This window comes from Euprymna scolopes, chromosome 29 (assembly GCF_053919585.1).
Source record: "Euprymna scolopes isolate OS-2025 chromosome 29, ASM5391958v1, whole genome shotgun sequence".
Taxonomy (NCBI): Eukaryota; Metazoa; Mollusca; class Cephalopoda; order Sepiida; family Sepiolidae; genus Euprymna; species Euprymna scolopes.
The window spans coordinates 55,469,005-55,541,093 of NC_136510.1; the positions used below are offsets into that span (position 1 = coordinate 55,469,005).

Genomic DNA, 72,089 nt, shown 5'->3' on the forward strand with positions numbered 1-72,089 from the left:
ACTTTTCAACGTTGCGAGTATGAAAACAAAATTAGAAATTCCTACGAGTTCACTTTGCATACAAAATTAGTTGATCATAAACATTGTTCGGGGCTGATTTACATGAAACTTATTTGATTAAACACTGTGGGTAAAGTATATTCCGCGTTTGTTCATGGGTGATCAAAAACCACAACGTGTTGACAATTCAGAAGCGAAGTTTGGAATTGATTCAACACAAAACAAAGTTTTGCATGAATAGGTAGCGAGGCATTCAACGCAAAATTAAGTTTTGCATGGGTAGATGACAATACATTCAATACAAAATTAAGTTTTGAATTAGTATGTAACAATTGGCCTTCGGGACAAGATCAAAGTGTAGTATCTGTTCCGGCAGATACTGCAAGCAAAGACCATATGTGTGGGCAACCTCACATATAAGACCTTGGTCAATGTAGGGGCAACCCTTCATACCAATTGTCACTATCCAACTCCCCTACTCCCCGGGGAGTTGGTCCCCATTTCCCCTTCACTCCTCACATTAAAAATCGGCCTTGTGCCTAATTTGCTCAGTGGGGGAGCAAATAAATACCATCTGTTCTTCAGATCTACACTTCAATTTCTTGTTCTCTGTCAGTGGAAGAGAAATCTTTCACGACTGAGACAATTTTTATTTTTGTTCCTTTTCTCAACGTTAAAAAACGACCCTGTTGTCTAACTCTGTCCCGTGGGGAGGCACTGTAAATAGGGACAATAGATTCATCATAGGTAAAATACTTCACTTCGGCGTCCGATCTGCTCTCAACTGAATGGAATCAAAGCTACGAAAGACGCAAACATTAATAGAAAAGATATACTATTCCATAATTTATGATGTGCAATATTTTTTGTTCAACGATTACCTTGTAAAAATATACGATCAACAACGAATATAGACTTTATTGGGTCGCTTGACAAAAAAACAGCCAGAAAAATAAAAACAAGTGCTATTTTACCACGTAAATTCACCATGACACAAATGTATCGCATCACTTGTAAAACTTCACAGTGTGCTTTCTTACAAACTCTATTGTCCATATTTCTCCTAGCGATAACTGGCTGTTTGCAAATTGCAAAAAGATGCTGCGATGTCAGATATTTGGCTCCAAAAATGCTGCATGATTTTTATTTTGCACTTTTTATTAATCGCTGCGTATTTCCAGCAGTGTTTATTTATTAATATTATACACGAACACAAAAATAACCAACAAAATCAGCTTAATACATAACATAAAGTATGTATGTATGCATATCTTTGTGTATGCGTGTATGAGTGTAATCTGATTAGAAAACACCCTCTTATTAAATTAACTAATAAAACTTTTAATTCAAGTAACATACCTAAGAGAGCATTTAATTAATTAAAGAAACACCTCATTCGCAGATGGGGAAAATATCATAATTTCATCGCCATTCCCGCCCAATCTCTGCTTCAATTGAAATTTTTCTTGACCATTCGGACTAAAAGCTTTCATGAAAAAATCGATAATTAATTTTATAAATGCAACGAAGATTTTATAAATCCGACATGAAATGAAAGCGATAGCTGCAAAGGATTTTAAATCTAATTAATCTATAAATACATGCATCTACGTTTTCTATATATTTATATATCATTCTTTAATTATTTCTACTTATTTTACATCTATGTTAATATATATGCATGCATATATTGTATATGTACGATTTATCTCCCTATATACCGATCCATATTTTCTCTCATATATATATATATATATATATATATATATATATATATATATATATATATATATATATATATATATATATATAGTCATCCACATACAGTACTGTTTCGCTGTTTCACAGCTCATCAGTGCGGCTAGACAGGCAACTACCCCAAGCCAGGATTGAAACCCGACCGTTTATACGGCAGTCAAGACTTCTAACCATTACGCTATTGGCGGCTGCTTGAACGAGTAGTGAGTTTAACGATGTTTTGATATCGTCCGAAATACCTCCGCTCAATTTATATATATATATATATATATATATATATATAGAGAGAGAGAGAGAGAGAGAGAGAGAGAGAGGGAGAGAGAGTATTCCTATAAATATAGCCTTACAGAAAGTAACTTATATATAAACTCATTTCCAACGGGCGTTATCAGGTTAATTGTGCCTATGTATATATATTCAGTATTTTTCTCTCGTCTTCTACTTCTATGTGTTTTGTCTAACAGATAGATGTGGGCAAGTATATCGTTCGAAATCTTCGTTCTAATATTTTTCCTAATTCAAATTAACATTGAACGACCCTTGACACTTATAGGTCGATTTAAATGTTACATCATCTTGGTCGGAGTGTTATTTTTTATCAGCACTCGTGTAACGTAGCTACTAGACATCAAGTATAGAACAATAGGGATATTTATGTCACTTATAACCTGACGTCCCAACAACAACAACGTGGTCATCGCATTTTGTCATTCATCTACAACATAAAATACTCCGCACACGCACATACACACACGCACATACACATATGCACATACACATATGCACATACACACGACTGTACATATAATGTGAAGGAATAAATTAATTTCCAATCTCTGCGGAATTTGCTCAGTTTAAAATAAATCCAACATACACGTCTAAATGTCGAATACACGTTTGAGTTTGGCAACTGTCCGTCTGAATTGATTAAATACATCCTCTGGCTCAATGGTAAGCAGGGACTGCTGCACAGGCAACAGCTATCCTCCCATATCACTCTACCCAGGATATGGAGCTCCATTGTTACACAGTCGTCTCTCAAGATGGACGTTTGCCAACGCCAGGGACTACTTGAAGTATTTTAACTGGGATACTCCGCCTACAAAATTGATTATTTATTTCATTTTAAAAAATCTGAGAATAGAGTCGAAACCGTGCAAATTGATGTTTTCAATCTGATTCTTTTTTAACTAAACAATTCAGTTATATTTGTTTCGACTTTCAAAATAATACTCATGAGGGAAATATGATATATATATATATATATATATATATATATATATATATATATATATGTGTGTGTGTGTGTGTGTGTGTGTGTGTGTGTGTGTGTGTTTACGGTGGTTATTCCCTCATAACTTCTTCAAACTTCGGGAGCACTTCCATTTTCTTCATAGGTAAATCTTACATTATCATTGAAGTGATATAACTAGAACACACTGCCTGAAAGTACTTCCTTTGAACTCATAGGCTTAACGTTTAGAGGGAATATGAACTGGAATGTATACATTGAGAGCATTGCCAAGGCTACTGCAAAGAAGGTGGGCTCTCTCTACCGTACCAGAAAACTACTTACGCCTGAAAGTATCTTGTACCTCTATAAGGCCACCATTCGCCCATGTATGGAGTACTGTTGTCACATTTGGGCTGGTGTATCTGCTGCTTGTCTCTCACTACTGGACAGGGTTCAAAAGAGAGTCGCCAACCTGATAGGCCCTGAACTGTCATCTAGGCTTCAGCCTCTGTCCCATCAACGAATTGTTGCATCCCTCTCCCTGTTCTACAAATACTTTGATGGTGAATGCTCTGACGAACTGCAAGCATTTGTACCTCCTCGACGTGATTACCTCCTACAAACCCAACAAGCAACTGCCGCACCCTTTTACAGTAAGAATCCAGAGGTCTAAGAAAGCCTTTTACTCCAATAGTTTCTTCCCCAGAACTGCAACTCTTTGGAATTCCCTTCCGGGATACTGCTTTCCCAACTGTACTGATATGCAGAAGATCAAGTGTAATGGGAACAAACATCTTTCTACCCATCTCCCTTCATAATGCCCCCAAAAATTATGTCCCCGATAGTAGCCCCCTACTTCAAAGTGACACTTGCCTTGTTTGGAATGAAAATTGAATAATAAAAAAAGAACTTAGTTTAGATATCGCCTCGCTATTAAATTAATTAGACAGAATTTTCCAAGATGCTATAATTACAGCAACTAATTTATAAATGAACAAATTTATTTCAAGATTAAAAAATATCTAAATTTGTTATCATCACTCGCTCTTATATTTTCCTGGCCACCTCGTCTAAAACCGTTCATTGCGACTTTGATAATTTTTTGTTATGCAAGAAAGATTTAACAAATCCAAAAGGAAATGAAAGAACGTTTTAGATACGATTAATTTATCTCTTCAAATAAATCTGTATGTCTCTTTTAATTGTATCATCTAATTTTCTATGGTATATATATATATATATATATATATATATATATATATATATATATATATATGCAAAGGCGGTTCACTGACGCCTTCAAACCAGTCACTTCGAGTAGGTGGGACTCGTCAACTTTGGATGGTAGCTCACCTAGATATAAAACCTCCGCTATCTTGCGGGGTTACCCCATAAGGAAAAAGGCTAAAGAAGTTAACCCAAAAAGGATATCTGGAGATGAAATCAAAAAGGCGGCCTGACTTCAAATTGCGATCACCAACAACTCCTGCAGCGCAGTTAGAGCCCAGCTGTTTCCTCGCTGCCTTTCCCTTGGATCCTCTGGTTTTGTTGAGAATATCACAACGCAACTGATTTCAATATGTATAATAAATGATTAGAAAATGAACGGAAAGTATCGAACGGAATAAACAGTATAACTATGTATATTTATTGATATACATGTGGTTTTGTATCTCTGCTTTTCTACTTACTTTATTCTGTGTATGTGTATGATTATATTATAAAATATTTGTTTGGTAATATGTGTATGCGTGTACGTACATATCTCTCTATATAAATCACATTAACCATGTTTTTCTTTCTCGGGAGTTAATTCATCTTTTACTAACAAAGTGTCGAGTAAAACCCAGACATTTCTAAATGAAACATTAACCTATCAGAAGAACATGAGAACGAATTTGATAAATCAGTAGGTTAGACCTACTTTCACTTAAATATATAAAAAACAATAATCTTATTTTTAGGCTTACGTGATAAAACACAGAGATGATAAAACACTGGCGCCTCTGTGTAGCTTACTTGCCATAGATCTATTTTTACTCTTTACAAGTAAGCTCTATTTACCCATTGACAACTATTTAAGTAATTACAGAAAATCTCTGCACAATATATTCACCTTATATCATTATATCTGTCCATATGAAACATTATTAAATGCTGTTAAAAACTGTTATCCTATTTTCAATTAAATATTGAAAATTAAGTCTCATGTTAAATGTTGATACAAAATAGATATTATATAATAAATATAAACAAAAAAGCATAAAAACATCATACCAGTCGATACTGACTATCGTTATTAATTAAATTCTTTAGTAAGTCATTTTTTTTCTGTTTGTTGCTTTTTAATGTTCAAAATAATTATCTGGCGTTTTGTAAAGTCTTTGCGTTATAACCAACATTTTCTCTAGAACACACGCACACACAAATAATGTAATTCGGAAAAAAATTGACGTTAGTGAATAAAACAAAAATATGTGATTAAATATAATCTCATGAGCAAAAAAAAAAAAAAAAAATGGGCCAAGAGTGAAAAAAGGAAGAAATCGTTTTTTCAATATTTTTCCATACATTTTTGTTAATTTTAACTGAATATTTCTATTTTGCAGATCATTATTATTATAACATATAATAATAAGTGAAAGATTTAATCCTAAAAGTGTTAAAACCGCCTCTTGGCGAGGATATAAAAAACGAATTGCAGGATTAAGGCCGTCCAAAATGACTTAACTGCTGATGTTTGATATTTTAAGAAAAGAAAATGAGAAAACGTTCCTTTGTGTAGTGAAACGAATTGGTCAAATGTTCGAAGTTGAATGCTTGGTAAAAGGGAAATCTGAATCTGGTCGTTCTAGAGCATCCACTTTGAAGTACAATCATAGGCTTAAATTAACTGTTTTGAAGGATCGAAAGAAAACTTATGTTGACCATAGCAAATAATTCAAAACAGGGGCTGGTAAGTTTCCTTCTAGATAAACAATATCTAAACGAATGAAAGAAATGTGATTTTCCTCTAAAAGGTGTGCAAAGAAGCCATTTTTATCTAAGAAGAACATCAATGATAGAAAGAGATTGTTCTCGTGTTATGGCAAGAAAGGTACAACCTGGTTCAGGAATGTTTTCTGGTTGGAGGAAACAAGATTTTGTCTTGTTAGTGATGCTCCTGATACTCCCGAACGGTGCAATCGAAGAACTGGAGAAAGATTTTCGACAAGTGGAATAAAAATGACATTTAAATACGGGAATGGGGGGATAATGGTACGGGGAACTTTTACTGCAGCAGGAGTTGGGAACTTATTAGATGTGAGAAGTCAATCAATGCAAAGGAATACATTCGAATATTAGAAACAGGACTGTTACCAAGTATCCAGAAGCTGGGAATATCCCAGAACATTTTTTAACATGATAATGCCCCTGCACACATTGGTAATGTCACAAACATATTTTCTGATAATTCAATTTGTGTGATGATTTGGCCAGGTGAAAGCCCCGATTTAAAGCCAATCGAGAATATTTTGTCCATCATATCTCGTGCATTGACTGAAAGAACTTTTTCGCATAATGACAAACTGTGGGAAGCTGTGCAAAACAAATGGAATAGCATTTCCTCTTCACAGTGTTCCACTTTGGTTGAGAGCATGTCTAAAAGGACTGATCTTTTAAAGAAATCGAAATGGAATGCGATTCCATACTAAGCATTTATTAAAGTAAATGGCGTGTTATGTGTTATTAGTCTCGTTTAAGTTTTTTTTGTTCTTTGTTCTTTGTTCAATATAGATTTTAGTGCAATAAAATGTATAAAATTTGTTTGGCTCATATTTTTGCTTATGAGTGTATATGAAGATACAAAATATACTCACACACGCGCACACGCACACACACACACACACATATATATATATTTATAAATATATGTATATATAGAGACAGAGAGAAAGAGAAAGAGAGAGACAAATACAGAGAGAAATAAATAGATAGATGGTAGATAGATAGAAATAAACTGGGATATACAGATATATATTTTTCTCATGTCATTGCCGCGTCTTTCTAATTGTATATGTATGTATGTGTGTGTGCGTGTGTGCGTGCGCGCGTATGTGTGCATGTGTGTGTGTTTGTGTGTGTGTGTGTGTGTGTGTGTGTGTGTGTGTGTGTGTGTGTGCGTGGGTGTGTGTGTGTGTGTGTGTGTGTGTGTGTGTGTGTGTGTGTGTGTGTGTGTGTGTGTGGATATCGATCTATCTGTAGGTTTTCGCGTTATGCTTAAAACCTAAAACTAAAGGAGAATTATCAGCAAATCCTCTGTGGATCAATCATTTTGAAGGCGATGTCCTTTGATAAAATCCTAAATCAATAAAACAGAAAAAACCAATTGCAACAAAAAAATCAATTGCAACAAAAAAATCTTGGTACTCTGAAACATGATTATAAGCTAAGATTGAATACATTCAACGAATGATTTAATAGTTTCTTTGCGATCGGTCATCACTTACTATTTTACGAAAACATCTTTTAAACTTCGTGTGGCTTATATGTCATAAATATTGTACAATTATGAAAATTATAAACAGTTTCAATAGTTCAGCCTTTAAACAATTGGCATAACAACTGTAGTTTTGGTACGACTAGTTATAACGAAACTACATCTATCATTTGCTGATATGTCGATGGCGATACAAAAATCACGTTTTCCTCCTCAGAAATATCTGGAAACGTCATTAAATACATTTTAAACATATTTGAAGGGAAACTTGGGGGCATAGTTGCACCAATGGCTTCGGATATTTGACAAAATCCAATGGCAAAGGATTTTAGCTTAATAAATGCAAGTCGCTCTTGAAAACGTTTAGATGATTGTTGTTCCAAAGTACACATTATCACCAATTTATAATCATGGGGAAGACAATTATAACATTGATGGTTGTTCAAAAAATATGTTTTTATTAAACACTTAATGGAAAGTATTTTAATGCAAATATCGTATTTCCATTCCTCCAAAATCACCCAGAAATTTATCTGGAATTATTAAACGCCATTACATGTTTTTATGTAAATCCGACACACTAATTATGCTAGCAGCTGAAACCAACGGATTTACTATTTATCTTAAAAACTATATAAAATACATATTTTCACAATCACACTTGCATTGAATAACAGAAAAATGCAAAAGTTGTTATATTTACTTATTACAAAACATTCGTTTGGTCATTGAAGCAAATCCACGTTTATCTTGTTTATTAGCAATTGTTGGCAACACACCGAAACAACAGTTAACAGTGAAACTAAATTATTCAAGCAACCTTTTTTATTCTGCTTTTGGAGTTTGTTTCCTCAGAACATCTTTTTGTAAATCATTTAAATAAGCAGATTTAAATGTTCCCTGCGTGTAAAAATGCGAAAAAAAGTGACACTCAGCAAGGTTTTTCTTTCGTAATGTTGTAAAAAGGAAGTAACGCCCAAATTTAGTAAGGAACGGAAAGGTTAATCCTTGGAATAAAATGTCTAGTTGCTTTGAAATGTCATCTCATGGCTCACCTTTAAAATAGATTTGTCCTCTGACATATTAGATGTTTTTCATAAAAAGGCGTGTCGCTTTTATCTATTGCCGTTGTTTTTACTGTGTATTCGAAAGAAAACTTGTTTATTTTTCTACTCATTTTTTTTTTACTTTCGATATGTATACATTAACTAGCAGAGATACCCGAAATTGCTCGGGATTGAATGAGAATCAATGAATATTTCATTTTCAAACAAATTGATTAATTGCCTGATCTAGTTAAAGACCACCCGCAGTGCACCGGGAGGAAACTTCACATGCCTCCCCGCAGTGACTTATTCCACAATACATTGTAGTTTACATTACAATATAGAATACCTACTGGTTATTTTATAAAATGATTTTTATAAAATTATAAAATGAGTTTAAATGCAACATATAAATAGCATGATCTAATATTGCTCTAAGCAGAAACAATCATTTCGAACATGTTACTGTCATATCAAAAAAGCTACTGTTTATTTTATATTCCGGCCTTTCTGCTTGTGCCGTAAGACAAATTTTTAATCGCGCGTGTGATGCTAGGCTATATAAGGCGTTAACTTTATTCAAAATCGCCCGCTCCTTCTTTTATCAGTTTTTTTCGATTATCGATGCTTAGCGAAAACATTCCTATACAAAACCTATCTGGGAACACTGCCAAACACATGATGGACATTTGTGTAAAATGTAAAAATATTCGGCTTAATCGTTGAAGTGCCCATAGGAACGAATTTACGCACACACAATGTTTCGTTTATATAATAGTAAAGATTACAGCATGAACGAACACACCTTATAAAGATCAAAGTAAAGACACGCATTGGGAGATAAGAGAGATTGTTTGAGTACTTTTGATAAAGTCACATATTTGTATACACACGTACACATACGCACACACGCACACACACATATATATACATATATATGTGTGTGTGTATATATGTGTATATATATACATATATATTTTTTTTGATTTCATTCAAAATCTGAGATATTCTTTTCAATGTACATCATCCGTAAAAAGCGACGAAATCGATGTATACTTCGCAAGTGTCACGCTAATATTCATAGTAAAATAAAATAACGCCGTTCTATATGGAATGTAAATAAATCAATAAGAACATGTCTCAAATTTGAACGTTAACAAAAACAAAGTAAACGAGAAAAAAACATAAATCGTATAAATAAAGAAGTAAAAAACAGAAAAATCATATCTCATTATAGAAATAGAATGAAGGATTTCTTTTCAAATTAATTTCTGACGATGGTAGATGGCAAGTGTTTTACTTATTATTTACTTTCTAGTTTATCGTAAACACTTGACACGGTTTCGTCCGATAGCATCTTATTTCACTAAATTATCTGTGACGGGATGGATATTTACACCGATACAAATAATCATTGATCTTTATTATCGATAAATGGTTAATAACATGTATGCGCTTTGAATTCATTCAAAAGGCCCTTGAGTTTTCATATGTCCCCACTTATTTAGGCGACAACGACCCAAATACTTGTTTTTATTAACCAATTAACAGTTTGATGATGGTAAATTCATCATCATCCAACTGCCAATCTATTACTAAACACGAGTATTCGGGAGATTTCGACTTATAGGTGATTTTTTTCGCCGCGTTGAGTGTATTATTCTAGCTTTTTGCAGGAATTGGAAATAGTATACCATTACGCATAAATCTGCGCATGTTTTAACATCATCGGCCATTGTTTATTCTGGATGCGCATAAGTTGTGTTTGGGGCATTTTCAACAGTTAATGGTTAAAAATCGTATTTTGCCATCTTTTATCATTTTTGGACTCGTCTTTCCATTTTAATATTTGCCATTACCTTTTTTTTTTGTTTCCCCAGGCTTTCTTTGGCTGCATGTGTTAAACTTGGAATATTAGACTCAATCGTTTATCGGGGCTCGGTTCTTATTCTATTCTCCAGTAAGCTGAAAATATCTCATTAAATACGGAGAATGGAATTCTCGTCATCGCGTGTTTTGATCGTATGCTAACAGATAAACCCAACGTTTATCTGTATTGCATAAGGAAAACTGTCATGTTGTTCTACACGATGCTCAGAACATCATGGTCTGTCTATTTACTGACATCTCCCACGTTTCACTGCCTAATATACCTGTAAGACACTAGAAATTTGTAACTACCCTTAAAATTTCCGTTTTATACATATCGTTTAAATTTAAATAGGACATACGTATTTGAAGTCTTAAGGGAGTTCTGTCCATAGGTCTCTTAGAGCCACATAATGACTGCACGCAGAGAGCTGTACGTAAATATTCGGCACATTAAGTGGCTGATCAGTAAAATGGCATATATTTAAAGTTTAACGATATTATTTCCCCATAATTAGGGCGCGGTTAGAGATTTGGGACCACTTGCAGTGTCTTCACCGAAAGATTATATATATGAATATACTTCAAACTGTTTTATGGAGATGATATAACACTTGTATTTATAGTGAACTCACACAAATATTGGCATGTATATAAATTTATAATTTAACAAACATTTTCCATTCTTCTTATTTTGATCAAATTATGTAAAACACTGGAATATATATTTCTGTATTTAAATATAAAATTAAAGTGAAGAATGTCAGTATATTTAGAACATAACGTCTTATCTATGTTTCTCTCTCCATCTCTTTCTCTCTTTCCATCTATATATATATATATCTCTCTCTCTTATGCACTCTATTTATAGCTCTTTATATATATTCATCTCTCAGACTTCACCCTTTTTCTACACACACACTCACTCAAGCGCACAAACACACACACACACACACACACATATTTCAGAAAAATGAAATACAATAAAACAACTGGTGTGCAAATCCAGTGATTATCTGCCTTACAAAATATTATGGGATGTAATATTTTATATAAGACTATCACAGCTAAATAAAATTGATCAATATACTAGATAGAGACAAATAAATAATACTTTAGGGTTTTAAAATTAGTGATTTGAAAAAATTTAATTTCAATATGGAAATTTTATTGTATGCAAAACAAAGAATACAGTAGAGTAAATATATTTCTTTAGCCCATGAGTTTTCGATGTTTATACATCTCGGAGGAAAAATATTAGCAAATATTATAACAGGCTGCCACCTAATTTGCTAAAGTTAATAAACATAGAAAATTAAGTTAAATGTTTTAAAAAGGTTTTAAATCATTTTAGCTACATAGAATGAGGCAAATTGGATAGTGATGCAGCAAAAAAAAAAAGGATATTGAATTTCAAATCGAAAGTGTAAATCCTGTAATGGAAGCTCTTGGTATTCAACAGGTAAAAAGATCCAACGCGTATTGTAATAAATCTAAGGAAGCTGGTAACAATCCAATATATACATATTTCATCAGTTTTTCTATAGTTTGATATAATATCCGGCAAATCTTTGATTATATCAATATGATAAAAAGTTTTTCCATATATCAGTTTAAGAATTCAGTTCAGGTTTTCAATCAATTTGTGAATAAAAACCAAAAGATATCCGTAGACAGGCAAAGAAAATAAAATTAAATGTGGCTAGTTACTTGCACCTAAAACCAAGGTTCTATCTTTAAGTCATCAACGGTCTGATCCCCATCTAGCATAAATTGAATTGAGTGGCTCTCGTTTTGAGGAGTGTCATGTTTTTACAAGCTTCTGTGCTTGACCTTTACTCCTGATCTGAAATGGAACACGCACATCAAATTTTTGCCAAGGCCGCTGGTAAAATGATGGGATCCTTCTATCGATCCAGTAGATATCTCAATGCTGATGCAATTCTCTATCTATATAAGAGCCACGTACGTATAAGGATGGAGTACTGTTATCACATCTGCACAGGAGCTGTTAGAAAGCATATTTTCTGCCTTTATAGAGTTCAAAATAGACTTCGTAGCCTTGTAGGAGATGTCCTTTTCTCTTCCCTGAAAGCTTTTTCTCACAGAAGAGATGTTGCGAGTTTGCCTCTGCTTTATCGTTATTTTCATGACAAGTGCTCGACTGAGCGCCAATCTGTGGTCTCCCTTCTCCAGACTTTCACAAGAAACACTCCTTTAGCTGAAAACACTATCACTAGTTTCCCCAACTCTTCATCTGTGCCTAAACCTAAACGTAGATTTTATGAACAAAGCTTCTTTCTTAGAACTGCACGCCTGTGGAACTGTCTTCTGTCTTCCTGCTTTTCCAGCTGACTAAGATCTTATTGTCTTCAAGATCAACGTAAACAAGTTCTTGATGAGCCAGACCACTTAAGTTAACAAATTTACCGAATTTCCATTACTAACGATTATTATATTGTCCAATTGAATACGGTACACTCTTAACCCTTATCCTCGGGTGGTCTCTTGGCGTTGATAAGTGGTGATTTCTATGTAAAAAAATTAAATGAAAATGAAAATAATCAAATAAGAGAATTGCTCATCAAACCAAAGCAAAATAGTTTTTAAAAACCAGATGCAATTTTTTTTATCAAGATTATAGTCAGCACAAGTGAAAATATTATAATGTTATATTATTAAAATCGCAAAATTTAAATCCTATCTTCTAAAAATAAGGAAGAAGTAGGAGAATTTAACTTGAATAGAGTGGGAGAAAGAAAAAACAAAGAAAAATAAAATAAAATAAAGGGAGCGTCTAACTTATTAATCTTGAATATGAAATGTCTAGAACAGATTTGGCACGATTAAAAAATAGGTCCAAGTTCATGATAATAGTAAAAAGGCGGGAAAGAAAAGAAAAGAAAAAGAAAAGGAAAGAAAAAGCCTAGTAATATTTAAAAAGAAAAATCCTAGTAATGTTAAAAAAAACTAGTAATGTTTAAAAAGACAGAAAGAGAGAGAAAAAGAAAGGGAGAAAAAGGAGAAATAAAATCCCTACTTCTGTTAGCTTGCTCTTAACATATGATGCTGAAATTTATCATTCTAATACATTAAATAACATCCATCGTATATACTTTATGATAATAATACTGAATCAAAATCTTAGAGTTCGATTTATCTGTGAAAATATTGCATATATTAACAAGGTGTATTAACATAAAAAGATATAATAATAATTATAATAATAATCATCATGATAATAATATTATTAGTAGCCTTAAAAAATAATAATAATAATAATAATAATAATAATAATAATATCACTACTAATTATCAAACCAATAATAAAAAATAACAATAGTAGCATTATAAATAATAATAATAATTATTATTTTAATAGTTATATAATATAAGATAATATTAGTGTAAAAAGATGATAATAATATTAATGAAAATTATGATATAAATATTAATGACAATATAATTAAGACTAATAATAATAATAATAATTATTATTATTATTATTAGTAGTAGTAGTAGTAGTAGTAGTAGTAATTCATTTGTACAACGCGTATTGTAAGAAATCCAAGAAAGCTGGTAATACTATTATATTTTATTATCATTATTGTTATTATTTTATTATTGTTTTAGTGGTAGCATTGATAGTAGTGGTGCTATTATACAAATTAAATAATTATTGTAATGATTATAATTATTATTATTATTATTATTATTATTATTATTAATAATAATAATAATAATAATTTTCATTAATTTTATTAGCATCATTTTCATTAATTTTATTATCATTGTTTTTACACTAATATTATATTATATTATTATTAAAGTAATCATTATTTTTATTGCTATTATTAATGTTATTATTATTATTATTTATTGTTATACTTATTTGTAGTAATATTATAATTATTTTTATTTTTTATTATTATTATTGTTAAGGCTACTAATATTATTGGTATCATGATTATTATTATTATCATATCTTTTTATATTTATACACCTCGTTAATATATGCAATATTTTCACAGATTAATCGAGCTCTAAGATTTTGATTCAGTATTATTATCATTAAGTATATACGTTTAATTTTATTTTATATATTAGAATTATAAATTTCAGCATTAAAGAGTAAGCAAACAGAAGTATGGATTTTATTTCTCTTTTTTCTCCCTTTCTTTTTTCTCCCTTTCTTTCTTTATTAACATTACCAGTTTTTTTTTTGTTTTTTAAACATTACTAGGATTTTTCTTTTTTTTTTCTTTTTTTTTCTTTTTCTTCTTTTTCTTTTCTTTCTCGCCTTTAGATGATTAGCATGAACCTGGACCTATTTTTAATCGCGTCAAATCTTTTCTAGAAACTTCATATTCAAGCTTAATAAGTTAGACGCTCCCTTTATTTTATTTTTTTTTAATTTTTACTTTGATGTTTCTTTCTCTCCCTTTCTTTAAGTTTAATTCTCCTACCGCTTCCTTATTTTTAGAAGATAGAATTTAAATTTTGCGATTTTGATAATATTATAACATTATAACAGTTTCACTTGTGCTAACTTACAAACAAAACCTTGATAGCAAAAACTGCGCTGTTTTGCTTTGGTTTGATGAGCAATTCTTTTATTTAATTATTTTCATTTTCATTTTATTTTATTTGCCTGTCTAGGGACACCTTTTGGCTTTTATTCACAAATTGATTGAAAACCTGAACTGAATTTTGAAACTGAAAAAATTACCAGTTTGATATAATAAAAGATTTGCCGGATATCCAATCAAACTATAGAAAAATTGACGAAATATGTATATATTGGATAGTTATCAGCTTCTTTGGATTTATTACAATACGCGTTGGATCTTTTTACCAGCCTAATACTAAGAGCTTCCATTACAGGATTTGGCATACACTTCGGATTTGAAGTTTAATATCCTTCTTTCTTTTTGCTACTTCAATATCCAATTTCCCTTATTCTATGTAGCTAACATTATTTAAATGATACCTCTCCATCGTACAGTATACCGATACTCTATGGCTGACTGGGATAGCTTCCGTACATTTATATCAGATCTACCTCTGCGTTCCATGTTTAAAAAGGATGTGTCCTCTATAGAATCAGACCTGACAGAATGGTTAATTGTAGGTATAGACCGTTTCATACCCTCGAAAAAATTCCAGCAAAAACCTAACAGCCAGCCGTGGTTCTCTCCGGAATGTTCTGCTGCCATTGCACATAGAAATCACTTTTTCAATTGCTTCCAACGTAACAGATGGACTGAGACTAAAGGCGCTTTCAGAACTGCCAGCAACCACTGTAAAAAAGTAATAAAGAACGCAAGAGAGTTGTATGCTCAGTTCGTCAAGTCCAAAGTAGCTTAGCAGCAGCTTGGTTCCCACCAGTTTTGGCAAATAGCAAACAGAATCCCAAACAGAAACGTGTGCTCTATCCCAAATCTCATAAATGGACCTGAGGTAATCTCGTCAGCATCAGACAAAGCCAAACTCTTTGCCAAGAACTGTCCAGCTAATTCTAACCTTTGCGACCAAGGCTGACAACCTCCAATATTTCCTCCTGTATCAGAAAACATGCTATGTGATATACAAATATCTGTACGTGATGTTGCCAAGCTAATCAAAAACATTGATTCCAGTAAAGCAACCGGCCCTGACGGTATTCCAATTATAGTACACAAAAGACTTCAACCAGAACTTGCGCCCATCCTTACAAAACTATTTAAATTGTGTCTTAAGGAGAATTGCTTCCCGTCACCCTGGAAAATCTCATCAGTATGCCCCGTATTAAAGAATTCAGGTGATCGCTCGTCTCCCTCACAGTACAGGCCAATAAGTCTCCTGTGCGTCATGAGTAAGTTGCTGGAATCTGTGTTAAATAAAGAATAAATCAACCATCTTATCAAAAATAACCTTCTTAGTGACACGCAATATGATTTCTGTTATGCTAGATCCACAGCATATGTGCTTACAGTTATACCTCATAATATTAGCGAATCTCTCGACGGAGGCTACCTTTCCAGGGAAATTGCTCTTTACATATCAAAGGCCTTTGATAGAGTATGGCATAAAAGTTTACTTCACAAGATCTCCAGCTACGGTATAGCTGGAAATGTCTTCTTAATTATTAAATCATTTCTCTCTGATAGGTTCATAAGAATAGTGGTGGATGGAAAGAAATCAGAAGCTTTTAGTATTAATGCTGGAGTCCCTCAGGGGTCCATCCTGGGCCCAACTCTCTTCCTGATCTACATTAATGATCTTCCAAATCACATCCTTACATCATTCGTAGACATCTATGCTGATGGCACTACTATCTATGGTAGTACATCTAAGACCGTAAACGAACAAGTTCTTTCTGATTCTCTCTCCTCTGATCTTGAGCACGTGGTACAATTGGGAAAGAGGTGGCTTGTTACTTTTAATGCATTTAAAACCAAACTTCTCTCTTTACACCATCAACGCTCTGATCCCCATCTCGCATCAATTGAAATGAATGGCTCTCGTCTGTCGGAGGCCTAATGTTTTGACAAGCTGAGAAGCTTGATCTTTACTTCTGATCTTAAATGGAACACATACATTAAATCCGTTACCAAGGCCGCTGGAAAAATGGTGGGATCCTTCTATCGATCCAATAGATATCTCACTGCTGATGCAATTCTCTATCTATATGAGCCAGGTACGTCCAAGGATGGAGTACTGTTGCCACATGTGGACAGGAACTGCTAGAAAGGACTTATCCTGCCTTGATAGAGTTCAAAATAGACTTCATAGCCTTGTGGGGGATGTCCTTTTTTCTTCCCTGCAACCTCTTCTCATATAAGAGATGTTGCGATTTTGTCGCTGCTTTATCGTTATTTTCATGGCAGGTGCTCGGCTGAGCCCCATTCTATGGTCCGCACTCGCTTAACTTTCACAAGAAACACCAGTCTAGCAAAAACACTATCACTAGTTTCCCCCACTCTTTATGTGTGCCTAAACAAAGCGTAGATTCCATGAGCAAAGCTTCTTTCTTAGAACTGCACGCCTATGGAATTGTCTTCCGTTTTTATACTTTGCAGCTGACTACAATATGGTTGTCTTCAAGTCTAACGTAAACAAGTTTTTGATGAGCCGTACCATATAAGTTAACAAATTTACCGAATCTCGATTACTAACGGTTACTATATTGTCCAATTTCTACAGTACATTCTTTAACAGTTATCCTCGAGTGGCCTCTTGGCCCTGATACGTGGTGATGCCTATGTAAAAAAAAACTTTATAAACATTTAACTTAATTTTCTATGTTTATTACTTTTAGCAAATTAGGTGCAAACATTTTATAAGATTTACTAATATTTTTCCACCGAGGTATAAACATCGAAAACTCATGGGTTAAGGAAATATATTTTACTCTACTGTATTCTTTGTCTTGCATACAATTAATTTTTTATGTTTGAAATTAAATATTTCAAATCACAAATGTTTAATTCCTAAAGTATGATATATATATATATATATATATATATATATATATATATATATATATATATATATATATATATACAAGCCGGATCTGTGTACCGGCGTTATCCAATGGAAATAAGACACAAAACTACAACAGATTTGGTAAAGGAGCGCCCCGAAAAAAATTAAACTGCGGTTGATAGTGAGGGCAACTGCCGTTCGTGGAAAATCTGGTGGTTACTGGCGATTAGTGCAGGTTTGGTGGGATTGGTTGAGGATCCTAGCGGGCCCCGGCGGATCCTGGCGTTCACTGATGAACATTGGTTGGTTCTGGTTGTTCTTGCAAGAGGAACTCATTGGCGGGCATGATCAGTGTCAGCTTCCATTGAAATGCTCCTAATTGAAACTGTCTGTCTTAAACATTCGGGCACTGGTATACACTGTCTGTCACTGGTGGGCATGAAATCGACTGTGGACACTGTCATTTTTTCCAGGGCCGAGCACTGACGGCCACTGGCGGGCACTGGTGGGCATTGGCGGACACTGATGGTTACGGATGGGCACTGGCGGGCACATCGGGTGCCATTAAATGTTGGGCACTGTCATTTAATTGGGGAGAGTCATCTAAGATTTTTATTTCTCAATTATTGTGGTATAGTAATTTTATGTAAGGGAGCGAAAAAAATTATAAAAATAATTATACTATATGCACGACTAACAACAACAACAACAACAACAATAATAATAATAATTATAATAATAATAATAACAATAATAATAATAATAATAATAATAATAATAATAATAATAATAATAATAATAATAATAACGCTGCGATATTTTTTAGTGAATTGCCATGTGAATGCACCGAATAGTCTAAAAAAAATCGTGACGTTTTCTATTTATGCGTAGTTATAGGGAAACTACTTTTTTTCTGTTTAGTCATAAAAAATAAAGATACGGTTATTTTGTAAATAGTGTAGCTGACAGAACTCAACAGTTATGAAAAGTAGTAGCCTTAAGGTAAATAAGACGCATGGACAACCAAAAATACGACAGTATCGATTTCAGGTAAAATCGCTTAATTATTATTGATTATGATTTAATTTTATTTTTGAAAAACAGAATGTGATGTTTTTATATTATTGTAATACATAGATAATTATGAAAGAAAAAAAGCAAATTTTAATCTATAAAATACACGCGAGAATATGAAAAATATTGTCAAAGCAGTAAAAGTCAAAATTAGCATTGTTTACAGAGGCACTCTGCGGTAGTGGCGGTAGACAAATTTCTATCTAAGTCTTACCAAGAGGGTATGTAATCGGTCTCAAAATATAACTTCTACAATATAAATATACTTTTAGATGCTTAATTTTAAAATAAAAAATGCCGATAGTAAAATAATATGCTAAAGTATAAACGTGATATTTGTTTTTAGTAGAAATTTTTATATTGTTATGCTACTATTGAGAAATAAAATATTCGAATATTCTAACGATACACGGTTAATTCTGAATACTGCTGATCTTCAGTAGATTCAATATTGTATATTGAAAGTGCTGAAGAATGTCTTTTTCGCACTGCACTGTTTGTGTTTAGAGACCATGTATTAAGAAGAATTAAGTATTTTTTTCCGAAGAATTTTTTTACGGTAAATATGTATCAGAAATTCTAATGTGATAACATAAAAAATAAAGATGATTAAGTGATGACATCAGATGATCTTACTGCTGTCTGTAATAATGACGTTATGAAAGGATAATAGATTTTGAGACATGTATTGTTCACATAGCCTTGATAGTCAGAGGAGAAAGTTTGACAAGTTAGCACCGAAGACATTGTCTCCGCGTTTGGAAGCTGAAAGAAATGCGACCTTAGCATGATGTAGAAATTACAATGCTTGAAGTTTATATAAAATGAATTTGGCCCAGCATTCCTTCGGATCATTTGTTTTAGGACTGAAAAAAACCCAGAAGAGTGAGAGACCTATCCGTCCCAATAAAAACGATGTGTTTACTTTGTCTGCACCAAGTGGACAAAGATGTTATACTGGATTTTAAAATACTGTCCTGCGTACCTTCGTTATTGGGTGTGAACAGAGTTATATATGTTGCACACCAACACGTACTCGCACAAAATACATGCTTTGCACACACATTGATCATGATAGACGCTTTTGTTGACACACACAACAGCCATAGTATAGATAAATAAATATGCAACATATACGTCGTTTTAGCCGCCGTGACCAATTTGTAGTACCGTTGCGAAACGGAACCTGGGTTACACATGGAAAAATAACATAAGAAATACTGACGATTAAAAGGAAAATACAAAAGATATATTAAGAAAAGAAATTGACAAACATACACACGATGTATTCAAATTGTTATTGAAAAACATTATATGTTAAACGGGTTGTGAAGGAAGTAATAAATAGAAAAGAATCCAATACATACACACGAACGGAAAGAGAACAGAAACGGAAAGTTATATTTAAAAATATTGATGGTAAATTTTCAATAGAAAAAACGCTCACATTAAGAAACAAAGAAAAGTACAGAAAGAAATAAGGAAAGAAAAAAGGAAAGGAAGAAAGAAGAAGTCAATGCAAGTGTCGCAAATTAAACCGTTTTAAGGTGTTTTGAGTATATAAGAATTGTGATAATAATTTTGGCAGGTATGGTTCCTGGATTGGTCGAGTTGCTGATGTGTTTGTAAATATAAATATTCTTTATGTTGGAGTCGTAAAATTAAATAGTCGTTCTTAACAATGGAGTTACCTGAAATATGGGAAATTTAGTGTTTGAGGGTTTTTTTTTTCAGATAAGAACCGGAAAATACATTAATTTGTTATTATAAAGTAACATCCTCTTTTTGCTTTTTCTCTTATGGTTGCGATTTGAGTAAGCAAATTGAGACAAATAAAATGTTTTGTACAACTGAACCGCGTTGCTTTGAGAACTGAAAATACTTAAATTGTTATTTCTCTGTATGAAATGTGTTGTATAATTGGACTTGGTGACTTTATTAGAAAAAATAAAACAAAAAACATGTCTCGCTAAGAGAAAGATAATGTTTATTTGTTTTTGCTCTGAATTTTGTGAATATTTATTGTTTTGGTTTCGTCTGACTTTAACGATTATTCTGTAATGCATGTGATGGTTATTTAAAACGTGTATATGTAATTGCAATGATTGTATCTATGCTTTTGGTGTTTCCCGGAGTTTGCAAATTAATTTAGAAAAAAAAAACAGATTAGGGAGATAAAATTATATAAATTGATTTTCAGCGTATAGGTTAATAGTTAAGAGGTATAAAAAGGGGCGTGTTGCATGGTGGCAAATAATTTGTTTAGGATGTTTCGTTAAAAAATATGTTGTTTTCCGGATTTTCCTATCTCCATTGAAGATCAACTTGAAACGGAAATGAAAACATTTCCAAGCATGGAAATCTGTTTTTCCGCAAGCTGTGAGCTGTGAAAGGCTGGTTTTTGTTTGGACTTGGAGGATACAAAGGATACCTCCACACATAGAGTAGACTCATAAGCTGCCGCCATTGTGAACTTCGGCTAGTTGCAATGATCAACTTTGGAGAGACAGAGTGTACTCCTCACGCACAACGTATGATGAGGTCGGGTGTAATGGCAAATGGGGCAATTATATTTAGAAGCACTCAGATCAAACATAAAAGGTGAAATAAAATAAAACGACCACCAATACGTAACAAATTAATAGTTTTAATGGGGTTCCAAGTGTAGAGATAGAGGATGGAAAATATGGAGACAGACAGACAAACTGTCGAATTAGCATACCGAAAAGTAGGGGGGAAGACGGTTTAAGTCTTGCAACGAAATGTCGACGTTGCTTACAAGCAGTCTTTCCTTGTAAAAGTAACAAATGGGTAACGATGGTTTAAGTGTAATTTGTCTAAAAGACAGCAACAACTACTGCAACAACAGTAGAGCGGCCACCCCTTTTTATCTACTCCAACTCTCAGTCAACGAGATTCACGCGTGACTGGAATGTCTATTTAAATTTTAAGGAATAGACACTCAGGTGCTTTGATTAACGGACCACCAGTCGTGTTGGTCACAGCTACCAGCACTCCTTTCTTCCCCACCGACCTACACTCGATAAGTCAACCAATTCAAAATCCTCACACATTCCACACAAAAGAAAAAAATCTTTAAGAGAATAAAACAGTTTGTTTAGGCTCCTGATAAACTGGGTGTACCAGTTACAACTCCTTTAGGGTTGCAAGTCGGACAGAACCATTGTTCTTCTTCTGGTGGTGCTTCAGTTAGACCCACACAGCTGAAGTGAAACCAGTCATTGCATCTATCGCAGGCTATCATAGGTCTGGTATCCTTAGGTCTGTTACAGCTAGGACAGATCCAAATTATAGTACTTTCTCTCCGTTGAGGATCCTGGCTTATATCCTGTGAACTAAATGGCTCCATGCCTATCGAGTCAGGTTCTACAGGCTGTTAAGAGATTTCCAGGGGAAAGAGATGCTTGATAGAGTATGTGTCTATAGCTCCATTCCCTTTTCTCACCTTCACCATGCGCACCAATTCATCACTTCCTTGGATTAGCTGTCGAACTTCACCTAGGGACCAAAAAGGCCTTGTCTTCAGAGGGCTTTTTATGAGCACTATATCTCCTGGTTTTACTTTATCTTCAAAAGAACAATCAGCCAAGCTCATTGCTCTTTCTCTGGGACTCAACAAATAGTCCTCATTCCAAACTTTCCTAAATTTAGTCAGGCTTTCTTCCCGGGAATGCAGGGTTTGAATCAAGTCACTTCGACTAATAGGATCGATCGTTTCCAGGTCCTGGTTTTCCAACCGTATTATTATTCCCTGACCAACATTCGCATTCATGAAAGAGTTAGGGGTTAAGACATTCAGATCAGCATCTTCAGAGCTCCTATAGGTCAGAGGGCGGATATTTATTGCCCTTTGCACATCAGATAAAATTGTTAGTAGACCAAAATAGTCTACTTTACCTCTTCCTATTGCTTTATATAAGCAAGATTTTATGGTCTTGATAGACCTCTCCCAACTAACACTGTACCAAAGTGAAAACAGTGGAATTGTGCAATGTTTTAAGTCATTTGGGCTAAATATTTCCTTGAATTCGTCCGCTATCATTCCCCGGTTAATGATTCTCTCAGCAGCGTTAAATGTGCAATCATTATCCGAATAAAGGTGTGTAGGGATTTCATTAACGTTTGTGAACCTAATGAATGCTTGAATAAATGATTTCACAGTCATATCCAGAACCAGTTCCAAATGTACAGCCCTCGTACTCATACATGTAAATAGAAGAATGTACATTTTATAATCGCTTTTTTTTACCCTTTAACATAGACATGGCTGGTAAAATCCGCACCAGTATGTAGATAGGGCCTGACAAAATTCACCCGAGGGGCTGGTAAGTTTGTCAAATTTGGTATTGAAAAGGAAACGGCATTATAGCGTTTGCATTTCAAACAAGTACTAACCACATTTTTAACAGCGTGTCTGGCTTGTGGTATCCAATAACCTGCCAATCGTATTTCATTCAATGTTGTGGCCAATCCTAAGTGTTGGCTTCTTTGGTGATATTCTTGAATAATCAATCTTGTTAGATGATGCTCTCTTCCCAATAAAATAGGATTTTGGACCTCATATGAGTGATATTCCGATTTTCCTATTCTTCCCATCGATCGTATAATGCCCTTGTGGTCCAAAAAGAGATTCAGATTCTTCACCAGTTTAGGCATGCTATTTCCTCCAGGGTCCAACAAAAAATCCAACTCCTTTGAAAAGGATTGTTTTTGCATTGTCTTGATCAGGTAGGCATTTGCTTGTAACTCAGGATCGATCTCCCTCTTTTTTAACTTGTTGATGAACTTGAATACCAGTGAAGTTACACTGATCAACTTACATAAACTCGAGAATTTTTCTAATTTGACTTCTGATGTAGCCACTTCATTCTCCGCGGCATAATTTACTGAAGCGCCAATCCGCTCCATTTGAACTTTAGAAATGCAACCCAACTCACGATGGCACCAGGAGGATTCTTCTTGCCTTATCCATTTCAGTCCCTCATACCAAAGTGAAAACTTGTCCTTAAATTTCTTGATAGTCAAACCTCTGGTGATGTAATCGGCTGGGTTGTCATCTGTTGAAGTGTACTGAAAGTTTATCTTTATGTTAAAATCAGATTTAACTTTCTTAGATATTTGAACTATGCCCTGCAATCTATTCCGTACAAATACATTTTTCGTTTGGACGAAGTCAGCCAAAATCCAGGACAGAACTACCTGAGCATCTGTGATTACATATACGCCTTTTATAGGAATGTCATTTAGGGACTCTTTTATAAAAGGGAAGCATTTCATTGTAAAAATTCTGCTAGTTCCAACGTTGGGAGGGATTTTCCCTGCAGAGGAGCCATTTTCGCTTTGGAAAATACCAAGGATGAATTTCCATCCTGTACAGCATATAGCACAAACCCATAGGCGGCTTTAGACGCATCACAGAAAATAAATAACTTTGTATCCTTTCCTTCATCTATAACCCTCCTTGGGAAAGATACAGAGTCTAACGCTGATAAATCTTTTGCCAAAGTTCTCCAAACTGAACTCATACCTTGAGGAACCATATAATCCCAATTCAGTTTTTGTCTCCATATTTCTTTCATCAATAAACGACCTCGCACTGTCACAGGTAGATACAGAGACAAATGATCAAATACCTTTGAGGTCTCCGATAATAGTTTCCTCTTAGTTGATGCCTCCAAGTCGCATGATGGTGGGGAGACTCTTATAGAATCTTGGACAGGGTCATATTGATACCCCCAGCACCATTTCCCAACCAGAGTCGAATCCTGAAAACGTTCCATCTGCCTCCATTTTCTTTTGGAGTGTTACACAGTTGGAATTGCAAGACTGTAAATTAAAATTTCCCTTTTGCAGACGCTCTCTCGCAGAGATATACAAATCAGATAGATTTTCTGCATTATTCGCAGTTTTCACTAGGTCGTCAACATAAAAACTGGATTTCAGTGCCTCCGAAAATTCATGCAAAGGGAATTTCTCTGCATGAAACTTTAACACGTAATTTAAAATAAAAGGGCTTGCATTGAAGCCAAAAATAAGGGTCTTGTACCTGTAGCAATGTAATTTTTTATCTTTCTTCAGAAAAAAGCAAAACCGATTACGATCCTTTTCTGATGGCAGACGAATCATCAGAAATGCTTTTCTGATGTCAGCCAACAAGACATATCGGTTTGTTCGGAATCGGATCATCAATTTTAACATGTCGCTCATCAGGTTCACTGCAGGATATGCTGCTTCGTTCAATGATACTGAGCCCTTATGTTTATAAGAACAATTAAATACCGGTCTCATCTTGGTAGTAGTCTGGTCTGTTAGTTTTAGCACTGACTTATGGGGACTCCATATATAGTCTTTAAATTGTTCGGGGGGCACAATTATTTCTTATTGTTGTTGAAAAACTTGCAGATACTGATTATACAAGTTTTTCTGCTCCAGATCCTTATTAACCTTTTCTAGCACCCGAAAGCAGCATTGTAATTAGAAGGTACCGATTTTAATTTATCTCCATACCACTGAAGTTGGACATGATAGAGACAATCTATGTATGTGATGGAATCTCTAAACTGCTTAACCTTCTCTTCATTCTAGGTGGGGAATTTCTCGTCAATAGGTAATCCAATAGATTCAAGGTTGAACATGTTTTCCAACCCTCGTTGGGCACTACTCTCTTCAAACCAATTTTTTAGAGGGTCTGGGTAGGATTCCTCTGGGTGAACCACGTAGTTGATTCTGGAAGATGGAAGTGGTGGAGTTTTCGCCAACACCTCTGCATAATTAATCTGTGTTCCTTTTTTGCTTTTTAACCTGGTGCTTATATAGAAAAGAACACCTGTTCACAAAGGAGATTAGTCCATTTTTGGTCTCGAATGCTCCTCCATACATGCAAGGGACTATCTTTAAAGGTTCCAGGTACTGGATTGCGTCGAGTCCTAGTAACCCATCTATATTAACCAAATCCTTCTTTGCATTAAACTTTGCAGCCAGTCTGCGATTCTTTAAATTTCCAAGAATCTGAGTAAGTCCTTCAAGGCTGAAAGACAAGTTCAACTTGGTCGCAAGAATCGGAAGAGTATGTTTTTGCCGGGCATCAAATTCAATCCCAACGATATTTCCTTAAAGGTTTTAGGACTTCGTTCCTAAAAAAAGGTCTTTACTTCCATTATTTTATCCTTTGTGAAGGAGAGGCAATTTAGCTTCTTTAAAATTAAAGAGTCCAAATAAGTGTCTAACAGGCAGTTTACCTTCACTTTTTTATTTCGTCTTTGCTCTATTATTTCAATTATGGAAGAAAGGAAAGCATTATCGTCTTAGGCAGGTATCAACTTGCATATTATTCGTAAGAATTTAGCACATAGCAGTTATGTGTCCTTTAGAATTGCAACTATGGCAACAAATTTTTCTTGATGTCCTTAATGGCACCAGGAGAGTTCTTCTTGGCTTATCCATTTCGGTCCCTCATACCAAGTGAGATCTTTGTAGGCACCGACAACACCGGGTTATCCTAGCTTCCTGGTGGTATAGTTGCCACAGTCCTCAGACAAATGTTTATTGCGTTTGCAAAAGTCGCATCTTACCTCGGATCTCAATTCGATATTGTTTTAAGTTTTAAGAGAACAGGTCTCGATCGTCTCCTCTGGCTTAATCTTAGGTTGCAGCCTAGGTTTGGACATCAGTACCTTGGTCGGCTGTCTGGCAACTAGCATTTGTTTCACTATTCTTGGTGTTTCCTTCAATAGTGTGAACAATGTCGGGTAGGTAGTCCCAGAGATTCGTAAGAGTTCTCCCTTTACTTCGGGCGAGAATTTCTCAACTAACACTTGTGCTATTACTATTGCTCCATCTGACTTATCGTCATATAAGTCACAACTATACGAGACCCTTAGCTCTCACATATCCGCCTGGGTCTTTATCATGAATTTTTTTAATCCTTCCAGGTTTTTGGGATTATCTAACTGGAAATCTAATATTTCCTTAATTATTTCACCTCTTATCTCCTCTTCGCCCAAATATTGGTCCTTTAATAGCTTAAGGGGCATAGCGTAACTATCTTCAGAGGGGGAAAGATGATTTATAAGTTGGAGGGCCCTACCTTCCAATGAGCACCTTAAAAAATATAGTCTTTCCGTGTTTGATGTTATGGACCTGGCACAATTTTCGAACTTTGTCAAGAAGTCCTTGAAGCTCCTCTTGTTGGTGTCGAAGTCCTTTCCATCAAAGCGTGGTCCCTTCAACTTTATTTTAAATGACTTCACAGAAAATGAAGAAGGGGCTGGTGGTTTGAAGGGTGGCGATCTCTCATTTTCTGGAGTAACCGGGTTGCCATGACTAGAGGTTGAGTCAACATCTTCCATCGAGGTAACTGCTGGGTGTTCACTCTGGTCAACTTTCTGCAGAAAACTTAAACGCTGCCTCGTTCCATATTTAAAGCGGAACGAAGCTAGACTTAAGCTTGCCAATGCTTCTGCTTCTCCTCTTGCAGCCAAGTGTTCCTCCATGCCAAAGGAGACACCCTCAAGCTCTTCCAATCAGTCCTCTATTTCTCGCTTAAATAGAGAAAGCACTTCTTCAGAATTCTTCTCTTCCTTTTTCTAACCATTCCAGGGTAGTTAGTATTTTTCTTTGAAGAAGTTATTGTTTAAGCTTCAGGTCCTCTATTGAGACTGAATCATCCATGTTATAAATTCCGTTGAACACTAGAATAATCAAACTCCAAAGAGGAGAAATCAATTTCGTTTAAATGTATGTATTTTAAAACGGAAAAGAATCAGTTACACGTTGTTTCATTACTGTTTTATAAAACCACGTGCGTTACTGACGCGGATATTTATGCACACAAAAAAAGACAGTAATTTAAATAGAAATAAATCCTTACTCATTCAGTTTCGTTGCAATGTGTCGGAATTAGCATACCGACGAGTAGGGGGGGGAGAAAAGACAGTTTAAGTCTTGCAACGAAATGTCGACGTTGCTTACAAGCAGTCTTTCCTTGTAAAAGTAACAAATGGGTAACGATGGTTTAAGTGTAATTTGTCTAAAAGACAGCAACAACTACTGCAACAACAGTAGAGCGGCCACCCATTTTTATCTACTCCAACTCTCAGTCAACGAGATTCACGCGTGACTGGAATGTCTATTTAACTTGTAAGGAATAGACACTCAGGTTCTTTGATTAACGGACCACCGGCCGTGTTGGTCACAGCTACCAGTACTCCTTTCTTCCCCGCCGACCTACCCTCGGTAAGTCAACCAATTCAAAATTCTCAGAAAACATATAGCCTTTTATATATTAGAAAATCTAATACATAAAAGGCTATATCTTTGCATGCCCATCTGTTTGTCTCCATACTTTCAAATTCTACCTCCACGGAAACTAAAAGCTGAGCTAGGGGTATCAAATGATTGGCTTTTTTGCGGACTATTCTTTTATGGGTCTTTAGCTGGATAGTTTTATAGGGATCCAAAATGGGTCTTAATTGAATAATTCGTCATACATTTTGTACATTCATCTTAGTTCATTTTTAATTTTTAACTTTTAATAAGTTCAAATGCATGTCACGTCTGTATAATTGTAAAGTTACCAGCTTTGAATGATGTAGTTTTGCTTTCGGTTTTGATTCTAGCTGCTGGCACTCAAATATTTTTTCTTTACTTTTGAAATCACGACTCTATAATAATATATACGAAATCTGGACGAATTAAAATATCATATTTAAGCGTATTTTACGATAAATTGTACACACACATGCACACACACAAATATATATATATATATATATATATATATATATATATATATACAAGCAGAAGTACCCGTCGTTGACTGGGTTCAAAACAGCCTACAGAAAATTGACTGTGATTGATGAAAGTATGATCGTTTTGAAAAGGAGGGGGTTGTAAAGAGATAGGTTTTGATACTCCAAAATTTTACTCTAAGCAAACTATGATGAAAGTAAAGATAATTTTCGCAAAAATATATTTTTTATATCAACTTTGTTTCCATTCGTAGCCAAGATTGACCAACAAATTGATGTTTCCTTACAAAGAGAAAATGTAATATATAATAATATAAATATACAAGAAATAAATATTACTATCGTAAATAAAAGTTACTTTTATGGTAGAAAAGTTTATTGGTTTGTATTTTTCAGTAGTTTGTAATTTTTTTTTTAATTCACGAACCGGTTTAAATAAAATCAAAATGGCAGCAACTTTTAAATGGAGAGCCCCGTTTTCAATTTGAAGGAGGGGCACCTGAGCATTCTGTGTTAACAATTTAAGAGAGTTCCGTTAACGTAAAGAATATTTATAACATATTTTAATGTTTTCCGTTATTTTGTGCTTGAAGAACATTCCATTATGGCATGTGTAGTTTATATATAAATTCATTTAAGTAGTTATCACCTCAAATTTCGTTTTAATTTTGATTCGCTGAAATTATTTCAAGTAAAGAGCATTAAAAACTATTTCAAAACAACAAAAAAACATTAACTAAACTTTTATTGACTATGGTTACATTTATTTCTTGTATATTTATTTTTTCGCCTAGTCGTTTGTTGGCTTTTCTGCTAAACACTCTTACTAAATAATATCGACGAAATATCGAAAAACAAAGGAACAAAAACAGTTTTGAAAAATAATGAAGCTTTACTTACTTTAGTAAAATAATCCGAAACAGCAAAATGGGATATTAAAAAAGTAAACACGTAATTACTTTAGTTTTTGAAAGCAAAGCATCAATATAAATATGAACAAGAAGAAAATGGCACCCTTGTCCAGCAGAACAGCTTCGTTTCAGTTTTACAGCATTGAACGGTGTAGTATTGCGCCGTCGGATTCAGGGTTGTACTATTGTAGTGTAAAGAACACGCAGAAAGGGTTGTAATCCACTGAATTCTATCTAGTACACTGACAAAAAAGCTTAAACAGATATATAAATAAAAATAAAAAGGTTATGTAACTGTTTTTAAAAAGACACGTAATCACGTGAATAGGATTTTCCTTCTTTTGACACGATAACAAGTAACGTTCTTATTTTTTTTATTATTTATCTATTTTCGAAAGACTGCCACGTTTAAGTGGAGAAGGAAAAAAACAGAGTTATGCAAAATTTGTGTCGAGAATTGTCTAAAGTTCCGACTTTTTTTTACTTTCACTTTAATAAGAATGTGAATTCATGAGGTGAATTTATTCGACATAATATTATTTAACTAAAAAAATAAATAAAAGCTAACGTGAATTAAGATTAAAGTTAAGGTGTTACTGTGGACCCTCACCCCCTTTAAAAAACCTTGTTAAACTTTGTGGCATATTTCCATTCTATGGAGGTCAGGCGCGAACGAACACCCCATAATTTTATTATACCATATTTCTTCAAACTGAAACATAATTATCAAAGTATACTTACGCAAATAGATATGAAAAGTCTTTGTTAAAGTTTGTGTCATATTTCCATGGAGTACAGGCGCGAACGCAGACCTCACAATTTTATTATACCATCCCTATTTAAGTTGAAGCATACTAAGCAAAGTATTATTATGTACATCTATATCAAAAACACTTGTAAACGATTTTTTTTTTCATTTTTTTATTTCCATACTTTGGGGACAGGCGCGAACGTAGACCCCACAATTTTAATGAACCACCGTTCTGCCAGATCAAACATACCCATTCCTGATCCTCGATACATCTTCTATCATTATATGTAATCAGTTTTTTAAAATAGACAATCATATAGGAGCCTATTCGTGACCAGACACACACACACGCACACACACACACACGTTCAGATTTATATTATATATATATATATATATATATTTAAATAAATGTTTAGAGGTACAGAATTTATATATGGTTTTAAATGAAATAGTAGGCTGAAGTTTCTCGAGAGCTCTTTCGGCTATCATCTCTTCAGGAGCAAATCGATAGCAATCTAAATAGTATTGTGACGAAAATAAAGAGTTCTATAGGGGAACTTAATTAATGTGCCAACGTACGGGGGCATTAATTAAATTTATTTACGTTTAAAAAACGATTAAAAATGTTGGCACAACGAGGGAGAAAAAAAAAAAAAAGGGGGAGAAAAAATTCAAAGTTCCCCAAAGAGAAACAATGCGTTTGATGTTTCCTTTTGCCGGCACAAAGAAGGTTGACGCACCGCGATAGAGACGGCCTCCAAAATCTTTAAATGGGTTTTGGAGTCCGCTCTATGTAGCACCTCGAACCAATCCATTTTATATCTATCGGCACAGCACGGGTTGTCAACCAAATGCTGGCCAATAGCAGAGTCCAAGGCTGCAGAAGGAGGGAGACCTCCGAACCCCATCCTCCCTTGTCTGATCTTCGATGGAACATGCTGGTTTATACGAGTCAAAAGGTGCAAGGATGTTCGCCCAACGTAACCAGCATCGCACTGGCATTTAAACTGATATACAATATTACTATTTGGGATGTAAGGCAAACTATCCTTGCGGAAAGACGGAAAAGCAGGTCTCGTAGTATATACCACACGCAAGGTCACCAAATTGAAGCAATCGTAAATACTTCTTCGAATCTGTTTTGAAATTATATTACTCCCCTCCCCTATCCACGGTAATTTCAAATAAACCGGGCATTTAAAGGGTCCAAACTTTTTAGGGGATTTAAAATCCGCAACCTTTTTGAAAATACAATCATCAATAAGGTCAACAGGGTAACCATTATTGATGAATATTTCCCTAATCTTATCGAGTTCGACATCCAATCTGTTAGGCGAACAAATCATGAGGGCTCTATGTACCAAAGTATTAATTAGGCCGACCTTACGTGATTTAGGTATGAAAGACAACCAGTTCACATATAGGCCAGTAAATGTCGGCTTTCTATAAATTGTAGTGAGAAAGCCCCCCCTTGAGCGTTCGACAAGAACATCCAAGAAAGGAAGCGAATTGTCCTTCTCACTTTCCATAGTGAACTTGAGAGCCCCATGTAAAGAATTCAACCTATTAAAAAATGTCGACGCATCACTTTGCGAAGGAAAAATAGCAAAAGTGTCGTCAACATATCTGAAATATGCAGTGGGTTTAGATGTAGAATTAAACATAACGGATTTATAATACCCGACGAAAATATCCGCTAAAGTTGGGGCCAACGAACTCCCCATTGAAACCCCGTCAACCTGACAGTACATAATATCACAAAAACTAAATTCCACGGATTTCGTACACATTAAAATGAGTTCAATAAGAATCTCTTTAGAAAACCGTGGAGCAGTCAGGCGACCATCATATAAAGCGTCGGCACATATGCGTATAGTCTCATCCAACGGTATGTTGGTGAAAAGACTAGAGACATCAAATGAACACATGAAAGACGTCTCTGCATTAGAATCCAACCCACGTACACAATCAACGAACCGAAAGGAATCTGGGATACAATGCGTGGTGTATAGCTCACGCACAGGTTGCAGAATTTCTACAAGCCACTGAGCCAAAGAATGTTGTGCTGAACCAACCATTGATAAAATGGGTCTCAGTGGAACACCTTGCTTGTGGATTTTAGGGAGACCATACATTCTGGGACGTTGTGACCCAGAGGGCCTGATCCTGCCATAGACATCCTTGGAAAACACCTTCTTTTTAAATAATGCAAGTAAACGCCTCTGCATTTTAGCCTCATTCTTGCAAGTATTATCCGTCAACTCGACAGCGCCGAGTTTACGGAATTTCGAACTATCATTGAGAATCACTGCCATTTTCTCAACGTAGTCGGATTTATCCAAAATCACCACTCCTGCACCTTTGTCTGGTTTACACATATAAATATCGGTATTAGATTTTAACGCTTTCATCGTTTTAAATTGCGTTATGTTCCAGACAAAGTCGCTATGATCAACAGGAATGTTACTATATCGGTGAGCTAAGGCAACTAAATTGGATTTCATCCCAACAATTTTTTCTGGGGAATTAGGCACATTATGTCTAAGTTGAGAGAACAAAACTTCAAAGGCAGAAAGTGTTCTCTCTTTATTTAAACTCGTGGGGGGAATACAAAAATCTAAGCCCCTAGACAAAACTCTATTTTCAATTTCTGTAAGGACCGTTTTTGAAAAATTGAAAATATGTTTGCTTCCATTAGTGGGTTCACACCCATATCTTCTGCGAACCAGAAGAGCAAGGTGTTTACTATTATCTTTGGAAGCATTTTGCCTAGCAAACTGATCACCGATAGATAAATATTTGCAAAAACGGAAAAAATCACAAAAGGACAGGAACCCCTTAACTACGGACCAAAGTTGATGACGATTACTAATGTACGTCTCAAGATTCTCCATCAACTTATTCATGTCGTCACGTATAAACGCACGCTCCATAGACAAACTTGGCTTCACTTTAGATGCAGCAATACGTTTACTAATGTAAACTGGGGCTACATCTTGTTGCAGACAAGAACGCAAAAAAGCTAAGGAGAGATTGGTAGATCTAATTCTACTCCTTAATCTTACAATATTATTACACAATTCTATTTGTTGGTGTGTGTACCTCTTCCGTAAATATTTTAATAAATGTTTAGAGGTACAGAATTTATATATGGTTTTAAATAAAATAGTAGGCGGAAGTTTCTCGAGAGCTCTTTCGGCTTTGGCAAGCATTTGGTTGACAACCCGTGCTGTGCCGATAGATATAAAATAGATTGGTTCGGGGTGCTACATAGAGCGGACTCCAAAAACCATTTAAAGATTTTGGAGGCCGTCTCTATCGCGGTGCGTCAACCTTCTTTGTGCCGGCAAAAGGAAACATCAAACGCATTGTTTCTCTTTGGAGAACTTTGAATTTTTTCTCCCCCCCCCTTTTTTTTTTTTTCTCCCTCGTTGTGCCAACATTTTTAATCGTTTTTTAAACGTAAATAAATTTAATTAATGCCCCCGTACGTTGGCACATTAATTAAGTTCCCCTATAGAACTCTTTATTTTCGTCACAATACTATTTAGATTGCTATCGATTTGCTCCTGAAGAGATGATAGCCGAAAGAGCTCTCGAGAAACTTCAGCCTACTATTTTATTTAAAACCATATATATATATATATATATATATATATATATATTATATATATATATATTTATGAACGATTTGTACGAGCCAAATCAAGACATCAAAAACGTTGCACACACAAACTCATTATGATTTTTTTAAATTTGTGACTGTGCACACCAAATCTTCTAAAACAAATTAGATAGAAAAACATCATTATTAAAATTTAAGCTATTTTAAGTAAAAGCCATTTTGAAAAGCTCTATGCACGCACGTGAATGTTAAATGTATGTATGTGCTTGGTAAAATTATAAACTATTAACCTTTTAAATTATGGAATATGTCTTCAAAACAACAGTGATTAAATTGGACCCATAATTCATTTTTGTAGACTGTATAATTTAACATGGAAATATCGAAACCGTACTATCATAGCCAAAGAACGAAAAACATCAACATTTTAAACTAATGTTACATCTATTGGTGACTCTCATGATAGAGCGTGTAATATACCAGCACACCTCACACACACACACACCTCATACACATACACACACACTCACACACATACATATATATATGTGTGTGTGTGCACGTGTGTATGTAAATGTATATATATATATATATATATATATATATATATATATATACATGGTGGCCCCAAAAAACGGGCCCTAACTTAGTGTTTTGTTCGAATGAAATGAAACTTTGGTCATAACTAGTTTATTATATTCAAAACATCACATCAAAACACTAGCGTCTTTGGCCTTTTGTTGTTTTTTTTGTGGGGGGTCACCCTGTATATTAGTGTACATAGTTATATATATATATATATATATATATATATATATATATATATTTATATATATATATATATTCATTTAAAAATGATCATTTCTACAAATGTTCAATGCAACCGTCTCATTTTAACTATCTATTACTTTCCTAATTCAATATTTATTATAGCTGACTTCCTCTCGATCTAAATGGTATACTCACGACACTCGTCATAATTGTCTTATCAGTCTTGACCTTTACAAATAAATTCAGCAAAAGTACATTTTCTGTATCAAATAGAAGTTAATATTATGCTGGTTACACGCCTTTTCTCAATTCATATCTTTTGTATTATTTTTATTTCTTCTTTTTATTGTTGTCTATTATATGATTTAAGATATAATATACATATTTTCCTGTTGGTTTTTGCATATATGAGCAGGATATATACTATATTGATTATAACATCGAATAATGAAACATTACACACATAACATTATTTCTTGGTCATCTACATTCTACCGAAACGCACGCGTTAATATCTATCTATCTATCTATATCTATCTATCTATCTATCTATCTATCTATCTATATATATATATATATATATATATATATATATATATATATATATATATATATATACTAGCAAAAGTACCCGTCGTTGACTGGGTTCAAAAACAGCCTACAGAAAATGGACTCCGATTTATGAAAGTATGATAGGTTATGAATCGGAAGGGTTGTAAAAGAGATAGTTTCGAATTTGGGGGTATCAAAACCAAAGCAAAATATGATGAAAGTAAAAATAAAATAGATAAACCCCATAATTTAATATACCATACTTGTTCACACTGAAACACTTATCACAATATTCTGGGGATCTATATAAAAAAAACTATGTTAGAATTTGTGACATATTTCCATTCTATGGAGGTCAGGCGCGAACGAACACCCCATAATTTTATTATACCATATTTCTTCAAACTGAAACATAATTATCAAAGTATACAAAGTATATATATGAAAATTATTTGTTAAAGTTTGTGCCATATTTCCACGGAGTACAGGCGCGAACGCAGATTTCACAAATTTATTATACCATCCCTATTTAAGTTAAAACATACTTATCAAAGTATTATTATGTACATCTATATCAAAAACACTTGTAAACTTTTTTTTTAATTTTTAATATTTATTTCCATACTTTGCGGACCAGGCGTGTACGCAGACTCCACAATTTTAATGAATCATCATTATCCCAGATAAAACATACCCATTCCTGTGTCTCGATACATCTTCTATCATTATATGTGATCAGTTTTCTATAATAGTCAACCATATAGGAGCCTATTCGTGAACAGACACACACACAGACGTTTAGCTTTATATTATATATACATATATATGTATGTATATATATATATATATATATATATATATTATATGCGTGCGTGTGTGTCTGGTATGTGTGCGTGTGTGTCTGCGTTATGTCGTGTTTTTGGCATTAAATTGTAAAAGCGATTAAATAAGCGCATTACCATACTATGTAAATATTGATTTAGTCTTTGAAATAGATAATTCAAAGCGCATACATCCGATGCTATCAGATAAATATGTGCGTGAGGTGCGCGCATGCGTAAATACAACCTGATGGTATCCGAGGACACGAACTGTTCATTGCTATTAATAAAAATGAAATTCAAGATGACTTGGCATATCAAACTCTGCGAAGAATTGGCCTCTCGTAGAATGTTTTGCAAAACAACATTGACAGCAACTCCGTCTCGCACGCTACCCCATCTACTTACTATTAAACTGAAGAATACAACAACATAAGCAAAATATATGTTGCCATATGCACTACTGATCCTGGCAGCTCAGCGCGCATATAAACACAAACACATATACACTTGGACCAATCATTATATTTTGGATTTTTATGCTGTGCTATAGAAGTTTTGCTGAAGTCAATCATAAACTGAAAACTAATACAAACACTTGTTGAAATAAGTTTATATTCACCAACCCGTTGTAATAATTTTTATAAAAACTAAAAAAACAAGTAACATTTATAAGTGAAAATAAAGAATACATTAATAAAATACCGATGAATTATACTAAACAAGTAATTAATATAATAAAATATATCATACGAGGGTCGTTCCAAAAGTATTGCTTTCTCTGAATGGATCAGAGACGATTTCAAATTGCATTTTATAATGCGTCAGTAATTAAAAGTATATCACACAAAACTGTTTGAAGGAACAAAGAGATTTTATTCTCGAGCGTACAGAACGAAACTCCAAGCAAAAAAACTTAAACACTAAATGAAAGAGGCAGACAATCACTCTAAATAACACCGATATGCTGAGTTATCTCCCTTTGCCAGTATGCTTTCATGATTAAATACTGGTGACGAATGAAAATTTATTACCTTAACGTTTCATTTTTCTGTATCAGATATTGACAGTGTAAGACTCTAGGAAAGTAGCCCCTGTCAGTGACGTGTGTCAGAAGCAAATACGTTTTAATAAAGCTCTCCCTGCAGTAAAAAATGAATGGACTAAATTCACTGACGCCTGTTGAACATTTATAAAGCCGATGCAGGTGATGACAGCATATTTAAAACATGGGCATGTCGATTTCAGAGTGAGGTCAGAGATGTGTGTAACAAAGCGCTCTCTGGACGCCAATGCACATCCACTACCATAGAAAACATTATGCAGTTCGATCAACTCATCCACAATTATCGGCGGATAATGGTGAATGAAATGCTTGTAAAGTTGAATGTGGATTCCAGTGCACTGGAAACGAGTTTGTCATCCATAGGATACAGTAAAGTATGTGCTAAGTGGGTTCCACTAATGCTTACGAAGATCCACTGACGGGATGTCTCTCAGGACTTATTCACAGTACGGAGCTGAAGATGAATAATTTTTTGACACCAACATCACTGGTCATCTACAGGCAAAGTTATGTGTGCCGTCTTCTGGGAGAAGAAGAGCGTAATACTTTTGGATTTCTGTAAACCATGGTTTACACTATTAACTTGGACAGTTATGAAGAAACGTTGACAGAGCTGAAGAGCAAGAATTTCAGCGTACGGCCACAGAAAAGAGAAACATTCCGTTTGCAACACGACAACGCTAGGCCATACGTACGTTAGAACACTGCAGAGTATATGCCAAAGTTCGGCTGGACAGTGATGTCTCGATATGTCAGTCATACATTCACTTTTTCGCACCGCTGAAGGACGCATTAAGCAGGGAGCACTTCCCCAACAACAACGCCATAAAAGCAGCCGTGGAAAAGTGTACTGCCCGCTAGGCATTATCATTTACGACAGAGGCATCAAGCCTCTCGTTTATTGAGAATGTGGTTAGCGTGTCGAAAAATTTATTCTGGGGCACATAAAGCCGCTTGTTTTAATGATACACTCCTGTTTTAGCAGATCTTTAACATTCTGACTTTAAAAATTGAACGCATTACTTTTCGAACGCCCCTTGTAATACATAGTTCAATACATATAATTAATAAATACCCTGTTTACCCACATAAGCATCATCGGCATTTCTGATTTTAAAAAGTCTAGTATTGAGTAAATCATACGATTTTGAATATAATCTTGTGTAACTGCTTTACCACTATATTAATGCTTTCTGATAAGTCCGTTTTAGTGAGACGTCCATTCGCATGAGTATCTCGTTTGATGAAAGACTGATGGTTTCTATTGAGTTATGATCCAAAGAGACTCAAAGGCACATCATCAACTTTTTGGGAATTTTTGATGCCGTAAGATGCCAAGAATATTAATTGGCATGGATAAATTGAAAAATAGCATTGTGCATACAACATACAAGATAGCAGCGCGCGTATTATATATATATATATATATATATATATATATATTTCTTTTTATCTTTTTTCTTTTTTCTTTTAAACTTATTCATAATGTTCAATTGTACTCTATTTTAATATATTTATTTATCAACATTAAATTAATGACTTAGTTTTTATTTTATTTTTTTATTTTTATTTTATTTTAATTTTATTTTTATTTTTAAATATTTCCAGGATATCTGCCTTACACGCGACTAAAATGATAGTTTTATTTTGGTGTCTTTAACTGCACCCCTCCCTATTTCTTGATGATAAGGAGACGTTGTTTTTAAACGACAAAACTTTTGTCAAATTATTGTCAATATTTATTGTCAATTTGAATAAAATGAATATCGTTTCTGAAATGATCGCACAATCGAATGGATTTTGTTTGTTTTCCTTTTGAAACTGATTTTTACTTCAAAATTATGAATCGTTGTACTCAATATATATGTATATATATATATATATATTCAATTTTTTAAGAAGAGATATTTACATTTGTCGTACTTTACACGATAGCATGCTATTTTGAAACAGATATCACATAAAGCAAGGGCGTATTTTGAATTCAGTAAAATTTATCTATAAAGGATCTTATTTGTGAGAAAATATTCTATAAATTAAGAAGGAATTTAATTTTTTATTCTTCTGAGGTGAACTGTTTTATTAGCTGGAAATTCAAGTTTCAAATAAAAACTACTATTACTCTTATTATTACTTCTATTACTACTACTACTACTACTAATACTGCTTATAAAAATAATAATAATAATAATTATTATTATTTTTATTATTATTTTATTATTATTATTATAAAAATAATATATTCTTTATTGATTTCGATTTTCGATAACTGACATTTATTCAAATTCTCAATACTTTTAATACGAGACATTCATAGTTTTTCACACATTAATCAATCACGGATACGCTTCAAATAAACATTATGTGGACGTCATTTTCAACGTTCAATTCTGTTCCCCACACTTGTTACTAAACGCTAGTAGTTTATCAAACTTGACCTTATTCCCGGTTTTAATTTACTTTCTGATACACGTAGTTATCTCCGCTGACACCCATCACCTCATCCCAAAAGTAAAATTTAGATTTCTTCTATTTATAAGTTATAAATGGACAACCAAAATTTCTACGATAATATACGACACTAGTGCTGAGTCTGGCTAAAGGTTGCGTCTGTTGCAACTTAAGATAAATGACCCCTGAATCAGAATCAGTGTCGTCTGTTCAAGTTTTTAGTAAGTGTGTACTTTCAGTAGATACGTTATTATGTCCATGTTTCCGTTTTTCTAGGTCTCGTATTTTACCCTAATCAGTTACCACATTTAGTTATGCATCAAACTAATCAAAGGCGGTGCACGCGTTTATTCGTGGAGATTTAACTTAGTATTAAACACTGACCTCTAATAAGTCTCCTTCACTACCTCTTCGTCAGAATAACTAGTGCTCATCAACGTAGGTATGTACCGTATAGCTTTGGTATGCTCAATCTACTAATACTAAAAAATTATCATGATGTCTAACTCCGTCCAGTGGGGAGACAAAGTAAGTAGGTACTCTCTAAGTACTGTCTGTTGGGGGATTTAACACAAGTGTTGTGGCCCGCGGGAATCGACGCTATGTGTTCATTCACGCGGTTAATCTGGCTGACAGTAATATTGTGTGTCTTGTATGTGTCTCTTTTATTTGCGATTGGGTTCACAGAATCTGCTACTGTCTTTATAGCATTCACTTCCTTTTTTATGTTTGAGACCAAATATTGTCTGGTAATTAGCCCAACAGAGAATACATATTTTTAACTCACTGGCGTCCTTGTTTTATAACTACTCTTCACAGAGACAGCTTCCACTATTCTCTGCATGTGCGCATTTTGTTGTCCGTATTCACAAATTTCCCCCAAAAGCAGCAATTGTATCATAGGAATTCATACTTAAGTGAAATATTCGTCATTACAAGCGGAACCAGTGCTGCTTCCATGCTTCTGTGTACACGGCAACTAATATACTCCCTGCCCGAGTTTTATTTTTCTGTTTTGTTACGTTCATTTGCTAATTACTTGATGCTATCAACATTTTCCTGATTTTCACAGGCGCAGGATGGTTCCATCGTGACTTTCACTACTAGACGAACACATAATTACAGTAATAACTCCTGTAACAGTCACAAATAATTGCGCAAACAAAAATTCGTGCAGTTTCAAACGTGTAACTTTAAATACCGGTGTAGAAATGGTGTTTATTGACACGGATTGGTTAAGTGCTCGTATGTCGCGTGTTCGCATAGGTCTAAAAGCGCTCATCGAAGCAATGCGCCTTGTGTTGCAAGCTCTCGTTGGCTGAAAGTTTTGCCAGCATCACCGTGGTGCGGTATTTTCTGATTATAATGCCAGAGTCAAGTTCCAACAGAGAGGTGAAGAGACGAAAGTCACTTTCATAAACAGTTAATTTGATTTTGTTGTCAAATGAATTCTTAACCTTCGATCCGCATTTCGTGTCGAGGAGAGTTTGAGGACTAAGTTGTATGCATAAATCATTCCCCCTATATATTGCACTTGTTTCTGTATAATTCTAGGGTCTCATCTCTCTCTCTCTCTCTCTCTCTCTCTGTATATATATATATATATATATATATATATATATATATATATATATATATATATAGTAGCATAGGTACCCGGCGTTGCCTGAGTTGACATGAAGTTCCGTCTGAAACATGCCTGCTATACTAATTATTTTCATGATGGGCAACGTGGATACCACCACAACAATTTCAAAAATAAAAGAACTGATTAAAACGCGTAAATTTAATCGCCATAAAAAAGAAGTATGTGATACTCTCGCCACCAGATATTTCAGCAGAAGGGATACAAAGAGAAGAAACTATTCTCCAGATATTGGGCACTAGAAAGAACTCCCCCCAAAAAAGAAATAATTAAAAATAAATCATTACAACTTTTGTTCAATAAAATGGCAGTGAATATCCGTGCAATCGCAAAAAAAGAAAAATTAGCCAAGTAGGTAGAACCCCTAAAAAAATAAAGATCTACCAAAAATTTATTCCAAAAACAAGTAAATGACATTTTTCGTCATATTATGTTTCTAATATAATTCTACTCTCGCCCAAATATAATTTGACATATTTCGTTTTGTTTATAAAATTGGTAGGTGAGAGTACAGAGTGGTCTCATACAAATTAATTAAATTTAGCGTTATTTTATGCTTAACATGGAATTCCCACCCTCTCACCCCATAAAAAACAAATCGTATTTGTCATGTTTTGCTCACCCCCCCCCTCGTTCGCCACACTTGAAAAAATGCTAGAGGTGACATGTCCCGTTGAACGCTTGGTGGCCAAAAAGTGGGTGCTCATTTTACGTTAAATATATATGGTAAAGTGATTCCCCACTTCAAAATGTTAAGTTTCGTTTTTTTTCCAAATTTCTTTCATATTATTTATAAAGGCATCTCTATACTTTTGAGTCACAATAGACTGGAACTTTGCAAAACAAAAAGGAAGTCATATTCTAAGCCTGAACTTTTTAGCATTATTGCGTCGGACATGGCAAGAAATTTCTCAATATGATGTTCTCATCAGTGCCATGCATAGAAACATTAAAAACAGCAAAAATAATGTCAACCAATATTAGTGCTTCAATTTGCGATCATTTATTTTTTTATTTTGTTTTATATATGAGCTGTTTATTGAAATAAATTGTTTCTATGGGTTTCTATTCTATTGTATTATATATATATATATATATATATATATATATATATATATATATGTGTGTGTGTGTGTGTGTGTGTGAACAAAATCCGTCCTATGACGGGAAAAATGAATTCCCCAGAGGAAACAGTTTTTCACCACTGATTTGTCTTCTTAGATTGAAATTAAACTATACTAGTATTGTGTTTACAATCTCTATTCCAATTTTGATAAAGTTATTCCACGACAATGTCTTAATTTTAAGACTTAAGCTTAAAGATTATTATAAAAAATTAAATTCAGGAAACCTTACTTTATTGGTGTTTCATTCAATGAAAATGGGTTTTACTACACTGTACCATATAAAACACTGTTAATGAAATCTATATAAACCGAGGTTTTGAAATATTTTTTTTTACTTTATGTCAAATACGAAACAATCAAAGTAATCTGGATTCCACAAGGAACTTCCATATATTTCTGATTATTTTTATTATTATTAATAAATTCCAGGTTACACCGTTTAATGTAACTATATATATATATATATATATATATATACATATATTTATCTATATACGTAGTACTGTACATATATACACATATAGAGAGAAAGAAAGATAATATATACACACACATATATATATATATATATATATATATATATATATCAGAACCCGTGTACCAGTGTGTTCCAATTGGAGTATGCCCTCCTGTAATAAAAAAACCCATTAAACTACGGTTGTCAGTGGAGCCACTGCCGGCCCAGTAAATTAACTGGCACTGGCCCCCGTTGCCAAAATGAATGTTCAGTACCGAAGTTAGAACGTTAATATCTATAAATCCATACTTAACATAGGATTTGATTATGTGATGTAATTATTCTGTGCTTTCGCCTAACGTGTCAAATAAAAGTAGCGTAGTATGGCCTATTAAAAGGCAGGTTTACCGTCCGCCTATAATCTATAATGAAAATAAGAGAATGAACCTAAATTAATTATAATTAAGTGCATTTATTCGGGAAAGAAACATTGTGTCACGAAGAAAAGAAGCAACCAAAAAACTCTGCGGCGGACCTGAACACTGATTCCCGTAGCCTTAAAAAAAATTTTTTTCACCTTGTCGTAATTTTTTTTCCGGCGACTATCATTGAGTACAGGCTTAATTTTCAGATTAAAAAAATTAAGGTAATATTTTTAATGACTTTAATAGTGGGGGATCAATTTGTAATTATAACTTTCTAATAAGTGGAATGCACACTTTTGGCTAGGTCAGTTGTTTATGCTGTTTGTAGTCGTTAAATGTTTCCCTTTTTTTCTTTTGGTAATGTGCATATGATCTTTTTCAAGGTATTTTGTAATGTGAACGCTAAGCGTGTGATCTATAAGCACCATAGAAATTCGCGAAGAATTGAAAAGGAACATTTTAAATTCTAGTGGCAGCATTATTAACGTTAGTGGCCAAAAAGTGGATGTCCACTGAATTACAACGTTATGATTCAAAATTTAAACTTGTAAGTCCTGATAATCGTCTGAAAAATGTACGAATAAGTAAAATAAAAAAAGTAATGGGTATGGGCAACATTGTTCATGTCAGCCAATTAAAAAAAATTGTAATCTGACAGTTATGCCTGTAATCGATGATAAGGGGTGGGATTATTTATTCAGAAAGTCGTTCTTAACATGGGGGTGTGGGTATTTATTCTGAAAGCCGTTCTTAACATGGGAAGGCTTTAGGCGCTTATTCTGAAAGCCATTTTTAACATGGAGAGTTGGGAGTAATGCCCCTAAAATGTAACTCTTTCTTCAGTGGGACAACCATATCACATTGACTTCAGACCAATATATTTTCATTAATTCAAAAGTAATAACGTTTCATAAAACACAAAAAAATGAAAAATTATTTGTTCACTAATTAAAAGAAACGAAACTTGTAATAAAAAACAGTTGGCGATAAAAAAGAATAAGACAGTAAATTGTATGAATTTATTACGATAGTTTTTTTATAACTGAATGTGTCTGCAATGGCGCTCAAAAGCTACATAAGATACTGGGTATTAGCCTAGCTGTATCAAACTTGTATGTGATATTTGGTTTTGCAAACGTACGATACATTTGTCCAGAGCGGAATTCCTGCGGCTAATTTATTGATATAGAGATAATATGTAGCAATAAATACTGATATTTACACATATAATAAAATAGATTTATGGCTACTAAAATTTGTACTAGAATTGTCCACATGACTCGTAACGTTGTGGCATTCAAGACTATGAATTCAAATAACACGACCAAATGTATTATCTAACGATCTAAAGTAGAAATTTTAAAACCGTGCAATGAAAATGCACATAAAATAAATCCAAATGTGTGTTTAGATTCAATTGAAATTAAATTTAGATTGAAAAGTTTATAAAATTGCACTTTGAAATTGAGAATTAAAATCTGTATTAATAAAAAAAATAGTTTTTAAATTTATAAAATAAACATTTTGTTACATATTTTCATGTATTGCAAGAAATGCCTTCCTATCTTGTATCTCATTTTTAGAGATTGTATTTTCCTGCTACAGATTTAAATCATTTTTGTTTTTGTATTTAACTTTAATAAAAAGTAAAGCAATTTGTAATAAAAATAGTTTAATCTTATATAAAACATAAACAAAGTTAAACAGAAACGCATATAAGTTTTTATCTAGAGTTCTGGTTTTCTCACCCCTTTATTTATTCTTATTTCTGGTTTGCAGTTTTCCTGATCTCTCTTTCAATTCTCATATATAATCTATCTGAGGTACTGAGCACTGATTCAATATAAGACTTGCTACAAGAAAATTAAATTATAACGCATACTAATTATATTTATCGTATCGAGTACTTAAAGATACAGCATAAACAACGTTTCAAGTGGTCTACTTCATTATTGCATGCATCTGTGATATCTGGAGAATAGAGTACTATTTTTGTGGTATAGGCTATTTACTGTATTATTAATAATCTATTTCTCATAATTTGTTTCCAATGATTGACTGCAGCCATAAATAATAAATAGCAGTTTTACTAGATTTAGCGACTCAGATTTTACGTTATGTGTTCTTGTACAAATTCTTATTTCCGTCACGAATAAGATTTTGTTTGTTTTTCGTATGAGTAGAATTTTGTACAATTGCCTTATTTTTTTTTATTTAATAGTCACTTATCTTGCCATTGGTAACGGGAATGTGCTTTGCACTAATTTTATTTGTACGAAAAATAATTTTAAGTAAAGTATAGCACAAAGAAAGTTTAGCCCGTGAATAAGAAAGTAACTAAACTTGCCTTGGGCACGTAAGTACGTCAGGATTACACCAGAAATGCAATGGTTTAAAGATAAGCAATCTACATACGGAGGCCTACACAGCACTAATAAAACAAGTTTCTAACCCCGTCTGGTTTATTTATGTTAATATGTTCTCACATAATGTGACAGACGAACTAACATTATAACAAGCAGGCACAGTGTTAGTAATTCGTAGTTATAAATCGTTTTTAACACTTTACTTGTGACCAACCAACTGTAATGGTCAAAAATTTGATCAGTAACGGGTGAATTGGAGCTAAATTAGAGCGTTTTATAATGAGAACAATCTCAGGCAACAACCGGCGGTCTTGCTGCTCCAAATGGTTGGTTAGAGCCGTAACATACAAGAAGTACTAATAACCTAAGGAGCATTAATAATAATATTGTTTTCGTGGCAGGAACCGTTACATAGTGTCAGATAGTATTGTTTTGTCTTGGATATGATCTTGTGTTCAAGGTTTTTAGGATTTCGCCGTGTTAGCAACTTGTGTTGAAAAATTGAATTCCTGTTGGAAAATCACGTAATTAATATGCGCAAAGGATTTAGCTAATCAGGGCGAATTCAAGTTTGACGTAATCAAGATGGATTGGCTGAATGAAAAAGCTTGACTTCTCAAACCCACTAAGTTCCTATAAAAGGCTATGGAAAGCGTTTTTTCGCCAGTTGGGAGCAGAAAAATCCGGTTGAAGTTGAGAGTGTGGTCTGTCTACTCCAACATCTTCGCTGCACATCCCTGTCCACTGACCATCAGATAAAGCGAGCTAGAAGAGACAGCCGGTTATCGTTTGAGTTACTGTCTGAGCAGGCTGTTTTCGAAAAAAAAAACTTGCATATATTTTTCCACATTTTATATATCTGTAAAATAACATTTTCGTATCCAGAATTTATCTAATAAATAATCTTCATAAAGGAAAACTAAAGGATTTACGTCTGGAGTCAACACAAACGAATGATATGAACTGGAATTATGTTTTCAGAAGAAAACAAGCTGAATGAAAAGGAATGTCAACTAAGTCCAAGTGAACAATAGCTCGCAACACGCGTATTCCTGGAAACTTTAAGTTGTGCCTTTTGTTTTGTTTTTTTTAATTTTTTAATTTTTAATTTTATTTCTGTACTTTTTCCTGTTACCCACTGTTGAGGTAGAAAGTACAGGAATCGCACCTTAACTTGCCATCGTATAAGCTACCGAGACCATGCTATTGAACTTTCTTAGGTGTTCTAAAAGAGGGACCACCTAGAACTACACTTACGTACCGGCGAACACATCGAATTATATTCGTGCTTTCGTGACCAGGACGTGATCCTTGGAAATTCTATAACTTTGGGTTTCATCACAGGATTCACTGTGTTATATTGTTATGTTTGTCTAGGAAGTGACTTTTGACTGAGAGATATCGGAGTCTTGATTGGGTTATATATTAATGTATACGTGTTTCCTTCTCTCTCTCCCTCTCTCTCTCTCTCTCTCACTATTTTTTTCATATGTAGTTCTCCTCCTACTTTTATTATGCAACCATCTCATCTTATGTAAATACTTATACATAAGGAAGAGTATAAGAAGGCTAAAGCAATGCAGAGGACCGACTGTTAAAACGATTAAATGTGTGGACAAAAATAGGCACACGAAACAGGTTTTTATAGAGCTTTTTTATATCCTCATATACCCATTTTTCCCAGATCATTCATAGATACAAAGCAGTTAAATAAACTTACTCTTTGAAATCACCGTGATGGTAGAAATCTTTGATATTTCGAAAATTTAATCTCTTTATCAAAAGAAAGGATTCAAAAGAAATGTTTAAAAGAGAAAATGGAAAATATCGTAAAGCCGGAGCCGGAAATCAGTAAGTAGTTGAGATGTCATGCAGAAATGGAACTTTCTTTTGATAAATTAATTCGGTATACCAATCATTGTGTTATTTGTTCATATTGATGTGTAGTTTTACTTTGCATAATAATACAACCTCCATATCGTTGTATTCGCTCTCATTTTATTTATTCTTTCTTTTATTTGTTTATCAGCGGAAGTACCCGACATTACCAGGTTGTATTTCATATATTTGAATATTCCGTATTATTTTATTGATTAAACGAAACATTAATTCATAATGATTTCTTTATCCATATCTCCCCCCATGAGGTAGGAGAAGTAGATGCATTTTATGTTATAGAGCTCTCGCCGGTAGCTCTAATTCTCTTTTCTATTTCATACATTTAATCTTTTAGTCCGTCTTCTTTCAAAATATGATGTAAGAATTTATATGTTAATAACATAGCGCGTGTGTTATTTTGTGTGTCATGCGATTCAAGCTGATTCGCCCAAGTCATATGGATATATTTTTTAAACTTTTGAAATCACAATTTTATAATATATAAGTATCGAATTGACCTATAATTATATATACGAACATAATTAAGCATATTTTTCAACCGGGATACGCTAGGCGTCCTTGCTAGTTTAAAAAAATACTTTTGCAGTTTTAACAAAAGAAATACAATAATATCAGGGCGTCTCCATTTACGCTGAACATCCACAGAAAACTAACATTTTTATATTACACATGAAAGAGTCCGCTCTGGAATTTCCACAGGTCCCGCTAGTTGCAATTATTATTTTAAATCATAGTGCATATCTTAAAACTATTAAATCTCTTTTTATTTTTACTATTTAGTGTTCAATATATATAAGATGACATAAGTAATCTATTCTGTTAATGAAAAATCAGTTTTCAGCAGAGCATATCAAACACTGGAAAATGTACATGTAACATTAATTTTGAAGAGCATCTACATAAATAACATTTCGCATATTACCTCTAATAGGTGTATAAATGTAAAGGTTTACAGAACTTTTAATGCGCGAGCAACCAACAAAATTGGCCGTGAGAAAAGCAAGGTGTCTGAAGATAAGTCCAACAACTTTCTTTGTCCTTGCGTTTCATTTATAGGTATAGCAAAACTAATTTTATTGGGAATTGTAAACGCTCGAACTGAAATGACATGTCTGAACGAATAACGGAAATCTGAGGAATTAACACAGAGTTTCTTGCGAACCGTGTGCTATTACACAGTTTACGTGGATCAAGATTTCTTAATAATATAAGTGGAACTCATTCCGTCAATATCAGGTTGCGATGTGGCATTTCAGGCGGTTGTATTGAATTCTGCAGGAAATTCTACTGCCTGATCTCCATTAATAACACATTCAATGGATTGATAAAGAATATAATTGATCATATCAACAGCATCATATTCAGGGACAACGATTGCTCTGTCAAGAAGCAATCCAACATTGCGGCAAATTTAAGCAATATTTGGGAAAACCTTAGTAATCAAATAACCAACTGAATTTACCGTCTGGCTAAACGAAAACGAAACATTAATTCATAATGCTTTCTTTATCCATAAATGGTAATTTGTGGAAGTGAACCAGTGCCAATGAAAAGGAGTTCATTTGAGAAAAAGACTGACCATCAAATGTGTCCTCATAATAATATTCTCCAAAGTGAAAACCAAAGACGTGGTTTCCACGAAGTATTGCAAAAGTGCCGAATTTTCATATCACATCTTAAATGGAAAGAAGAATTCGGGATCGAATCAAACGTGCGGTTTCCAAGGGCAGCAGCATTTTATTTGATAGATAAACCGCTTATTGCGGACTCGGATGTTGTTAAACCTACTCTCTCTATTATTTTACTATTCTTAAGGAAACTTACAGTAATTAAATATTAATAATGTAAAGTTCTGATGTAAGATGATTTCGGAATATGATGCAAAAATAATAGAATTATACTTACAATATTGAAATGACTTGGCAAATAGGAGTAATAACTTAATTGAAAGAAATATAACATTACTAAAAGTAGTCTATTTCCGATTTCTTTTCATTATAATTGATTTAGTTTATCTACATTAATTCTTTTTTGTGTTTTCTTCTTTTTATATGTGTTCATATATTGGTAACAGCGTTAGCATTTGTAATATAAATTACCTTTACTAATACTGTGTGTTATTATTGGATATTAATTTTGTTGGGATTTTATTTTATTTTTTATAATTATTTATATATAATGTATGCATTCCTATTTAATATTTTCTGATTAAAATTAATTTATTTATATTTTATAGTTTATCAATATGTTTATTTGTCTAATTTGAATTTAGCTATTTTTGTATACACATGCCTATTATATTTTTTCATTTAATTAATATGTGTACATTCATATATACATGCTTACACATACATGTACATACATATATATATACTCTTATTTATTATTATATTAGTATATTTAGGTAGAATTTTTTCTCTTATACATGTGTCATTGAACAGAAGGAATAATTCCTGTTTGTTTCTCTTGCGATCTTTTTTTTTCATTCAGCCGGCCATTGTTCGAACGTTCTGTTCGAATGTAAAACGACATTTCCCATGGTCGCGAACGTTTTCGACTTCCATTAGTGGTATTCAGCGAATATTGAATTAAAAATTGTGTTCGGGGAATTTATTTGAAAGTCGATTAAAATCGCTTTAAATCATTAGAAACTCTTAAGCGTGTCTTCTCCTTATTGATTGATAGTCGGTTTGTTTATGTGAATGAGTAGGGCTTTCATGATTGTGAGACGGCTAAAATGTATCAGTATTAATGTAATTTTATTTTAATTAATATTTTAAAGATATTTTATGATATATACATACATATACATATACTAACAGAAATACCCGTAGTTGACTGGGTTCAAAAATATCCTAGTGAAAATGGACTGGTTTATGAAAGTATGAAAAGCTATAAAAAAACAGTAGGTGTAACTTCAAAACTTTTGGGATCCAAATCAAAGCAAAATATGATGAAAGTAAAAATAAAAATCCCCGAATATATATATATATATATATATATATATATATATATATATATATATTATATTATATTATATTATATTATATCAACTTTGTCGTCATTAGTAGCAAAGAGTGAACAACAAAATGGTGTTCTTAAAGAAGCAGAAAACCCCGGAGAGTTTGTTATCCGCCCCTATTAATCCAGTTCAATTTTTGAATTGCATAGAGAATGTAACACTATGTGAAACAATACAATATTAAACATGCCAGAAGTAACTTGAAAGTATTGAAATTATGTGAAACAGGAGTTCCTTTCACTGTGGCGAATTGTCTTCACTTGAGGGAAATTCCTAGCGCAATCTCAATTTTAGTTATACGTTTCAATAACAAAATAAATAAAAAATCCAAGGTAAATGTTTTAAATTATTTAAATTAGAAAGTTTCAAGTTGTAAAATAAACAACTATAGAACTGCATACAGGATTATCATACGATCGCCAAAACAAAAAGTATATATAAGATACACCAAAAAAATAAACAATGACCTACATATATAGGATTAACATATATATTTAGTTAGTTACCACGAGAAAAATATGCCCAACCTTTATATTGCTCAAAAATGTTTTTAAAAAAGCATTTACTTTTGATAGTTAAGTCAATTTGGGAAGTTTTCTACAAGAATACAGAAAATAATCTTGAAATAGTGTTACACTTTCGAGAATCCTATTTGTAAAATCGTTTTTCTTGGCTGAGTTATAAATAACTTCCAAACAAAGAATTCGTTTGTTAATCCCTCAGAAAAAAAACTTCCTTATAGACAATATTTCTAGTTTTACTATTATGGGTGAATATGAATGAAAAGTTAGTTCTTACTCCCTACCCTAGAAGTACCGATATATAACTGTCCGTGTGAAAAACAATCCTCTTCCAAATGTAAACCAGCAAATTTAGTGTCTGACTGTGTGACTTATTGATAGACATTGCAAAAGACAAAATTATGGAAAACGGAAGGTGTTTGAACTCAAAGGTATTACAGAAATTCGAGGGATGAAAACATCTTCATCTTGTCCACGGTCAGAAATTATGATGGCCTCTAAAACATTTCTCATAAATTTCTTTACAGCGTGTCTTGTGCTACTGCATAACTTTGGTGGGGAGAGGTTGCGCAGAAGCATGACTGGAGCACCTACTTTCAATCGAAGATGTTGAGGAGGAGCACCTGCTGGCTCGAGAGAATTCAAAACTCTAATTGGATAATTGACTATTTCAGAATCTTTTATGAGTCTATAAATTTATAATTATGCTCTCTTAATTGCAACATTTTAACAAGTCTATCATTCAAACTATTCGATGAAATAGTGTTGGTGCCAGAATTGCTCTAACACACAACGAACCATATTTTGTAAAATTTGAATTTAATAATGGAAAAACCTTTTCAATCAGTTCTGCCACTGAGTTAACCAAGGTGGATACCCCATAATTTTATTATACCATAACTGTCCAAACTGAAACGCGCTTATCACAATATTCTTATCCATATAAAAAACCTTGTTAAACTTTGTGATATATTTCCATTCTATAGAGGTAACGCGCGAACAGAGATCCTATCATTTTATTAGGCTATATTCCTTCAAACTGAAATACAATTGTCGAATTATACTTACAAAGATAGATATCAAAAGTCTTTGTTAAAGTTTGTGGCATATTTCTATTCTATGGAAGCCAGACACGAATGTAGACCCCCACAATTTTATTACACTATCCTTGTTTAATCTGAAACATACTTATCAAAGTATTCTTATGCGCATCTATATCAAAAATTCTTGTAAACATTTTTCCCCATACTTTAGGGGCAAGTTGGTACCCAGACTCCACAATTTTCATAAGCCACTACTTTTCAAAATGTACAATCCCCATTTTTAATCCTTGATATCTTTTCTATCATTTTATGGAGTCAGTTTTGTATAACAGTGAACCATATAGGAGCCTATTCGTGTACAAATACACACACACACACAGATGTCAGCCTTATTATGTAGATATATATTTCTTTAATTTTTTGTTTTACATATATAATTTTCTATTTATCCATATTCGAGTGCCTCTTATGTAATTAAATAGAGGTTGTGATAGTGTACAATTCGTACACAATGTGCTATTTATAAGCGCATATATATACATATCTATATATTATATATATATACATACATACAAATATACAATATAAACATACATGCATAAGTGTTAAGATGTGTTACTCAACAGTATTAAGCTTTTTCTAGATAAAGTTTTTATTAAATATATACTCGCATCATATATGCATATACATACGTACACACACAGATACACTAACATACATCCCTACATATACACATACATGCACATATGTATATAAAACCATATGCAAATATATATATTTCCGTATATTGTCCCCTTTGCTATTCTAATTATTATGCATAAGGTTGTATGAGATCATATGTAAAGAATATAAAGGCATGAGCCATAAATGAGTTTCAGAAAAGGGCGGAATGGTGTATTTCTATCAGAAGCGTGTAGTAGTAGTAGTGTGTTGGGTAGTGTTAGCAATATATTAGCTATAATGCAGACTAGCAGAGATGATAAAAGGTGTATACATACATATGTATTATAATCATATACATGGCAAAACAACAATAATAGTAACCATTTAGGAATGCAATTAGGGAAGCAGTTATATAATAAAATGAAAATTGACTTTGATGGAAGATTTGTGCTTTGAGATGAGAAGTGATTCCAATATCGTTAAATTGGTTTTTGACTGAAGCAATGATTCTTATATGGATCTTTCGATGGGTGTTGTTACACGATGTGATGTGTTTGTAGAAATGGTAGATACATGCGTTCAAATATTCCTTGATTCGTAGGTGTAACTATCTGATTGTACTGCCTATGTAAGAGTTCTAAGATTTTGCACCTTGTAGGTTATAGACCACATTGGTGCGTAGGCATAATCCTGAGTTAGAAATTTCGTATTTGCTCATGGAGCAGGTTTCGATGTGTTTGTGTGTGTTTTTGGAGAGACGTAAGGAGGTACCAGTATGGATGAGTTGGACGTTTTTCATTATAAACGGCCTTGCTGGTTGCAGTGAAGATTCTGTCATTAAGGAAACATGATTTAAGGAAAGGTAATTTGAGGAAGCAGGTGTTAGAGAGGTTGTGATGGCTGTGTTGTTTTTGTTGTTGAGGATGAATATGGCGGAAGTAGGATAATCAATGATTGTGTGTTTAATTTTAATGTTAGAGCATTTGTTTCGTATGCGAGTGATTTCCGCAACTGAATTTGTCTTAAAGTGGTCAGATTTGAAGTAATAAAAAGATTTCTACGGGCAGGTTTCTTGTAGAATTCGATACTATGAAGCCACTTGTACGAATGTTGAGGTTGAACTCGAAAACTTAGAGAGAATCAGAAGTGCCGGGATGGTCTGTGATAAACTGTAAATTGGTTGGTGAAAGTTTTTTAAATATTGATAGCCTTTTCGCGCTAGTGGGTGGCTATGAGGATGTCATCAATGTATCAAGTGAAGAGATGCAGGTGATGAGCGATTTCCTTTCAAGCCTATCCATGGAAGTGACTAGGGTCCAGAAAGGCTGGACCACATAGGCAAGCCAAAGATCTGTTTATGTCTGCTGTAGGAAGGTGAAATAAATGTTGTCGATGATGATGAGGAGGAGTTGATATATATCACTAAGAGTTATCGCGAAACAGTACATTAGATGATACAAGATCGGAGATAAGGTCAATCGTAGAGTGCGCAGGTATGGACGTGTAAATGGAGACAACATTGCGACTGAAAATATGGATTGACCGTAATAGTTGGGGTTTAATTTGTGTAATCTATCGCATAAGTAATCGGAGCTGCTAACTGTTGCAGGGAATGTGAATAGTAGGGATTTAAGTAAGTGAGTTAGGAGCCAAGATATTTTATATAGATATTTTATATGAAGGTCCAATTATGCCGAAAACGATCAGTCTATTTGTACCTTGGTGGTAGCTTTGTGTGTTTTAATGATAATCTTACAATTTCAAAATAGATTTCTAAATTTCATAGGCAAACTTTTAAAAATCACTAAAAACAAAAAATGTATAAAATGGAGTAAGAAACGGATTTTTATTTATCTCATTAATAAATATTCAGTACATAGCAAGAAAAATCGAGATAAAAATGTAAAATATCGGAAAACAAGAGAATTTTTAGAGACAACCTATTATATATTCGCAAAGGAATCGCGCATCTTAGTTGGATAGACATAAGTATTTAAAAACTTTGTGTTCTAGCACTTCCGAGCAAGGCTATTATCTAGTTTTATTATAGACAAAAAATGTATCTCTATTTATATATCTGTATTATATCAACTCCACTTCATATGTGTACGTTAGTTTCTTCCTCACAGGTTCTGAAACAGCTGAGTCTGTCTTCTGCATATTTCACACATTTATTTATATTAATTTATATTTCTGGCAGATTTTTTAGATATTTTTTGTACATCTAAAATCGAAAAAAGTCTGATCTTAAAAATAGCCTTCTTACTTTTTAAGATGAAAAAAATTTTACGGTGAAATATTTTACGTTACACAGGCCAGGGTTACACCGATGTAACGTAAAGTATTCCCTGTTAAATTCTTCATTTTTATGATCGTCAAGCTTTTTTATCAGCTGATGTAATGTTGTAAACAAACACCGACGGAATTTGATAAAGGACATCATCATTATTTTTATTTTTATTTATTTATTTATTTATTTCCTCGTAATACATGATATTCAATAGAGGATTCATTAATACATATGCAATCTACATGAATTACAATATTATGTTTATGCGTATTATATGACCGGGGACTGCCGGACATCCACCTAGTAATATATATGTATATATATATATATATATATATATATATATATATATATATATATATATATATATAACCTAGAAAATCATTTACCTACGCGTTAGTTTACGATGCATCTCTCTCTTTCTATGTTCTATTTTAATTCAATCACGTTCTAATATTTATATATCTCTGTAAGCATTTAGAGAAAGAGATTGCCATCTTTGAGAATTTAGAGTTTTCTAAACCTAGTAACAACAAAGTTATTATCCGACAAACAAATATATCGTATTGTTACATGATAGAGATATTTTAAAGTTATAATTATAATCCAGTGTAAAGGGTTGCTTTAGTTACATGATAACCAATATTTAATTCTTTCGAATTTCCATATTTTATTTCACATTGAAGTTATATATTTTCCTTTTTTAAAGTGCATACAAGACTCTTGTGTCACCCGAGGATAGAAAAGTCTGTGAGTTGATTTAATTTCTAAAATAGAAATAAAATAAATTCATTTCTTCGTATTTTTAGAGACAAGAAATGAAACTAAAACAAACGTAAAAAAAATTAACACGACATAAAATATGCCAAAAAGTGTGTGAACGTTAGAAACGTAGTCATTTATAACTCGTTTCCCGCGGTTTTTATGCTTTCTTGCTTTCTGCTCTTATTTCCTTTGTCGCCACACCCTCTTTCTCTCTCTCTCTCTCTCTCTCTCTATCTCTCTCTTCCAACATCTTGCTTTGCTCCCCTCAATCTCACTCGTTTCTCTTTCCTCTGTTGCCTCTTTTCTCTCTCTCTCTCTCTCTCTCTCTCTCTCTCTCTCTCTATCTCTATCTCTCTTTACGACGATCTAGTTTGCCATTGTTCATATTCTCAATGGACACATCATTAAAACAGTCAAGGTCATCTTTTAGGAAAAAATGTCCTTCTTTACACGCTGTTATTTTCCTTTAGACTTTTATTCATATCGTTTTATGTTTCTTGCCTTGTTTTGTTTGTTTGATATTGCCTTCGAATTTATTGTCTTTGTTTCATTTCTGTTTGCCATTGTCTTTGAAACCCGGATGTCCTTTCTCCCTTTCATTTTGTTAGCCGCCCAATACCATTGTAAATGTAATTCTCCATTTCTGTGCCCGGTTTAATCACTCCCTCCTATCTATCCGTATCACTACTCATTTGACTATTTAAACATTTCACTTTTTCTCACTCCCTGTGACCGCGTAATAAAGATGAACATTAAAGCCTTTTGCTTACAGTATCGCTTTTTTACGCGATCCAGAACATAAGCAAATATGCAAGAGAGTTAGCAAGATCCGTAGAATTGTATAAGTATATAAGGCGATCTGTTGTTAAATGCTATTGTACCAGTTGCAGGAATAACCTATTTTGTTGAAATGTATCTGCTGTAGAAGGGAAACCATATTGAGTGTCACTAAGAAGGTTATTTTTGTTGAGATGGTTGATTACTTCTGTATTTAACACAGATTCCAGCAACTTACTCATGACACACAGGAGACTTATTGGCCTGTACTGAGAGGGGGGTGAGCGGTCACCTGAATATTTAAATACAGGGCATACTGATGAAATTTTCCAGGGTGCTGGGAAGCAATTCTCCTTAAGACAACGTTTAAACAGTTTTGGAAGTATGGGCGCTAGTTCTGATTGAAGTTTTTTGAGTACTATAATTGGAATACAGTCAGGGCTAGTTGCTTTACTTCTTTCTTAGAAGTGCACGCCCGTAGAACACTCCTCCGTTTGCCTGTTTCTCACCTGACTACAACTTGGATGTCTCAAGTCCAACATAAACAAGTTCCTGTTTAACCGCCCCCTTAAGTAAGACACGTTATCAGATCTCCATTACTAGCGATTACTAAGATATTATCCCATATAACCCTTATCCGCGCCTAGCCTCCGGGTCTTGTTAAGTGGTGACTTCCTTGTAAAAAAACAAAACAAAAAAAAAACGTATCTTTCTGTTTGAATCGATGTGGTAATCCTTTGAGGCTATAAATAATATCTTCCACTCTATTTTAATTTAATACGATGAACGCTTTTTGTGACACCATCCACTGTGCACGAATGTTTTAAGCTGTAGCATCAACAAGTCATACGTCATCCAATATGGATGGATTCACACAAGGCAACAAAAAATTCTACCGTGTTTAAAATTGTTCCTATTTTCCGTTTTTTTTTGTTTCATCGTTTCCTGCAAGACCATTTTCGTTATGTAAAGAAAAAACATTTCCTTTCCTCTGCTATTTATTTGCTATAATTGTATCTCAGTTGTATCTGTTTTATATATTTCTTTCTTAATTTTTTCTCTCTCTCTTTCTTTAATTCTCTATCTTGTTTTGTTTTTATTCTTCTTATGTTATTTCGTTGTGCATTTTCTGCCTTTCTGTTTCCTCTTTGCCCCTTTTCTCTTATCTTATGCAAATTCTCTTCTCTTTTTTTTTGTTAATTATAACATTTCTACTTTCTACTTTTCTCTTTCGATTTTATTTTACTTGTATTCTTTTAAACCCATTTTCAATTTAATGCTGTGTTCGTTCTTTCTGATCGTATTTTTCTGCATTTTCTCCCTTAATCTCTCTCAATCTCTCTTTCTCTTCTTGCATCAAATATTGTTACTGTCAATTATTAATGTAATTTATTCATTTTCTTTCTTTTCAGTTTACTATTTCCGTTCATTTTATCTACACTGTTTTCTTTCGTCAATCCTATTAATGTTTTATTCATTTTTTTTATTCATTTTCTGTTATTGTCTCAATTTTTATCATTTATAAATAATCATCTCACGCTCTATAACAAACATAAATGTAATATTATCTCTGACATACTTAAAACATTTGTCTTACCTCTGCAAATATGCAAAGAAAATCTACGCCAATGAGGAAATATAACAAATAGGTAAAAAATAAAATGATAAAAAATAAAAAGAAAGTAATATAATAGTCAAAATGGAAAGAAAATAAAAATGTGAAATTGAAAAATAACGAAATAAGATAAAAAATGTTAACAATAATTTCGAATAAAATGAAAACGTAATTAAGAAAAATAAAAAATGAAAAATAAAAAAAACGAAAGGCAAAAAAGTAAATAAAGAAAAAGTTGGACGTTTTCCAAGGGCCATTATTAGAGTTTTTGTTTTGGGGAAATATTTTGGGAGAGCCAATTATAGGGAAACACTTTTAGGCAAATAGCTTTCGATATTAGTCTTGTGTGTGGGAGCGAGTGACATCTTACATGATAAACACAGATAAAATAAGTACAAAACTTTTAAGTTTACAAAGGGACAATTTATCCGCATTTGAAATTGAATTTTACATCCATAGGAAATCAGAATGTGTGCCAGTTATAGCAGAACAAGGAGTATTCACTAGATAAAATAATGAAGGAGTCTGAGTCGATTTTCAAAGATTCTAATTCCACATATAAGAAAATTACTAATCAAAACTGGTCCACTCAATTATAAATTATATATCATTAAAAGTTATTAATATTTTTTTAAATTAAATTTCATTGTATGAAGTAAGAAATTGTTCGAGTAGTAAAATGGGTGGGTTTATACATTTTTGTTTCAATGAGCGCGAATCAGCAAACAACAATGAAAAATGTAGGACTAGTAGGGGCATGTTGCGTTAGTGCCATGTGCGTATACGTATGACGGTGAATGAGGTAAGAAGCATTGTTTAATGCACAACAGAAGAGGCAGAACAGAAGAGGCAAGGGAAACGCGAAATGTCGACGTTAGTTCTGTTGTAAATTTTGCCTCAAACTCTTTATTGAAGAAAAGTCTGTATTTTTAGGCATTCGACTTAACACAAAATAGCATATTTAATAAATTCAGATTCATTTAATTATTTCAAAATGTTTTGATTTACTTCTATTAATTCATGCTATTTTTTTCATTTTTCTTATCATTTTGTTTAAGCCAGGGATGGGGCATCCTACCAGATTCCAAACATACACCTGCTATTTTAGACACTCCAACCGAGAGATCTTTTCAAGATTCCAACCGTCCCTTTAAGTGCAATTGTTTGAATCTCCTTTGCACTTGGTTTACCTGGTATATTTGTAAGATAGTTTGTAAAATTCTTTTTCATAAGTCCGGTTGCTCCTATAATTACTGGAATGATAGAGATATTCTTAAGGTTCCAGTTTCTTTTCATGTCATACATAAGACCCTGGTATTTAGTAATCTTTTCCCTCTCAGCTCTGTTTAACCCAGCATCATTCGAGACACTAACTTCCACCAAGGTTGCTTCCTTCTCCTTCTTGTCCCATATTACAATGTCGGGTTTTATAGCTCCGTTTTCTAGGTATGTGGCTGTAGGGATTGCATAGTCATAGTGGATGGTATATAACTTGTTTCCGACTGTTCTTTCGGGTATATGTTCCCATGACTTCTTACTGCATTCGATATTTAACTTATTGCAGATCGTCCAGTGGAGATATTTGCATACTTCATTGTGTCGCATTGTATAGTAGCCGTCCCCTAGCAGAACCTTACAGCTAGAAATCAGGTGGCTCACACTCTATACTTCTGTGTGGCAGAACCTGCATTTGTTGTCTTTGCTGAGACCACTCATTTTTTTAAACGCATTGGTCATCAAGCCTTGATCTTGGGCAGCTATTATAAACTTCTCCTGGTCATAGTGGAGCGATCCATCCTTTAGCCAGCTTATAGACCCTTCCTTATCAATATAGTATTGGTTATATTCGTCCAGAAAATACTTGGCCCGTTCTTGGTTGGCCCATTCTTCAACTTTCTTGTCATGGAAAGCTTTAGTGTATTTCTGGCGACTTTTTCTGGCTATTTCAGTCGCAGGTATCTTTTCTGTTTCTGTCTCACTTGTAAGACAGTCTTCCCCAAAATGTTTGGCCAGTTTTGTGATGGATGTTGTTCTACTGGCTCTTGATTCCTGATGTTGGTGTACCATCTTGAGATTTGGGTTTTTAGAGCTCATCAGATATTGTCCAGTGCTCACAATAGTTGCACGATGTTGATGGTCAATCTCCGAGAGCCCCATACCTCCTTTCCATCTGGGCAGATACATTCTAGACAGACACTGGTTTCTGTATATTACTTTATACATTGTCAGCATTTTACGTGTCTTAGTGTCTAGTCTATTTATGTCTTTTTGTGGCCAGTCGACAATACCAAAACTGTATGTTACCACTGGCATGGCTAGTTGGTTAATGGCAGTTATTTTGTTTCTGGCTGTGAGTTCTGTTTTGCATATCTTCTTGACTCGGCGTATGTACTCACTTCCAATTTTGTTTCTCATCTTGGCATGCTGGATGGTATCATTCTCTTCTATGCCAAGGTATGTGTATCCTTCCTGCCCTTCTAGGTCCTTGATGGTGGTATATTCATCAAGCTGTATATTTTCAGTTTCGATCTTCTTCCCAGATTTGATGGAGCACTTGGCACATTTGTCCAGTCCAAATTTCATGCCAATATCTCTGGAGAAGTTATGTACGACTTGCAAGAGTTCATTTAAGTCGGCATCAGAACTGGCATACAGCTTGAGGTCATCCATGAAGAGCAGGTGGTTAATTCGTTTGTTTGGGTCTTGTCGGCGGTCCTGGCTTAGATTGTAAGCACATTTGTTTTTGTTTAAAAGTTTGCTTAACGGATCTATTGCCAAGCAGAAGAGTAAAGGGGATAAACTATCTCCTTGGAAGATTCCTCGCTTGATGTTTACGTCCATGACCCTTATATTTCCTTTTGTGTGGCTTAATGTCATGTTTGTTTGCCACATTTTCATTTGTGTAGCTATGGCCTGTTTGATTATCGGGTGTATCTTATATAGCTCTAGACAGCGTAGAAGCCACGTGTGTGGTACACTGTCATAAGCCTTCTGATAATCAATCCAAGCCATACTTAAATTTCGCTGTCTCTTCCTACAGTCTTCCAAGATAGTTTTATTTGTTAAGAGCTGGTCTTTGGTACCTAGACAGTCCCTCCTACAGCCTGCTTGTTCTTTTTCAAGATATGTGGCGCAGGAGAGGTGTTGGTATATACTGTCCGCAACAAGGCCAGTGAAGAGTTTGTAGGTGGTAGTGAGACAGCAAATGGGCCTGTATTTATTAGGGCGTTGCGTTTCTTTTGTCTTTGCTATGAGGGTTGTATCTCCTCTTAATAGCCATTCTGGTGTGGTTTCTTCACCGCTCAATATTCTGTTGAAACAACTGCTATAATGCCCATGCAATGATGTTAGTTGTTTCAGCCAGAAATTGGGGAGATTGTCTATGCCAGGCTTTTTGTAATTTGAGACGCCATTTAGCTTCGTTTTTATAGTGCCAGCTGTTATTTTTGGCTCCGGCATCTCTGGCTTATTTTCTAGGCTCCTCTCAATGGTATGGATCCATTGAGCCTCTTTGTTATGGGTGATCTCGTTCTCAAAGAGAGGCCTCCAATAATCCTCCAGCTCTTGCATTTTGGGCGGGTTATTCACCGTTATAGTGTCCCTTATTAGGTTACGGTAAAATAACCGAGCATTCTGCTTAAATGTTTTGTTTTCATGCTTTGCCATATTCTTGCTTTCTCTTTTCTTAATACGTTTGGAAAGTGCTGGGATTTTTCCTTCTAATTCTCTAGCTACGTTTTGTAGCTGTCCTGCTTTTGTACCATATTTCCTACTGAGTTTGCCGATGATGTTCTTCAGTCGTCCCTGTACAGCAGGGGCGGCTAGGAATTGTTTAATCTGGGACAATTCCCTTCGGCACAGGTTTAGCTGGTTTTGGATCTTTTGTTTCCAGCGTGGTATTTTGTCTTTTTCCTCTGGTTCCCGTTGGTTTTGGAATGTTGGCATTACTTTCCTTACAATGTAGAGTCCTGATGCATAAGACACCTGATTTAACTCAGTCAGGGTTGTGCTATATGGCACTAGTCTCTTGAGAGCAACATTAACCCTTTTTATTGCTACCTTTGTTGCTCTCGTGGTTGTTATTTTAGGCAGCATTTGTCTTTCTTGAAGTCCCATCCGTTGGACCTCCTCAATGGTCTTACATAGTTCTTCTTCCAAGACTAACTGGTCATCATCCACATCGGGCATTTCCTGAGGGAGTGTTGCTGGTGTTTGTGGTATTTCACTTGTCAGCATTGGTGCCGAAGAATCAAAGTCCAGTGTGGGACTATTTGTGGTTCTTTCATTTCCATTCGTAGATATGGGTAGGTTATTGGGTGGTATTTCTATGGGGTTTTGAAGTGGGTTCTGGTTTGTTTTACTGAGGGATGCGACTTCTGTTTTTAGATGTCTTATTTTTTCCTCATTCATCACCTTTAGGCTATTGTATCTTTGTGACCTAATTTTTGGAGATGGGATATTCCGTTTGCCTGGACAGAAATGGAAGAATATTTCCCTCCAAGTCTCTGTCCTTTGTTTTTGTTTGGAATATTTTGCCTGAGCATATTCCATTGCCCACATCAGTATCCACTTTTCTTCCCAGGTCCATCTTGACTCCATTCTTCGAATGTTCTCCTCTTCCATAATAGGAATGTAGTCTTTTTCTGCCTCCTTTAGAGCTGCAGTCTTAATTTCATTTTGCTCTTCCTCTGATACATAGTTTCCTATCTGCGAAATAAGTGATCGCAGGCGGGCAATAGGTGTAGATTTTTTCTCTTCAGGTAGGTTAGTATCTTTTATTTTCTCGGTAAGAATGTCAGTGGATGTTTTGCTCCACTTTTCGAACTTCGAGTAGTGGTAGCAAAACAGTAGCACCTTCTTTTCTGCAACAGACCACGGCCTCTTGTGTTTTTTTTTTCTTCTTGTTGCTGAATTTGATGTTTGGGGGCCAGGACCTCTGTTATCAAGGCCTGATGGCTGACCCTGGTTATCCTCTGTCATGGTTGGAGAGCCACTTCCAGAGTTCGGAAGGTTTACACCATTGTTTGCATCTTCCCGCCTGGCGTATGAACGGGTTGAAGGGCCCTTTTTATCCTGGGTGCCGACCTGCCAGTATGCGTTTTTATTTTCTTTCATATGTTGTTTTGATTTCCCCATTGTCCACGGCTTTTTATTTTTTATTCAAAGCTGCCCTTTATTGCTAAAGGGGGTGCCCCCGTCAGCAAACTGAGGGACGTGCTGGATGGCTTAAGGAGATAGCACACCATTTCTTTGAATATTTAGTCAGGGTTTACTTCCAATGAAGTGTCCTCATATCAGAATTTCTGACAAACCCCTGTACAGAGAGACCTAAGGCACTCGAGTATAGTGTCTAGTAGGCATTCAGTTTCTCTCCTGCTAGTGTATGAACGAAGATATGAGCGTAGAAACTATTTTAAGCATTTTGATTCTCCGTACCGAAAGGAAAACAAATTAAAGGAAACAGGAAAAAGCAAACAGAAAATCAAAATGAACAAGGAAAACAACGAAACGTAAAAATGACTAACAGCAGCTTTTATATTGTTTTTTATTCATCAACACATTTTTGCAAATTAAAAAAATAAATATGAAAAGGAAACGAAAATAATCTACACAAAAAGTAAAGAAAACAAAACAGAAAAAAAGAAAAATATGACGCTGTATAATGCGTTTAATTTGACTCACTTCCGGTACGAGCGTCGTTTTTCTCCCAAAAGCAATTGCGAATCCACCGGCCATTGACGCAACTTCCGATCTGCGTTCGTCTTGTCACTCTTTCTTTATTTGATTCTTCTTTGTCGCTACTATTTTGTTTAACATTCTTATTCCATATTTTTGTTGTCCCTGTTTATTCTTTATCGTAGATTGAAACTATGAAACTCTTCCCACGCACTTTGACCTTTAAACACATTTCTGCAAAGCCAATTCCCTTATTATTCGCTTTCTTCTTCTTTACGATCGAAATCTTTCTGATAATTAGAGAAATGGTCCTTCACCTCTCCACCTACTTCTTGAGTTGATCTTATTTTCTGTCTTTTAGACCTTTTTTTCACTACGTTTCTCCGTAATAGTAGGGTAGTTTAAAATAAATTGAAAATGTAAGTTTAAGAAGCCAATCCAACCTATATATTGAAAAAAAAATATTTAGTAGTTTATAAATTAAACGTTGCGACGTCGTAGCGTCCTCATCAAGATAGAAAAAGTTTATGTTTTTTCTTCTTTCGTAGCATGGTACTACTAATAAAAATAAAATTTGTGTGGCCTCCTTCAACAGTGACTCACGTGGTCGTACATGAAGTGAATTATGAAGATCATTTTCTTTGTAAAAGCGTTGTTTAAATTTAAATTGAAAATATAAGTTTAAGAAACCAATTAAACGCATGGTAAAAAAAAGAAACAAATATACATTCATTTACTTATGAATCAAATAAATTTGGGCATCGTAGTGTCCTTGACACAATAGACGGATTGTGCTTTTTTCTTTTTCCTCCCTCGTGAGATATTGTAACTAATAACAATGTGTGGAGACCGGATATAATTTTTATTTCTTAGTGGTGCCATGTAGAGGTTGAGTTTAAAACAATTACTTACGTACATCGAGCTATCAACCTTGCCATAACAACAAATAGTTTATTTTAATTATAAACAATATGTACATCAAAACATACTCTCCTTTCAGTATTCTCCCTGTGTGGAAAACTTGTGCGGCACCTACCAGTGTGTGGATGAATTCGTGTGGCAAGCGCAGTCATCAAAGGCTGGGATGATGAAACAGCAGACGATCTGTTGGTTTGCATGGTGAAGGAGACCATCGCAAGAGTAAAGAAGGATGACCCCGCCAAAATAGACTAGTGCGTACAGGGAGACAAACGTGTAGGTGGATGCGAGCTCTGTGGCAATTGGTGTGCTGTTGGAGAAGAATATGTCTTCGATTGAGAATTCCTGCTGGTTGCGAACGATGCTGCTCATATCAATCTGGCAGAGCTCGATGTGGTGATAAAAGTTATCAACCTGGAACTCCAGTGGAAAGTTAGGAAATTACGCATATACACGTATTCGCTATGCGTGTACCACTGAATATTAGACACACAGACAGGCAAGACAAGGGTGCGTACTAAGGCAGCCAGCGAAATGCTGATCAGACGGAGGTTGGCGATCGTAAAAAAAAGCTGGTAACAGAGTACAACTTGTCTGTGAATACGGTACTGGTAACTTCAAATTGCAACCTTGCTGATAGGCTAACTCGGGTGCCACAGAGATGGTATAACACCATAAAGAAGAAAGCCGAGCCAGTACCATTATTATGTGCCGCATCTATTCAGGTGGCGGATGAAATATGGAAGATACACCAACTCAGTGGGCACCCCGGAGTGAGATGGACGTTATTTTGTGCAGTTGTCTAATCCGCCAGTGTCCAAAAGTGTAGTGAAAGCGGTAGTCAAAGAATTCCAAACATGCCAGTCAATCGACCCCGCCCCGGCCAGATGGCGGAAAGATCAGCGGGGAGTAGACACGACCTGGAGACGACAGTGTATGGACATAACCCACTACGGCAGTTAAAACTTCCTCACTCTGATCGATTGTGAACCGACAAGGTTCGCGATCTTGCGCCCATTAATAAGACAGGATTCCTCCACTGTCATCCATGAATTGGAGTCCATATTTTATGAAAGGCCTTTTGCAGTAGGGAGTTCAGACGTTTCATGGACACGTGGGGAATCCAGCTCAGACAGAGATCTGCCTATGTACCAAGTGGCAACGGCATAGTAGAGCTGTACTATCGAAGCGTGAAGAGGATCGCGACAAGAAAACAATGCACAATCGCAGAGGCGCTCTATAGATATAATGCAACACCAAGGGATGGCATGACTGCTGCAAGCGCACCCACTAATGCGATCCATTACAACTTGATGGTATGACTGTACACCTTAACGCTGATGCCAAAGGTTCCGACGCCTCTTCTGAAAGCTCCAATGAAGATGAAGTAGTCCAGCCAACCCTTTTTCGTAGGAGTGCCCGCAACAAACGACTACGTCCACCATGCCACACGTGTGGTCTGGATACCCGGGGGGGGAGTGTAGAGTTGAATGTAATAATCAAAAAGGAAAGCGCCTGTGTGTGTGCATTGTGTGGTTATACAATTTCACTTTAGATGGGATCTGAGAGAGAGATTAAAGATGCAGCCATGGATTTATAAGGTGTAGTCTCGTGAAATTCCACGAGATCTCATCTTCCACTGAACACTTATGCAAATGGAATGGGGTCAGTTTTCTAATAAAATGCCTGTTGGCAGAGGTGGTTGGAAGAACACGTGCTGGAAGTTGAGAGAAAGTTGACAGTGACGAATTTTAGCTGTACTTTTGCTTATTGTATTTATTTTATTTTGTTTTGCTTTTTTCAAGCTTATTTAACTGCACATATAATTTGTATTGTGCACTTTAATACACAAAAGAAAACAAAAGTTTGAAGAATTAATCTTCACTAAAATCGGTGTAATATGTATTTTAACGATCTACTTCTTTCCGTTCCGTTTTGCTCTATTTTAATAAAACTAAATTAAACTAATTATTCCCCACATTCCGACCCTGATGCCCTGGAACTGCTTACGCGTACTAATAACGACCGATCCCAACATGCAACATCCAACTATACATATAGGGAGCTCCTGTACAATCCAATATATATATATATATATATATATATATATGTGTGTGTGTGTGTGTGTGTTTGTGTGCATGTACATTCAGTGCTCCACAAAAGGTTACAATACACATTTCAAACTGTCAGTTTTTATATTTCTAGCTTCCAAATGGTATTGAAACTTTTTATAAACATATAGAATGTATTGTAATTAAGGTTGTAACAGTGAAAAAACATAGCAATTTAACACAACGCGAAGAGAAAACAAGAAGTTTACAACACATATCAAATTCATTAGACGAAAGACGAGCGAGATCTCAACGGATATTGTAGCTCGGGGAGCGAGATTTTACTGATACCTGCAACTACTAATATTCTCTTTATATTTCTCTAAATACTTGTAACTTTCCTTAATACACTTATAAACCACCTACTACGTTTTCCCGTGTCGTTCTTGTGGACCCTACCGAGCCCCACAACAAATAGACATCGAAGTAAGCAAAAGTATTGTGTCGTTCTTTATCTAATAACCGTATTGTAAGCAACCACATCATGGGAAAGAATAAACAGATTGGACAAAAGCTCAGAAAACGGATTGTAAGTCTTCATCGAAGTGGATTGGGATATAGAACAATCTCCAAACAGTTGATGATTCAATTGAATTCTGTTGGAACAAAAATTCGGCACTGGAAGTCTCACAAATCACCCCTTACTCTGGCCAGATCAGGTTGTCTTCGAAAAATAACCAAATCTGCTGAAAGGTTATTAAGAATGAAGGTTATAAAAATGCCTAGAATTACTCTTGAAGAGCTGCAGAATGACTTAGAAAACAGTGTAATTAAAATTAGCAAGGGCACAATCAGTAAAACCCTTCACCTTGAAGACATCTTCTCTAGATCAACAAGGAAAATTTCCCTTCTTAAGCCAAAGCATGTTCGTGCTAGCTTGATTTTACAAATGAGTATACAAGCAAGCCTCTAGAGTTTTGGCATAACATGCTTTGGTCAGATGAGACCAAAATTGACTTATTAACATTCCAAAAATACCGGAAATTTGGAAGAAAAAATACTGAATACCAGCCAAAAAGCACCATTCTAACAGTAAAGTTTGGAGGAGGGCCAATTATGACCTGCGGTTGTTTTAGTGCAGGAGGATAAGTGGAAATAATAAAAGGAAAAGTAGAAAAATCTTAAAGAAAGTGTGAAGTATCTCAAATTGAAATCAGACTGGATTTTCAACATGATAACAATCCAAAACACACTGCGAAACTCACATCACAAAATTGGTTTAATTCAAATAAAGTGAATATTTTAAAGTGACCTTGTCAATCTCCCGGTCGCAACCCTATAAAGAATTCATGGAGAGAATTAAAATTACGGGTCCATAGAAGAGAACCTTCAAATCTGCGAGAATTGGAGAGAATTTCTGTTGAAAAATGGAATAAAATAACACACATGTAAGAATTTCATAGGAGATTACTCAAAACGTCTGCATGCTGTAATCAACAATAATGGTTATGCTACAAAATACTAGATATTGTTTTGTAAACGTGTTGTAAACTTTTGCGTTGTTAATTATTGAATTTTCTTGTCGCGTTGTTACATGTTATTTTTTTTATTTTTCCCACTGTTCCTATCTTAGTTTCAATACATTTTCTATGTTTATAAAAAGTTTCATTACCATTTGGAAGCTAGAAAGTTTCATTACCATTTGGAAGCTGACCGTTTCAAATGTGTATTGTAAACTTTTGCGAGGCACTGTATATGTATGTATATGCATGTGTGTTTATTATATACATAAGCATATGCATTATAAATATACTTACTTTCAATAAGTATAGATACATATATGTAAATGTTTATAATTTTACGGTAAAAATATTTCAGTTTCTAAAATAATAAAAAAGAAAAATACAAATGTGTTCAAATATAAATGCTAACAACCCAAACATTATAATTACATGTAGACCGAACCGTACGATTTAACAGAATCACCTCTGTAAAAGTCATGAAAACATGTCAAAAATAAATATATCTTAATTGAATATATTTTAAATTGGAATCAATATAATGCTGTATGAGATTCAATTTTAAACAATCTGACGTTGTTTCTGTTATCGGCATACATCACTTGTTGATGATAACATACGCTACGTTACTGATAATATTGCAATGGATTTAGAAAATCAAAATTACACGACAATTCCCAAAAGGACTCGCTGGGAAAAGACAAAGGCTGATTAAAGGCAAAAAAGGGGAAAAAAAATTCGAAAAGATCAATTACATTTTATAGCTTCAGCAGAGATTTTGTACGCGTAGTAAAACGAATAGGCATGTCCTCGATCATACACAGACGGACATATATTTATACTGTCTTTAAAAGCATTATATTCAGTAGATATTCCTAAAACGCTGTAAATAGAATGACATAAATTTAGTTAAATTCAATTCAAGATTAGTGTTGATAATAATTCTGGTGTTAATAATAATAATAATAATAATAATAATAATAATAATAATAATAATAATAATAATAAGAAGAAGAAGAAGAAGAAGAAGAAGAAGAAGAAGAATGAACGACCTAATGTGCATAAACGATCTGAAAATTTTGCAAGGACAGAAAAGGAAATAGAGACACTAATAAACACTGTCGGGATCTTCAGTCAGGATATACAAATGAAGTTTGGAAGGGAAAAGTGCGCACTGCTAGTTATAGGAAAGGTAACACTGGATACGCCTGGAGGCACGAAACTGCCTATCTGAAGTGAGGGCACTAGAGAAACAAGACGCTTATAAATACTTGGGAATTCTGGAAGCGGACACTATTAAAGCAACAGAAATGAAAGAGAATAACAAGAATACCTTAGGAGAACAAGAAAACTCCTGGAAACGAAATTATATAGCATAAACCTAATAAACGGTATAAATACATAAGCAGTATCACTAGTAAGATACTGTGGACCGTTCGTAGGGTGAACTAAAGAAGAACTGAGGCAGTTCGACCAGAAGACTAGGAAATTCATGACCATGCACAATACACTACACCCAAAGGACGATGTAGACCGACTCTACGTGAAAAGGAAACAAAAAATAACTAGAAAATACATAATGTAAAATACTGAAAGGATAATTAGGGCAGCAAGAGACACTGAAAAATCAACAAAACAGAAAACAGAGTGGCAAAAGATAAAACGAGAAAAGAAAAGTGGGAAGAAAAAGAACTACAAGGAAGTTTCATAAGAATGACAAAAGATGAGAATAACTAAAACGCATCAACATGCGAAAAAGACACGTAAATCAAGAAACTAAATCCCGAATAACTGCAGCACAAGATAACTCGAAAAGAACCAACCACATCAAAGCAAAGATCGACAAATCACAAGAAAAGAGAAAATGTATATTCTGTGGACAAAGTGGCGAAACTATAAACCATATAGTAAGCAAATGCAGAAAACTAGCCGAAAAGGAATACAAAAATAAGCATGATCAAGTGGGGAGGGAAGTATAATGGGAATTATGCAAACAACTGCATCTCAAACGCACAAAGAAATGGTACCAGCATAACCCGGCAACAGTACTTGAAAACGAGAATCACAAAATCCTATGAGACATGAGTATACAAACTGGTAAACCCACCCAAGCAAGAAAACCGTATTATCGTAATAATTAAGAAGAAAGAAAAACCCTATCAAATCGTAGTGTTTGCTTTCCCAACTGACCACCGGGTGAATATCAAAGAAAATGAGCAACGGAGCAAATACAATGAGTTAGCTAAAGAGATAAAAGGTATATAGATGATAAAGAAAATTAAGATAATACCTATAACAGTAGGAGCACTAGGAACAATTCTGAAAAAACTTTGAAAAAAGAATAGGAGAAATTGGAATCAGAGGAATGGCTGAAAAGATACAACAAATAACTGTAATGAAAACAGCTAAAATATTAAGGAAAATAATTGAATGTAGAGATTAATACACATGAGCCACATGATTGGGCCAATCAAACTGCTGCCGAGGCAAAACATGAAAAAACGTTACATGGAACCAAGAATATTTAAGCTTCGTATCTACCAGTTCTCTATCCTTTCACCTATCCTCTCCCATTGTTCCATCAAACCTCCAAAAAGTGATGCCAAATAGTCGAGAAGAGTTAAGGAGGATGGAAAGACCGAGGAGAGAGCGTTGACCAGACCTCCGCTGGACAAGTACCAAGAGAACTGGGGTCTTGGGGAGGCTTATTGCCATTCAAATTCCAGTGGAGATCAGTGGCCGTAAGACATAGTTCCCCGTTCCCCTCGTGGGGCTTGAACAATGGAATCACCCTGACTTAGAGGATATGGATTGTAGTAGAATCTTGAGGAGGCTTATTGTCACTCAAATGCCAGAAAAATGGCCGATCGTTATTAGTGAAAAATCGCCACTAAACAGATAGTGAGAAAAGAAGTATGGGTAGTAGCAACAAAGTATTGAATAAATGCTATCACTCACATTTCACAGGTTCTTTGCACTTTTAAGTTATTTGATTTGGAGTTGTTTTTGTTTATGTATTCATTGAAGGAAATAGAGTAGAAGAGATAGAGCATGATAGCAAGAAAGAGAGAGAGCGAGAAGGGGAGAGATGGAAATTGAGAAGAAACGCATCACTCTCATCTATTACAGCAATGGCCTATGTCAACAAACGACTGCCATCTATACTGTCCTTCTGTCGTCTGCTGATCATTCACCGTCTCATATTATTCCTCTAATCTGATGGTGATAATTACACAGATGAAAATAAGCTGTCTGTTCTTCAAACGACATAGGTCAAATCTTAACCTCATCCTAAAACATTCAACGTTCGGAATAGCTTTGTCTGACACGATATCATGAATATTTTACTCTAGAACGAGTGAGTCGACCAAAATGATCGTACACACTGTTAAGATAATTACAGATGTAGATGGTGTAGAAGTTCTGTGCAACCGGACTAAAGCCCAGATTTAAGCCCCGTTTGACTACTGTCTATTCCTATCAATGCAGCCGAATTGAGTGTTTCAATGAGGTTGAAAAAACATGTTATGGTATTTTTGAGATAGACGATTGATAACTTGTATATTTGGATAAATCGGACTACTGTTCCCATCTTGAATATTATTCTCACGAGATTTCGGACGATTTAACCGCTGATCTTTTTTCAAGTGCGTTTTATCG

The 72,089-nt window shown here is 34.3% G+C and overlaps 3 protein-coding genes across 3 annotated transcripts; all 3 read right to left on the bottom strand.

Annotated features, from left to right (window-relative positions):
* Positions 1–22,325: 22,325 nt before the first annotated feature.
* Positions 22,326–23,177, bottom strand: LOC145252320 (uncharacterized). The gene has a single exon (XM_080111731.1). The coding sequence runs from the start codon at positions 23,175–23,177 to the stop codon at positions 22,326–22,328; it is 852 nt and encodes a 283-aa protein (XP_079967857.1).
* Positions 23,178–23,194: 17 nt separating this feature from the next.
* LOC145252321 (uncharacterized) lies at positions 23,195–24,226 on the bottom strand. The gene has a single exon (XM_080111732.1). It carries the CDS (start codon positions 24,224–24,226, stop codon positions 23,195–23,197), a length of 1,032 nt encoding a protein of 343 aa, XP_079967858.1.
* Positions 24,227–24,670: 444 nt separating this feature from the next.
* On the bottom strand, positions 24,671–25,237 carry LOC145252322 (uncharacterized). The gene has a single exon (XM_080111733.1). The coding sequence runs from the start codon at positions 25,235–25,237 to the stop codon at positions 24,671–24,673; it is 567 nt and encodes a 188-aa protein (XP_079967859.1).
* Positions 25,238–72,089: the final 46,852 nt, after the last annotated feature.

Coding starts and splice junctions, on each gene's coding strand:
- LOC145252320 (XM_080111731.1), bottom strand. CDS start 23,177: ATGTACATTCTTCTATTTACATGTATGAGTACGAGGGCTGTACATTTG.
- LOC145252321 (XM_080111732.1), bottom strand. CDS start 24,226: ATGAAATGCTTCCCTTTTATAAAAGAGTCCCTAAATGACATTCCTATA.
- LOC145252322 (XM_080111733.1), bottom strand. CDS start 25,237: ATGAGACCGGTATTTAATTGTTCTTATAAACATAAGGGCTCAGTATCA.